At 41.3% G+C, this 72089-nt stretch overlaps 3 protein-coding genes across 3 annotated transcripts; all 3 read right to left on the bottom strand.

The window, feature by feature from the left end:
- Positions 1 to 40006: 40006 nt before the first annotated feature.
- On the bottom strand, positions 40007 to 44712 carry LOC130069054 (C-type lectin domain family 4 member K-like). Its single transcript, XM_056232749.1, has 5 exons — positions 44574 to 44712; positions 40781 to 40828; positions 40582 to 40644; positions 40293 to 40429; positions 40007 to 40151 (listed from the first exon to the last, which is right to left on the bottom strand). The coding sequence occupies exons 1-5, from the start codon at positions 44575 to 44577 to the stop codon at positions 40035 to 40037; spliced, it is 369 nt and encodes a 122-aa protein (XP_056088724.1). The 5' UTR covers positions 44578 to 44712; the 3' UTR covers positions 40007 to 40034.
- Positions 44713 to 64053: 19341 nt separating this feature from the next.
- Positions 64054 to 65026, bottom strand: LOC130069061 (endonuclease domain-containing 1 protein-like). The gene is made up of 2 exons (XM_056232758.1): positions 64715 to 65026; positions 64054 to 64581 (listed from the first exon to the last, which is right to left on the bottom strand). Exons 1-2 carry the CDS (start codon positions 65024 to 65026, stop codon positions 64054 to 64056), a joined length of 840 nt encoding a protein of 279 aa, XP_056088733.1.
- Positions 65027 to 67165: 2139 nt separating this feature from the next.
- LOC130069049 (endonuclease domain-containing 1 protein-like) lies at positions 67166 to 68448 on the bottom strand. The gene is made up of 2 exons (XM_056232745.1): positions 68131 to 68448; positions 67166 to 67727 (listed from the first exon to the last, which is right to left on the bottom strand). Exons 1-2 carry the CDS (start codon positions 68446 to 68448, stop codon positions 67197 to 67199), a joined length of 849 nt encoding a protein of 282 aa, XP_056088720.1. The 3' UTR covers positions 67166 to 67196.
- Positions 68449 to 72089: the final 3641 nt, after the last annotated feature.

Raw genomic sequence — 72089 nt, 5'->3', positions numbered from 1 at the left:
CTGGAAAAATTACATTATTTGAATTTAATACAGTAAGTTTGACTTTCATTAATTTTTAAGAAAATGACATTAGGTCAATGTAATACAGTTCAGTTTGATTTTCAAGAAAATTACATTAGGTCAATGTAATTGTGATAATTCAGATAGAAATAGTTTGATTACATCCAACAGACATGATTACATACAGCTTTATTAATGTAATAATTTTATGTGGAAATTTGCCACATGATTAATTCACATTCAACTGATGAGGTATTTTTTTGAGTGCTTAATAGCTTATTTTTTGTCTTATTTGTATGCATTTCTCTATGAAAATACTTATTCTCTTCTCTTTTTTCAGCTTCATTAACCATCTGTTTGTTGGTAAGTGACCATCCTGCCTCTGTGAATATGCCATGTACATTCTGATTAGTATATTGTTGGGTGGTGCACAAATTACATCAAAGCCTATAAGTTCCCTCAAGATTTTCCTATGGGGTTTTCAATTTAAAATAAAATATGTGGTAAACATGAGTGAGTGCAGTTTACATTGTCAAACAAAATGTCAAAGTATACCAAGTTTACCACAGGCTTTATTTTACTCATAAAAGTAAAAAAAAAAAAAAAAAAAAACGTATAAAACCCCATAGAAAAGTCTCGAGGAAACCAGTGGCGAATTAGACTTCCGGGTTCTGATGCCATCCCTGCTAGAGCTTAGATCGGGCCCAAAAAATCAAGCCCGACCCGACCCCGTGCATGTTGTGTCCGAGCCCGGCCCGGCCCGACACATTATCTGTAATTATGAGCCCGAGCCCGATTTGAACCCGACCATTTTTAATACGTGGGCCGTTATAACCAGGGACGCCAGATGATTTTTTTACGGGTTTTTAATGGGTTCTAGACCATTGACAGGGGGAGCTGCGCAATTTTATATATGTATATTATTATATAAATACTATTAATAAATGTGCAAAAATTGGCCACTTAGTATTTAATATTCAATTATTTTTATTATCACAATGAAAGTTTAAATTTTATTAAATTGAACGCACTGAACGAATTGAATTCAGCATTCTGCTTTAAATATTCTTAAAGATTCATTATTATTAATAATGTTATTTCGACTTATGTGTGCGTGCAACAAGCAAGATGTGCATTTGTAAATTCGGTGACAAGCGTGCCGAGAATTGATTTAATTTGATGAGATGCTCCAGTTCACGTGCTCGCCGGCGACTCCATGTCATGATTATATTGTCTGCTATATTCGCTTCTTATTGATAAAATCCAGGCAATTGGTTAATGAAAAAGTTATTAAAATTAAGATACAATTTATACAAAACGAAATTCACTTTAAAGAAAGGCTTTCTACAAAACAAAACATAATGAAGTGGTAAAAATCATGCCTGAATGGATGGATCGCAAATGGATCCGATCCGAATGAAGGACATTGAAGGCTGACTATCATCCTTTCTGTCATGGCAAGCCTGCTTCATGCTCATCGTCGAAGTCCCCGTTTTTTTGCTGTCAGCGCGCCGCAATTGCACTCAACAAAGCCAGTCGCCGGCGAGCACGTGAACTGGAGCATCTCATCAAATTAAATCAATTCTCGGCACGCTTGTCACCGAATTTACAAATGCACATCTTGCTTGTTGCACGCACACATAAGTCGAAATAACATTATTAATAATAATGAATCTTTAAGAATATTTAAAGCAGAATGCTGAATTCAATTCGTTCAGTGCGTTCAATTTAATAAAATTTAAACTTTCACATAAGTCGAAATAACATTATTAATAATAAATGAATCACTGCCCACGACTAGTTTAAAATATTTCCATACCTCCGACTTTCCTTCATACTTGCTCAAAGTTAATTCTCCTATTTCAATTTTTTTCTTTACTTCTTCAAGCTCCATGTTGCACACTTAAGCTACACACACTGTAAAAAGTAATACCTAGATCTAACTTATAAAAAGTGAGGCAAGTGGCTGCATTGGATGTTTTATGTTGATTCAACTTGCAGCCTTTTTTAAGTATATTGAACACTTTAACATTACTTTATACAAACGCAACAAAATCAAGTTGAGTTAACTAATAGTACTAGTATTACTCAGTTAGATAAACCTACTTTTATTGGTACAGGTAACTTATTTATGAGTTGCTACAAGTAACCTGTACTCATTTTAATTAGGTTTTATGAACTTTGTTTTCTTAGTAAAGATAACTTAATCATATGTGAATAAACATTTTAATATATTTTTTTTAATTGTCAAAAACAATTACAAATTCAATTGAAGAAGAAAAAGATGAGAAGATAGATTGAAAACAATATATAATTTATTCAATGTCAACCAGTGTCACTTTTAACAGTGACTACAAATCAGCAAATAAATGTGGCCGCACATGTACACTCTAATATAAAACAAACACTGTAGAAGTGTATTTTCAACCTGTTCTGAACAGTACAGTGAAATATCCAAACTGCCCAATCTGAAATGTTTGGATCAAGGTAAATGTGAGCCATAACATCACATTGTATCACACTGGAACTGCAATGTCAAAAATGACATGATGGTTTAGGACGCACAGGGTCCAATCCTACAAAAAGCCTCTGATATATCTCAAGTATACACCAGTTTTGAGGGATACTTGAGGTCGGGAGCATAGGTAAGTTCAAACAGGAGGCAGCATGCTTTCTACAGGTTTGGCACACCTCTGACCACGGGCTGTCCTTATATGATAATCCCAATCGTGTCGGGGTGATGGCACATGTACATTTTCAGTGGGCAAAGCTCAGCGTGCACCTCTGTTTCAGCCCGACTCTATTGGTGGAGACAAAAAAGAAACAAGAGTTTGGTCAGACAAATAGGAAATGAGATGAAAATTAGCAGACAGGTAGAAGAGATAAGACACAAAGTCCAAATTGTACTTTTGTTGCTAAAGGTGGTGGATACAAGATGGATACTGTGACTAGAACATGTGACCAGAGTGAAGTCTACCATGACAATGCCATAGAGTGTGGGTACTAAAATATCATGATCTACTCTAGCATGAGTGTTGTATTTTTCTGGTTCAAAGCATTCATTACAATAAAACACATGCAATTGTCCTTGCCTGTACCTGATTGGTCATCACATTACTGTTAATTAAGCTACAGAGTTTAAATATCTTTCAAGAGCAAACGTAATCACCCCATATCATCACAATATTAATAAACCCACTAAGCAAAATTATGTCCAAAAGACATCTTTTCAACGTCTTTGTCACAAAGACGTACATTGAAAAGACGTCCACTGAGGAGCCAGAATGAAAGTTTTTACGACTTTTTTTAGGTGTTCTGTAATGAACGTTCACGGAAGCTCCTTTCAAGGTTGAAAACTAGTTCAGATGTGGACAATGTGGACAATTTTCAACATCATTTAAGGTCTCATTTGGACAATTTATACTTATTCTAGACCAAATAAACACTCTCAGGATATATTAAATTAAAACTCACATTTATTTCAATGTAATTTCCATGTGTAATTGCAAAGCAATTAACAGACAGTGAAGTTTCTTTTCATGATTTTTGGACAAACACGCACTGACACCTTTAGACAGTTTAGCATCTGTAATTTATACATATTTGGATCGTGAGAGAAATCAGATTCGAACCAGGGACCTTAAGCTGCCTGCCCTAAGTAGACTGTGTGTTTGTCCAAAAATCATGAAATCATTACTGTCTACTTAGGGCAGGCAGCTTAAGGTCCCTGGTTCGAATCTGATTTCTCTCACGATCCAAATATGTATAAATTACAGATGCTAAACTGTCTAAAGGTGTCAGTGTGTGTTTGTCCAAAAATCATGAAATCATTACTCTGTTTGTGAGTTGCTTTGCAATTAGAAATTACGTTGAAATAAACATGAGTTTTAATTTAATGCATCCTGAAAGTGTTTATTTGGTCCAGAAACAGTTTAAATTGTCTAAATGAGACATTAAATTACATAAAATATGTCCACATCTGAACTAGTTTTTAACCTTGTATGGAGGTTCCCTGAACGTCTATTGGACTTACAGAACACGTATAATCTGATCAAATTGTAATTGAATCTATTCTGAAGTTTGTCTTACCTGGATGTGAAGCTCGAAGACCCCAGGTAACAAAAGTGCTTGGGTATCTAAAGACCGGGAAAATGTTAGATGTTAGAAATAAGGTTAAAAAATCAGTTGTAAATGTAACTTCTTTAAGTAATAGATTAGAAATAGTTTAAAAATCTAGACCAAAAATCTGTCATTAATTGACTATGCAGCATTAAAATAACGTGGATCAAATCTCTAAAATCAGACAGACTACTAAACATACATCTCTACAGTCTAATCTGTGCATCTGTTAGTAATGCAAAAGTATAATAACATAATCTCTGAGTCCTGTCAGACACACAACACACAAAACAAAGTGTTGTCCATAAAACATCACATCTTACTTTCCCTTATTTGCCCGCACAACTATTGCCTGAAGGCTCGAAATTGCGACCGTTTCGATCGCATATGATCCCGAAATTTAATCTGTGCAATCTAACAATATAACTGAGGGCATTTGTGCAAATAATTATTACATACGTAACTTGTATGTGTTTTTAAACGCTGCTGTTGTCTGCCGATCGACCACACTGTGCAGCCATCTTAGCTTGTGCAGGATAGCTAGCTATACAATTTGCAAACCTAACCTCAGCTCCCTAGTGGAGTAAGCGATTTTGCGTGACTTTAGTTTACATTACCAGTCATTCGGCTAAATTTGCTCAACTTACCGTGTTAATCAGACCCTGAAATTCAGATCCGCTGCAGCGACCAAACAGTTGAAGTGCCGAGGAAGATATTGCATCTGCCTGGAGTCCCCGCCAGTGAAAAAGGGATAATGCCAACTTATAAAATTTAAAATATTTACGTTTGATGAACACACCTGTCACATCGACAGCTGCTCAAATAAATTGTGCATTGTCAACTCACTTTTATAACATTTATTGTACACAACAACCACATACAAATAACTACCCAAATAAATTGCATGGGTTTTATTTAAAATATATTCTTATATAAAAACTGATATATTTTAAGTAAAGAGGAAGTATTTTTATACTTTTTTTGTATAAAACCAATAAAATAAACTAGATTACAAATATTTAAAATATATAAAACCTACTTTGTGGGTGTAGCACTTTTTACAGTGCAGTGTGCGAGTGGAGGAGAAGCTGCGCGTGACACGTGATGTGCTTGATCAAGGGCCCGACTCGAGCATAGTGGCGGGAAATATCGGAAATATTCTCTCGTGCAGAGAATCTAAGCTCTAATCCCTGCACCTTTAATAATTGGTGAACAACCAGCGCATTTTAACAGAGGTAGAGTCCAGGTTCAGAAAGTAAAAGTCCTCAGTATTTTGTTCCAATCACCTGGATTTGCTAATTAACAGTTTTTCAGCCAGGAGATAGAACTAATTAGTGAAATCAGATGACTGAGTTCATGGGTGGAATAAACATATGGCAGGACTTTTACTTTCTGACCCCTGGACTTTACACCTCAGCATTTTAATTTCTATAAAAAAAAACACACTCATATGTTTCTTCTTTTTATCTCTTTTGCTTGTGTCTCAGCAGCAGCAAAATCCACCCTAACGGCTCTTTTAAGAGCCACGACAAAAAGACTCAATATAGTGCATCTTTGGCTTTGTAAGTAGCCTATGTTTACTAACTGTAAAACACCTTCTCATTATCTGGCTTTAAATTAATTGAAGCTATGTCAGCAACTTATCAGTGAAGTCTTAATAAAGACATTGAAAGGATAGTTCCTCTAAAAACAATCAAGCATCCTGCATCATGGACATTTTTACATTCTTGGTAACTAAAACTGGTAACACAAAAAGGTTCATTAGTTAACTAGTAAGCAACTAATAATAAACTGCACTTCTACAGCATTTATTAAATTTCAACATTTACTAATACTTTATTAAAATCTTGTTAACATTAGTTTATGCACTGTTAACTAACATGAACAAACAATGAACAGCTTTATTTTATTAACCAACATTAATAAAGATGAACAAATACTATAACAAATGTATTGCTCATGGTTATGTTAAAACTGTTAACTAATGAAGCTTATTGTAAAGTACAAGCCAGCACACATGGATTACATGCATTAAATTAATAATTTAATACGATATGGGCAGGGCTCGAGACTAACGGCGTCCTATCGTCCTGGGGACGATAGAAAATGTGTTCAGGACGAACAGAAATATTTTCCAGGACGCCTACAGGACGAAAAATATTTTTGTATGTGTGTTAATTTATTACTAGCCTATTAGGCTAACTTACTTATGCCAAACGCCAAAATTAACCGACCAAGCGCTGACTACGGAGCGCGTCTTCTCATGCTGTAACTATAGTTACTATCACTGGCCGGCTACTCACCCGGAGACTTGTTCCGCGGTACATCTATCAAATGGCTTAATGACATCGCAAATATGTTGCGCTGGTTAAACAACGGATATTCAATGCATAAAAAATAGACAAAAATGTTAGATAGTGACGATTTAGGAAGAGATCCAGTCAGAACTGATGTCCTGCGTTTGTGGTAGGCCTATGCGCACATTTGTACTGTAACGTGCTGATCTACCCAGCGTGTGCCACGAGTTGGCATGCACTGCATGTCTCATTAAACGTTAAACAATGTAAACGTCTGGGAGAATGAGTAGAGCGCACATCTGAATAAGAGTGACGACGCAAAAAAAAAAGCTCTATTCGGTGCGGTTTTCTGTGCGCACACACACGACCGAAGCGTCCAGCCATAGACACAATATGGCGCGCGAGGACTGAATTGAGCTCTCTCTCGTGTCTGAATGGGCAAAAAAAAAAAAACATTATGTCTAAATGTCCGTTTTGGAGAGTATTAACTTAAACTATGTCGGTTATGTCTTAAACAGTTGTGAGTGGAGTGTATCGGATGTGCATCAGTGGATCAGCATGTCATTGGACATGATCCGATGTCTTAAAGTGACAGTGGGCAATAAACCTAATGCGGTCTGTGTCCTTAATATTGATCAAGCAACAAAAGAAAAAGAGAAAAGCATTCACTGCTCGTTAATAGCTTTAATAAGGATTCATAATATTGAATTCATACAAATAAATATGTCTGCTGCTTGAAAAAATAAAGAATGATGTGTGCAAGTTAAAAAGAATGCATATATCATTAATTGGAAAGAAGACTGTGTTCTACTCTAGGAAAAGTGGTTTTATTTAATTTTAAGATATTTTTTAAGTCACAGTAGTTAAATCTGTATCTGTATTGAATTTTCAAACTTTAAAATCATTCATATTAACAGGTTAATGTTTTCTCCGGCACAAAGACCTCAGTCAGTACAAAGACTGAGACGGAGACACAGATTTCCCCCCAAATTCTGTGTTCTAGAGAAGTCATATTACACTTTTTAAAGCCCTTTCTCTTAATAACACATTTCCAGATGATCAGCTATGACACATTACCACTTTGAGATGTAGTCACCAGTATTTATTTGTTATTGTTTAATCCAACCATGTAAAAAAAAAAAAAAAAAATTGTTCTGCATGAATACAAAAAAGCATTTAAATCCTTTTATTTTTTATTTAATCTGTTTTTTACCTATTTACAGATAACTACTTTGAATGGAGCTAACTAAATATAATATATATCTATATACTATAGATGATAATAAAGTACAGAAACAATATTTTCATTTTGGGACGGTTGACATTCACTTTAGGACGGTTCAAATTGTTTATCAGGACGGTTTCAGGACGGAGGTGAAAAAAGTTAGTCTGGAGCCCTGGATATGGGCTTTCAGAAAATTCCAAGTTTGTTGTCCTGCTTGAATACCACAAACACAGCTGTAAATTTTAATATTTGATCATGTTTATTTGTGAAGTTATAAGTCAATCACTTGTATGCATGTTTTAATTGTGCTGTATTTTTTTGCTTGTCTTTGTTTTAAACAGGCTCTTTTTTTTTTTAGCAAATATCCCGTCCTTACAGGTAGGCCTATGTCACACATAAGCAGTTGTTTATAACAGTGTAGCCAGAAATAATCTGTAGTTTTATTGCATTTACAAACTTAAAGTTGGTGTGCAATCAGTGTTGGGTGTTACTTTAAAAAAGTAATTAGTTCTAGTTAAAAAATGAATTAATAAAACTGATTTACATCATCACAAAAGTAACTAATTACCAGGGAAAGTAATTGTTTTGTTACTTAAAAAAAAAAGTGAAATACCTTTGATACCCCCAAAATGAATGAAATGGACACTGATTAGAACACATTATTATTATAACACATTGTAGACTAACCTACACTATTTTTTATGTTGCTGTGGGACAATGTGAGAGACGCCTATTAACTTAAATATAAAAATATTATCATTACAGCTGGTAGACATACTCTTCCTAAAAGTAACTGCAGTGCCTGATTTTAATTCCCATTCCCCATATTCGAGCTCTATCCCGGACGTCCAAATTGTTTTCATTTGGGAAAGTTATGCTTAAATTCATTGCAAGTTTACAAGATGAAATAAATGTCTTGATGATGATTATATCGTTTATGTGACTATAATGTGCAGAAGACATCCGTTTTTTTCTGAAATCAAAGAATCCACTGACCACCCTTACAGAAAGTTTATTCAAGTGTGCTAACGTTACTTCTTTTATACTAAAATATGTTCAGTCTACTTTTAGCCTATCCTACTCCGAAATATAGCCTAAAAAAACAGTATACTTGACTTATACGACAGTCTACGTAGCCTATATTTTGGCCTACAGGCCTACGTACACATTCTTTTGATCGACATGTACTTAAAAGTCATTATTTTATGTAGACTAATTAAACGTTTTGCATTTATATTCTGGGCTCATCTGATTTTTTTGTAGTATAACCAACTTTATTATGATTTTACTCAAAAAAATGCTGGGTTGTTTAAACGCAATTTTGTAGAATCATTTTAATTCAGCAGAACAGCGCCATATTCGTCAATTTTTTATTGATTCGCACTAGCTCATCTCGACAGAATTAAAAGTAATTAAATACTTTTTAGAGAGAGTAATTAGTACAGTAATCTAATTACACTGTTGAAGAGGTAATTAGTAACTAGTAATTAATTACTTTTTTAGAGTAACTTACCCAACACTGAGACTGAGCTATAACGTCATGCCACTTCAGCTGCATTGGTATCCAAAATCCTAATCACAATGTATCATAATTCTGTTTTCTTTGCAGCTTGTTATTGGATCTTGGGCTGAGGACTGTTCCACCTGTGTGAAGTAAGATCAACATTTAGGATATATCACCAATTGCATTGTTTCATTGTTGGAGCAAATAGTGACGTCACTGTTAAATAAGGTGTTGATATAGACCCTGTAGCGAAAATGAGTCTGTTTTGGGGAAATTACTTAACTCAAATGGGGAATATTATTCATTAGATCATGAATATGTAATCGCATACATAAATTAAATTATCCCAAATAGGGAATGGACTAAACATTACCATATAGGAATAATTAACACGATCGATCGTAGTAATTATAGATATATAGGTCAGTTAAGTCAGATTACTTTTCAGAGTAAATTTACATGTGATTCCAAATTAGTTTGTCAGGCACCTGGTTCGTCCTGCGAACCGGAGATGAAAACTTCCTTATATCACAAGATTACCTGCCTGTATACCGAGTGAATATTTTCCGCTGGCCACACGGAAGTATCTGCTCGTATACGGCACTTTCAGATGTTTAAAATAGTTAACCGAGGTAGAGCTTTGGTAACTTACAGATCTTTGACATATTACAGAGACTTCAATCATGGGACAATGAGACAGATTCGATTCAAAGGATTATGGAATTTTAATAACACAATACTAAGGGTTATATAGACTACTAAAAATCACGCAGGAGTAAATAATATGCATATCAAAACAAACAATTAATACAGGATTGCAATATGACGTATTTAAAAGGAGACAGTTAGAGTGAGAGGGAGGTGAGAGAGAGAGAGAGAGAGAGAGAGGGAGAGAGAGAGAGAGAAAAAGACAGTTCAAAACAGTTCAACAGAGACCCAAAGGATTCCAATATTAATCGAGACAACTTTAAGCAGCACTTAATTGAGATTTGTACGTTACTTGATTTAAACACGGTCCCTTTGTGTTGAGTTGTGTTACAAAGGCAGCGTGGTTGGAGTTGTCTGGCACGTCTTCCGGTAGGAGGCAGATGTTTGCGATTGCTTCAGCTGCGGCCCGTACGAGAGGCGATTAATCTTAAACTTGTTTCGTTCTTGAATGAAACCGAACTATCAACTGAGGTAGATCGAAAGAAAGCAACTTAGATTTAAAACAAAGTAGAAAAACGACGAAGAAGGAAAACTCCGGCTGGAGTTTAGCAGGAAAGTTTAGGAATCTCTCTCTGGCGTAGGAAACTGCACAGAGGATAAGGTGGCGGTCTATTTTGAAGGAGCGAGGGACACGCCTTCCTCACGTGTTTGATCCAATCGTGTTGCAGGAAGGCGGGTCGTCAGACCTCGTGATTCACGCCTTACGGATCATGTGCATAGGGGATAAACTTGTTCGAAACACACTTCTAAACTAGTATTAATAAAAGCATGCATCATATTACATTTTGGGTTGATGATTCAATCTTCTTTGATTATTCTGATTACAACCATACCAAATTCGGCATTCCTAGGGCTTAGTGAAATGCAGATACATGATTTTCGTGATTAAAACGGATGTTAAATTGGTCACATATCATAACAGCTTACAGTTATACCAGTTTTGTCATCAGGGAATCATGAAAACACAACCACAAAACATTATACATTTACAAAAGGGGATTTTTTGATCCCATGTGTTCCGAGTGTGTAAATGGGTGTTCAGAAATTCAACCAGCGTTGGTCACGCGGTGAACTCGCGACCAGTCCCGTGTGAGCATGTGTGCTTCGAATTTGATGAGTTTAAGCAACTGCTACAATGGCCAGTTGTCTAATCTTACAATTCTCTTTTGTGTGTGTGTAAGCGAAAAACCCCAAGGGGGATTCCAGTGTGTGCGCTTATCTGCATGGACAATGTTCGTCTTGTCACCTTCGGAGGGGTTCTTCCACGTGATTCTGATTCCAGTCAGTAATTCAATCAAATCCAAGCCCCATTTGCTTTGTGTGGCAAATTACAACAGAGAGACTTTGTGATTGACTCGGTAACCTAATCAACAGTCCCAATAACCCTTTTGTCATAGTTTCTGAATTAAAAGAATGCAAAACCAGCAGTTTAAGAAAATGGCAGATCTGACCATGGCTACATTCCCCCTTTGATGGTTCGACAGGACCCGTGGGAGTGGACCTCGTTGGACCATCACGATTGCCTTGGTCAGATGGCAGGCAAATCATGGAGGTCGGACTCTGCAGATGATGGTTAGGGCTGAGGGCTCAGCTCTATGAGATCCTCCGCGTTCGCTAGCGGGGAGTCTTCTTTCCCAGGGGTCTTACGGAACCCCACGGACATGGCTTGGGTGAGCCTGGCTGTAGAGGCTCGCATCTCGTTGACTCGTCGGTACAGGACGTAGGCAAGGCCCAAGGTTAGGGCGTGTCCGATGATCGTTGAAATGCACACGGCAGTGTCAGCGGCGGTCCATGCTTGGACGACTGGTAAGGCGTTCAGGATAGGCATTCTGGACAAGGCTTGGAGGGCGGTGTCCAGGGGAGCGATGTCGACGATCTGTGACCCCCCTTCCTGAATCCATTTCTCCAGCTCTGGGTCGAGGGTGAAGTTGCGATCCTTAAAGAAGGATGGAATCTCTAGTTCGGATTGGTATTCTTCACTAGGGAGGTGGTACAAGGCTAGGTCATCCAGGTGGAGGATGGCTCCTCGTGGAACTTGGATCCACATGGTCTGGTTCAGCAGGTTGACACGCGTAGCGGTGTCGTGTTGGTCGTAGGTCAGTGTCGCTGTCCGTACTGGGGTGTTAACGAGCCATCGGTTTCCCACAATCTCGGCTTGCGTCTCGGTGACTTGGCTGCGGGGTTTAGCATCCGCCGGGCAACGTGCGTCGCTGGCCAGATGTTACAGGCCGCAGATCCCATCAGTGTTGTCTCTGAGGAACGGCTTGCTAGGGCAGAGATAGTGGATATCTTTGGTGCGGGTGCACATGTGCAGGTTTGGGGCTAGGTACAGCTGAGGGTCGCTGTCGTGGTAGGCTACCACGTCAGGTGTCCGTACCTTAAAGTAGGTATTGCTCTGCCAAAATCCCACGTTGACAATGTCTTTGAGTCGGTAGATTCGGCTTGATTCTATGATGGGCAAGTTCAAGAGGAAGCCTACCTCTCGCTGTGCGGGGTCAACGTACAGTGGAATGGCACTGCCCAAGGAGTAGGCAAGGTGGGTTTGGATCGGGTCAATGGGTGTGGTTATGGCGGAAGCCAGCACGGTTTGTACCAGGCTTAGGGGTATCAGGTATGGCGGGATCCGACCCATAGCTAAGCTGTCTATGGAGGAGCTTACTTCTCGGAGCATGTCGGTCATTAATGCTGTGACCAACTGTGTTTGGGCAAAGTCATTTTGGAAAACTGTGAACATCTGCTTCATGGAGCTCACAGTCTGATTCAGCATGACGCTGTGAGTGTTGAGGATCGTCACGGTTCCTCTCAGTGTCTTGCCAATGGTTCGCAGGGATTCGCTCTGTGTGGTGAGTTGTTCTTTCAACTGTGGAAGCTCGGTCTGGATTTCGGCCACGTGTCGTCGCACCGTGGCTATGTTCACGGCGTTGACACTGGACATGCCAATGTAGAACAGCGTGCCCACGGCCGCAGCGGCTCCGAGCAACGCTCCCAGGAACCGTTTGGAACGTTTGTTGTGTCCTCCCAATTCCGCTTGGGTGACGGTCATCTTCTCGAGTTGGCTCAGCATGTGCTCGACGTCGGCTTCGGCGTGGTTGAGGGCGGCTTCTGTCCATCGCGCACCTGCCCAACTGTACTGTGCCACCGAGCTTGGGTAGTGTGCCCGGTAGACATTTCTGGGGCCGAGTCGCACATACACTTTCTGTGTGTGCGTTCGGCAGTTAGTGATCAGGAGTCCTGGTTGGTCCCTCAACACGATGCCCGAGGCCGGTCCTGGTGAGATGACGTCGGCTGGCGGCTGGCCTCTGGTCGACTGAAGGCACATGAGGACGATCAACAGCAGCATCCTATTACAGGCAAGAGAGAGAGAGGTATGGAGGAGCAGGGGAGAGAGAAAGGCACAGGTCAGCGAGGTTTGTCCCGGGTTGTGTGAGACAGTCTTTCGCTGCGATGACGGCGGTTGAGTTTTAGCTTGCATTGGCCCCTCCCTGTCTGTCCCTGCTAGTGGCCACATGTCTTTTGATCTGATTGCGGTGGACCCATTTGAGAACTGGTTCTCTCTGTCCCCGTTTTAGCTGGATTTGGTATGCAACGGGGGAGAGTTTGTTCACAATCTCGTGAGGTCCTGTCCAGTGAGGCAGGAGCTTCTTTGACAGCCCCCGGGGTGGCGGGGCGAAGATGTAATACAGGACTTTGTCACCCACATTGAACTCGTGGTGAGATGCCTTTTGGTCATAGTATGCTTTCTGGCCTTCAGCACTGCTTTTCAGGTGTTGCTGGGCGAAAGCGAAAGTTGTTTTCAGGTGTTTGTGGAGCTCATCCGGGTACTGGAACGTGGTGTAGGCGGTGACGAGGTTGTGGTCTCCTGGTTGGTACAACAGGTGTAATGGCAGAGTCATCTGCCGCCCGGTCATGAGTTCGAATGGGGACACCCGTGTTGATTCCTGCGGTGTGGCTCGGAGGGCCATCAGCACAAGGGGAAGTTTCACGTCCCAGTCTTTCTGGTTAGTCGACACGTACTTTCTTAGCATGTGGACCACCGACTGGTTAGATCTCTCAACTTGGCCAGATGAGGTTGGCTGGTGCGAAATGTGCAGTCTAGCTTGTACCCCTAAACATCTCCAGATCTTTTGCATGATCTCGGCAGTGAAGTGGGTACCTCTGTCTGAGTTGACTCTTAGTGGCAATCCGAACCGGGAGAAGATGTGGTTCATCAGGAGGTATGCCGTTGTTTGGGCAGTGTCGTTAGGTGCTGGCAGACACTCTACCCACTTGGTAAACTGGCACACCACCGTGAGAAAGTACTTGTTGCCTCTTGTCGACCTGGGCAGGGGTCCTACCCAGTCGATTTGGAGGTCTGACCATGGGAACGTGATTCCTCTGCGTTGCAGTGGGGCTCTGTGATTTAGGTTTGCTGGTTGAAATTGACAGCAGACCAAGCATTCTCTCACATACTCTGCCACATCTTGCTGCATGCCTGGCCAGTATGCCACCTGTCTGAGTGTGTCATACGTGGCTCTGGTACCGTGGTGTCCAGCATAGGGTGTGTTGTGGGCGTGCATTAGCATCACCCCCCTTTGGCACAGTGGCACCACGAGCCTAGGCGGTGTGGTGCCATCGGGGTCAAACCATAGAATGTCGTCCCTCACACGCAGCATATGTCTGGAGTTGTGTAGATGTCTGAGGTATGAGTCGTCCGCCAAGGCTGAAGGTGAGATAGGGTGGCAGGAGGGGTCAGAGAGGAGGTCAAGAATTGTCTTTATAGCAGTGTCCGTGGCTTGCATATCCGCAATATCGTTGTTAGAAATTTGCGGCGTTAGCGATAGCGGCTGTGAAGCTGGTGCTGTCGCAGGCAAGGGCCGTTTGCTGCGGGTTGGTACCACCACATCGGGTGTTGGTGTGGGGTTTGGGGCAGACCACGGCTCACCGTGGAGGGCGCCCACTTTGGCAAGGGCGTCAGTGTGGTCATTAAAGTCTTTGTCTAGGCCTGGCAGTTTTGGATGTCCCTTTACCTTCTTCCAGTACACGGTGACATCGTGTGTTGTTGTGATGTTATCACATTCCTGGAACAGGTGTTGGTGTTTGACAGGCTTGTTGTTTGCTGTTTTGAAACCATTTCGTTTCCAGATTGGGAGATGGCACACAAAACTGAGTCTGGCATAGTTAGAGTCTGTGCAGATGAGAAGTTCACTGACATTATGGGCCGATGCGATTTGCAGAGTTATGAGAATGGCTGCCACCTCTGCATACTGGGATGACTGGGGGCCCAGTTTGAAGCGTCGTGGTGGGCATGGGTGGTTGTCAACCCACAGTACCCCTGCACCTGCCTTTAGGATGCCCTCGTGGTTGTAGGAGCATCCGTCGACGTAAGCTGTGGGCATGCCTTCGCACGCATTCTTGTCAAAGTACCTGTGACAGGTCAGTTGTGGCTGTTGGGGCTCTGGTGTGTCTAGCATCGCAGCAGGTGAGTCGTCGGAGCAGTTCTGACATGCAGCCAGGCCGTTTCCCAATGCCGACTTGTGATTCTGTGCAAATCGTGCCTCGACATCTCGTCCTTGTAGAGCCATTAACCACGTGGCTATGCGTGCATTGGTGACCACGCCGTTTCGGATGCGTTGGCTGTTGAGGTACATCACAGGCTGGTGGCAAGTGTCAATGATAACTTTCTGTGCTCCAATGTAGTTGGAGAAACGCTGTATGGCCCATACCGTACAGAGCAAAGCTTTTTCACAGTCTGAGAATTTACACTCTGGAGGGAGAAGCGTCTTGCTGGCATATGCGACCACCTTTTTGTCTTGATCGTGCATTTGGTATAGGCCCGCACTGAGACATTGGTCAGAAAATCCTGCTTCCAGGTAGAATTCCTTTTGAGGATCGGGGTAAGCGAGGCAAGGGGCTGAGCATAAATGTCTTTTTAGTGCCGCCATGGCGTGTTCTTGAGCGTCTGACCAGATGAAAGGGCAGTCCTTTTTCAGCAGCGCTGTGAGGGGCCTGGCGATGTCCGAATAGTTTTCGATGAACTGTCGGGAGTAGTTGCATACCCCTAGAAAGCTTCGCAGTTCGGAGACGTTAGTGGGAGGCTTGATGTTTTGAATGGCGTGGATACGGTTTGATTGTGGTTCGATCCCATGGGATCCGACGAGAAGGCCCACGTAGTTGACCTTGGTGCGGCACCATTGGCCCTTGTGGAGGGCTATTTTGGCGCCGGCAGTGGATAACTGGTTCAAAACATAGTCTATTTCTTTCAGGTGGTCTGCCACTGTCGTGCTCTTCATGAGAACATCGTCCACGTAAATCAGGTTACCTCTCATCCTGGCGTCAGGACAGGCTTTGTTCAGGAAGATGTTGAACTCAGCTGGTGAGTTGGCGTACCCGAACGGGCATCTGTTGAAGGTGAACTGTCGGTTGCCAAATGTGAATGCCAGCTTGTGTTGGTCTTCTGGGTGCACTGGAATGGTCCAGAATCCAGAGGCCACATCGAGTGTAGAGAAGATGGTGGCTCCTCTGATTCGGGGTATTTCCTGTTCGAGTTGGGTCATGGGCCATCGTGATAACGGCACCTGTTGATTCAGCTTTCGATAGTCAATGGTGGGCCGCCATTTCCCATTCGGTTTGAGAACGGGCCAGATGGGGGCAGAGTAGGTGCTGTTACATGGACGGATGACACCTTTCTCAAGCATGGATTCGATGATTTCCTGCACTGGTTCGTGCGAGGCGATGGGAATTTTGTACTGCTTGACGAAAGTGGGAGGAGCCTCGGGATGCGTGGGGATGCGCACCGTGTGGAGGTTGGTAAGGCCACAGTCTAAAGAGTCTTTGGCAAAGGATTCTTTGAACTTGTAAAGGACTTGTCTTAACCTTTGGCGGTCTGTGTCATTCTGAAGCGCGTCAGCCTCTTGTAGAATTTGCTGCACTTGAGAGTCAAAACCTTGATATGGCTCCTCTGTCGATGTGTCATCAGTCGGGTTGATCTTTGAAGGCATAGCAGGTGCATTAGTCTCACTGACAGGCTGGTGGGAGACTGTGTACACTGCGAGGTGTTGGTCCTCTGTAAGCTCAGTTCTGCACACCTGGTCTTTGGCCACTGACATGACAGATGTGATGGCAATGAGTTGGAAGGGCAGCGTGAGCACTGTGTTGTCTGTGTGTCCTTCAGGTATCAGTGCAGGTGGAAGGGGGCCGATGACCGGTAATACAAGTTCAAAGTCATGAAAGTCATGGCTCACTAGCCATCCTAGCCTGTAGGCTCTGGGAATGCTGATGTCCCTTGCTGTGCAGTTGTTGAACAGAATGTAGACTATCCGAGATGACACTTCCGTGAGGGGTGTGGCTTCGAGTGTGAGTCCGAGGTCTCCACATTCAGGTGAAGGTTGGAAGAAACCTAGCGTGTGGTTCAATGTTTGGTTCCGTCGTATGTTGAGGCGTACAGCGACCCCTTTGGTGTAGGCTGGTACTACTGTTGCTTGTTCGTTGATTAGGGTGCAGACTTCAGGGATGGTCTGTCCCGACAGTAGATTGTCATGATTGCTGGGAACAGGTGGCTGTATAGTCAATGGGACCCATACCACTTCATTTAACATGTCCACATGAGCTTTGAGGCGAATCAGAACGTCTGCTCCAATGTAGACGTCGTGGACTGGATCCGGGAGGATCAGGAAGTAATGGGTCAGGCACCGGTGATTCCACTTTAATTGCAAAGCACAGATCCCTTTGGCAGATATCATGGATGATGGATTTGCGTTGAGAGGGAAACGCGTGCGTTTGCTGGTGTAGGACAGGCCCGGTGTGTTGTCAATGATTGCATTGAATAGTGAGAAGCTTATGGCGGATTGGTCCGCCCACATGGCCAAAACAATGTCTGTTGTGGTTACATCCTGCAGCTGCAGGTCGGTCCTGACCTGAGGGCAGTAGGTATCAGAGCCTTGGCTGGTTTTGAAAGTGCAGAGTAGCGAACTTGACCCTTGATCAGCTGTTGTGGCTGGGTCGCCATGTCTGGCTGAGGGAATTCCCGTGAACTCTGTGACCTGACAGTCTGGCTCAGCAGATTTGTTTGGCGAAAGGGGGAGGGGTTCACGCACTTGAGCCCACACTTGCAGGTGTTTGAAGTCCAGTAACGGCTCGAATCGATCCAGCAGGTCTTTGCCTATTAGGAATGGATAAATGTTCATTGGTGAAACATAGACCGGGTGTACTAAACTCATCGGGCCGATTGCCAGGTGAATGGGGGCCACGTTTCTCAGCTGGATGTCGTTTTGGCTGTACGACTGCACATTCAGCTCACAGGTGTGGAAGTTAAGAGTTTGATTCTGTCTTTGAGCTTCAAATTTGAGTTTTTCAAAAAGTTCAGCTGATATGAGTGTGAGATCCGAGCCCGTGTCCACGAGCGCTTCGAGTCTCACCTCCTTTTCCAAAGTGATGGTTAGGTAGAGTTTGCGTGCCACACCTCTCTCTATCAGATTTCCCAGAAGTTTTGGTGTGGGGTCTTTTGTGTTGATCGATAGACAGTGTGGTTGTGTTAGGTGTGGCTCGCTGTGGGTGCAGATCACCAAGACAGCACTGTCTGGTACCTTTGGGTGAGCGCTGCTACCGTCTTGTTCAGGGAGTGCAGTGTTTTGTTCAAGAAGTGCAGTTGGCAGCCGGAGTGAGCGAGGGGTGTTGTCAGTTGGTGATGCAACATTGAGTTCACTAGTCTGTGACTGACAAGCCGTGTTCTGGGCTGTCAGTTGGAGGGAGTGAGTGGTGCTGTCACTGGGTGATGTGACAGCGGGTTCCATAGTCTGTGGTTTGACAGTGTCTGTGGGGCCGTCATTGGGAGAAGCGTTGGGAGTGGAGTTGGCTTCAGGCCTCAGGTTTAGTCATGCGGTGTCTGGCTTGTCCTTGTCTTTCTTGTGAGGTTTCTTTTGAAGAAACTCCCTCAGCATGCTCAGAAGTTCTGCAGCGTCAGACGCGGCGGCATTGTCTCTGTTGGATTTGAGTTCCAACTTCAGTTTACCAATGTCATTTTGAGAGGGGTCTTTCAGCCGGTTTTCTGGGCTTGTTGTCCAGGGAGATGGAGGTTGGTTCCTTCTGGGTTGCCGGCCGGTTTCCCAGGTGCCCCCTCCCCTTTGGTTGTGGGAGGTGCGAGGCCGGTCCCAGAATTCCCCAGTGCGGCTGTTCTGCTGCCTGGGGCGGGCACCCCCACGACCGCGCTGACCTCTGCTGGGTTGGAATGGTCGTGTCTCTCTGTTGGCAGGCTTGTAACTGTGGTGCTGTGTGCCCTCTAGGGACAGCTCCGGACGGTGCTCAGAGACAGGGCAGATTGTGGGGTTTCTCACAGTCTTTTCAGAGATAGTCTTTTGTTTGGTGTAAGCTTTGTGAGCCAAGTCACGTAGTTGTTGGATTGACATAGTCCGTGGCTCAGCTAAAACCCCGAGGTGGTGCGATAGGGTCGGATGGAGATTTCGCAGGAACAAAGTTTTGAAGTTACAGTCTTCCTCCATCCCGGACTCATTGCGAGGTCCGAAGTAGGCTTGTCGGAGGCGGCCGTAGTAAGCTTGTGGGGTTTCTAGTCGGGCCTGCTTGAGGTCCATTGCGGTTACGAATCCGCTCTCAGAGTCTGGGTCAGAGAATTCACGGATCAGAGCTTGTCGCAGCTGCTGGTAGTCCGTTTTGACGATCTCAGGTTGCCTGTCTAGAAAACTCCGCACGTCACGGCTTGAAGTAATCCTGAGAAGATACAACTTATCCCGATTAGTGACGTTGGCCATAGTTTGTAGGTGAAAGTCAATGTCTTGTAAGTAAGAGTGAACATCGTGGCCTCCTGCTGGATTGGGAGTGAAGGTCGGGATGTTTCTAGCCAGCTTGTCCAGTTCTTTATGGGCTGTGTGGTGACCGATGGCCTGACCCCGCCCCTCTTCAGCTGGTGGGGGCACGTAGCGGCTGGCTAGTGATGTCTTTAGCAATGGGCTTTCGCCCCCCTTTTCAGGTCTGGGTTTTTGGCTGAAAAGTGCAGGCTCGCTGGTGAGGGGAAACGGAGTGATGGGTATTTCCCCCTCCAGGTCGCCTTGTAATTTGTAAGAGTGTTTGAGTTCTTTATGGACCAAGTCCAGTTCATACTTTAGATCGTGTCTCTGTGGGGCAAGCTCGGTAATTTCAGTTCGAGCTGCGTGCAAATGTTTCTCACAGGCCTTGGCTCTGGCCTCTTTGTCTTGTATTTTACTCTCTGCTCTTTCTAGAAGGGCCTCGGCGCGCTACAGTCTGTCCTGGAGCTCCTCCGTGGTGTGTTTCTCCGACTGCATCCTCCTGTCTGTGTCCGTGCGCAGATCCTCCAGGGCCTTTTGCAGTCTTTCCACTTCCTCTTGTAGTTCTGGGGGCATTTCGTCCTTGTCTTTCTCCTCCAGAAGTAGCTGATCCAGACGCTCCTGTGTGTGGTCCTTTTGTTTGCGGGCCTCCTCCAGTTGAGTCTTTAGTCCTGCGATTTCCTTTTCCAAATTGGCGTTGTCCTCCTCCGCAGAGCATGCCTGTGCCACTAAGTTGTGAGCTAGACGTCCAATGATCCGACTCCATTCCTTTGAGCTGTAGGTCTGCGTTGGGTCGTTGGCCATTATCTGGTCCACCTCGGCGTCCAGTTCCTGCCGGGTCGGAGATTTCGGGTCGCCAGAGTCCTTGGGCAGACAGCCGGTTGTCATGGCTCGTAACCAAGCATCCAGATTGCTCCAATGGTCCGCGGGACTGGAAACGCGTGACATTCTGACTCCCTGAGGGCGAGAGAAACACAACACACACACAAAGGGCCGCTGCTAGCTTGTTTTGAGGCTAACGAGCTGTAGTACAGCCGTGCCGTTTATAGAAATTTGCCTAACTGTCGTAGACAATTTTATGCGGGTCAACGTGGGACCCGAAGTACTGCTTGGTTGTCACTATTATTTAGCTTCCCTGGGGGTCTCTTGGTGAACTGAAAGAAACAAAACACAAAAGACCAAAACAAAGCAAGGAAGAGAGGAGCGAGAGGGGAAACAAACACAAATATTGCAGTGGCAATAACACCTAAGTGAATTGACCTGCGCTGTAGTGTAGCCGCTAATAACTCAGAGGGTGTGTCTTAGGGAGAAAGAGGCAACCCTACGCTCAGAAAATATATCTGGGGAAATACCTAATGTTCTGTGGCTTCTGCTAAGTGGCAGGGTTTTTATCAAAATCCAGTCTTACCTGGGGTGAATTGAGGTCAAACCCAGCTGGCCTCAATGAGCGTGGTCAACTTTCCGGCGCCCCCAAACACCCGACCGCCGTGACTCCGGACTCTCTGTTGCTCTGTCACGGTTACGCCCACTCAAACAGCACGTGACTGTAAGCACAACCTGGTATTCTCCGAGGTGTCAGCCGGCCGACCGCACTGCAAAAGTGGGTGGTGCACAGAACCCCGCCAGCAATGCTGACGTAGACAGTGGCGCATGCACCGGTCCCTGCAATTGACTCGTGCGTCGGCTTTAGTGGTTGAGCCTTTGGAGCACCAGGTTGCTGATGTCACGTTACTGCGTGCCGCAACCAATGGCAGGGACAGCAGACCCCGAGAGCCACCGCACGGTCAGCGTCAGTGACGCCAGTCAACAGACCCGCCCACAGAGGACAACAGGGGCTCCCACAATCCACCACAGGTGCTCAGACTTTAACCTGTACACATGCACACGGAAAGAACAAAGGAGCTTAAAGTAAATTAAGATTTTCCTGCTTACGGCAAATTTAACTCACTTTAAACAACAACAAAAAAAAAACAATTATTATTATTACTTCCTTTTTTATACTCAAAGTGATTCAAGTAGGAGTAAACGGAAACTACAATAGACCTGAAAAGGGGTAAGGTAGTAACACAATAGCTCTGAAGAAACTTAATTTAACCTGGAAAGGAAAAACCAAATTAAGAGATGAAGGCTTTTGCCAACTGAGGATAGCACAGAAAGTAATTAGTAGTAATTAGTTATTGAAAATATCCTAACCCGTTTGGAAGTTATCAATAACTTAATGCAGGTGGAGGTCAGGAAGGGGAGCGGTGAGCCGCGGTAGTGGGTCTTGGAGCCTCAAGGGGGCGCACTTCCTTCCTGTGGTTCACCTTGACTGTTTGGAACAATTTAAAGTTAATTCAAATAGTTTTAAACTCCAATCAAAAATAAGCCTGGGGGAGATTGACAAAATTAGAATGATTTCTTATAATAATCACAACAACCCTGTTGTTGTTAGCAATGATTATAAAATACTCATCCGGAAAACATAAATGAAAATGATTTCATACAAAGTTCAGTGGAAGGCTGATAGCTGACTTGAGAAGGTTGTCTGCCACTAGATGGCGTCCTGCTTTTCAGGGGGCTGTCAACTGACTGAACTGAGAAAAATTTATAGTGGAAATTTTAATTCAAAAAAAATTTTTTAATTAAAAATTAATTTTATCAAAAATTTAAAAATAAAATATTGTTCCAATCAAAATTAAATCCAGATATATTGGGGAGGAGATCAAAAGTTTTGTAAAGGAATCAGAATGGCTTCTGATAATAAATCACCACCTCACTAAAGTTATTAGTAGCGATTATAAAAATAAAACAAAACAGAACAGAGTCATCGAGACAGAGAGAAATGGGAGCAGGGTAGAGCAGAAATTAATTGAGCAGAAGGATGATAGCTGACCTGGAGGGGTGCCACCGCTAGGGGCGTCTGCCTCCAACTTAACTGTCAGTGATTTGAACTGAGGAATTCTATAGCTTAAACTCTAATTCACTTCTGTGAATTGAACTTAAAATAAAATGTCTCAGTCCAAAACAGGAGGATTGTTTTACGAACTAGCAAGCTGTAAATGCAAATATGTATTCAGGCAGCTTATTCACAATAATCGCGGTGGATTGGGAGGAAATACACGAGGAGGAACAGCGAGTATGGGAAGCAGATGGGTAGCAGGTCTTTCCCTGCTATTGCCACGCGGTGGCAGTGTCGCGCTCACGCGGCCCAAACTCACAAGTGTGGTACTTTGAAACTGATAGCGCCTGTGCGCGCAGGTTCCTTTCAAATATGAAACAAATATACCCACATTTACAATTATACTTTTCGCAGATCACGGCGGATCTCAGATGTCTTTTTAGACACGGAACAAGCATACGAACATTTCCTAGTAGGCTATACCTTTCGCAGATCACAGCGGATCTCTTTGTGCTTGGTTTGCACAGAAAATGGGATTTTCTAACCGGTTTAGCTAACTTTACGCCAGCGTTTTTTTTTTTGAAAACCCGAAGTTATTCGTTGCTAACGAATTTAAAGATCTTTTACTGCATGGGAGATTCTCGTCCCAACAGTTAAACCATATATACCGGTAATGTGCCTGTTTTTGAAGTTTTTCTTCGTTCAAAACAGGGCTTCGGACAGTGTTAGTGTCACAGCCAGGCAAAGAGGGAACAAAGAGTTTCCTTTTCTCTCAGCTGGGCCGTGCAGTCACTGTCTGTGGCTGCAGTTTTTCACTCACATCCAGTCGAGCTAAAAAGATGCCCTCAGGCTTATTTTCAGCCAGATGCTGGTGTGTTACTGAAAGGCTTCTGCCTTGCTCAGTTTTCGAGTCGACTTAATTACACAATGCGCATGCGCGTACACAATATTAAATTCCCAAAACACACATGAACATGAATCTGAATATTGATCCCACCGTGAAGTTTGTAAATGCCAGCATTCTAATCCACCATAAATATGTAGCGAAAATGAGTCTGTTTTGGGGAAATTACTTAACTCAAATGGGGAATATTATTCATTAGATCATGAATATGTAATCGCATACATAAATTAAATTATCCCAAATAGGGAATGGACTAAACATTACCATATAGGAATAATTAACACGATCGATCGTAGTAATTATTGATATATAGGTCAGTTAAGTCAGATTACTTTTCAGAGTAAATTTACATGTGATTCCAAATTAGTTTGTCAGGCACCTGGTTCGTCCTGCGAACCGGAGATGAAAACTTCCTTATATCACAAGATTACCTGCCTGTATACCGAGTGAATATTTTCCGCTGGCCACACGGAAGTATCTGCTCGTATACGGCACTTTCAGATGTTTAAAATAGTTAACCGAGGTAGAGCTTTGGTAACTTACAGATCTTTGACATATTACAGAGACTTCAATCATGGGACAATGAGACAGATTCGATTCAAAGGATTATGGAATTTTAATAACACAATACTAAGGGTTATATAGACCAGCCTTTCTCAAAGTGGGTGCCGCGGCACACTGGGGTGCCCCCTGACTTTGTCAGGGGTGCCGCCAAAAAATTACGTAGGCTAAAAAAAAATATATATATATAATATATATATATATATTTGAATTTACATAAATACATTCTTCTTCTTTTTAAATATATGAACGTATTAATACAATTGTAAATTCATTTTAGATAAATATATATAAAATTAACCATAAAAATCCGTCTCACAAGACCGAAGCAAGACACACACACAACTTGACGCAAGTGACGCAACCCATAGCACCGCGTTAGCAACAACACCGACCGCGCGAACGCGCGTCACACAGCAACTGCAGGCTCTGACAAACACACATACAAACTATACTATACTTCTGCATAACGTGTCTCTTTTTACAAAAAAAATGTGAATTCTGCCGGTATTCAGACAGTCCCATGCATACAGATACAGATCCGGCCTACAATCGCCTCTGTAGGCTAAATTTGTTTGACATTTCTAATCGTAAACACAGCCATGTTGAAGCCTGCAGTAATGTTTTTCATTGATGTTATGGCAGTCCACTCTGCTTATTGTTTTTTCAAAAATCTTGCACTCCTGTTTGTGATTGTGCACGAAACTTCATGCCAATAAATCATCAGAAATATCGCTGACTTGTGCGCGTCTCAAGCGCACTCTTTACGCTCGTGCTAATGCCTGTTAGGTGTCCGTGGATTTGCCTATATTTGGCGCTGAAAATGGAAACGTCTTTAGACATGGAAAATCGATTTTACAATCGATTCAATGAACGTTTATGTCTCAAAAATCGATCAGGATTTTTTCACAAAAGTGATAGCCCTGTAAAGTTGTTATTATTATTGTTATTGTTATTTACAGTTCGTATTATGCTCTGTTCATTACTGTTCTGTCTAAATAAACAGGACATTTGCATTTACATTTGGGTTATGCAGTGTTTTTAATTTATATTTTACACTGGGGTGCCTTGAGATTTTATGCACTTTTGAAAGGTGCCCCGACTGAAAAAAGTTTGAGAAAGGCTGATATAGACTACTAAAAATCACGCAGGAGTAAATAATATGCATATCAAAACAAACAATTAATACAGGATTGCAATATGACGTATTTAAAAGGAGACAGTTAGAGTGAGAGGGAGGTGAGAGAGAGAGAGAGAGAGAGAGAGAGAGAGAGAGGGAGAGAGAGAGAGAGAAAAAGACAGTTCAAAACAGTTCAACAGAGACCCAAAGGATTCCAATATTAATCGAGACAACTTTAAGCAGCACTTAATTGAGATTTGTACGTTACTTGATTTAAACACGGTCCCTTTGTGTTGAGTTGTGTTACAAAGGCAGCGTGGTTGGAGTTGTCTGGCACGTCTTCCGGTAGGAGGCAGATGTTTGCGATTGCTTCAGCTGCGGCCCGTACGAGAGGCGATTAATCTTAAACTTGTTTCGTTCTTGAATGAAACCGAACTATCAACTGAGGTAGATCGAAAGAAAGCAACTTAGATTTAAAACAAAGTAGAAAAACGACGAAGAAGGAAAACTCCGGCTGGAGTTTAGCAGGAAAGTTTAGGAATCTCTCTCTGGCGTAGGAAACTGCACAGAGGATAAGGTGGCGGTCTATTTTGAAGGAGCGAGGGACACGCCTTCCTCACGTGTTTGATCCAATCGTGTTGCAGGAAGGCGGGTCGTCAGACCTCGTGATTCACGCCTTACGGATCATGTGCATAGGGGATAAACTTGTTCGAAACACACTTCTAAACTAGTATTAATAAAAGCATGCATCATATTACATTTTGGGTTGATGATTCAATCTTCTTTGATTATTCTGATTACAACCATACCAAATTCGGCATTCCTAGGGCTTAGTGAAATGCAGATACATGATTTTCGTGATTAAAACGGATGTTAAATTGGTCACATATCATAACAGCTTACAGTTATACCAGTTTTGTCATCAGGGAATCATGAAAACACAACCACAAAACATTATACATTTACAAAAGGGGATTTTTTGATCCCATGTGTTCCGAGTGTGTAAATGGGTGTTCAGAAATTCAACCAGCGTTGGTCACGCGGTGAACTCGCGACCAGTCCCGTGTGAGCATGTGTGCTTCGAATTTGATGAGTTTAAGCAACTGCTACAATGGCCAGTTGTCTAATCTTACAATTCTCTTTTGTGTGTGTGTAAGCGAAAAACCCCAAGGGGGATTCCAGTGTGTGCGCTTATCTGCATGGACAATGTTCGTCTTGTCACCTTCGGAGGGGTTCTTCCACGTGATTCTGATTCCAGTCAGTAATTCAATCAAATCCAAGCCCCATTTGCTTTGTGTGGCAAATTACAACAGAGAGACTTTGTGATTGACTCGGTAACCTAATCAACAGTCCCAATAACCCTTTTGTCATAGTTTCTGAATTAAAAGAATGCAAAACCAGCAGTTTAAGAAAATGGCAGATCTGACCATGGCTACAACCCTTTCAACAAGATAAACAAAAACATGCGTGAACGTTCTATTTTGTTCCCAATATACTTCCTCTGCATTAAGATAACATATGGAATGTAAAATCGGAAGCCTGGTGGGAACAACTATTATGCTGATAATGGAACTCTCTTGAAATGGTCTATAGTAATGGGCTGGTTTTTTTTTACAGAATCCTCATGTCTTGTCTAGTTAATGACACACCAGTTTGATGATGCTCTGACTAGTAATGTTGAGCAAGAAAGTTAAGTTTTCTTATGCCCCCATCTGTTAGCGTTAGCTGTCATTTCGCAAAATTCGGTTTACGTTGTACCAAATGCTGTTGTTCTTCTATCTTACTCGGTAGCTTCAAAGAACAGGGATATGGCCTGATTGACTCCAAATTACTTGAAGCAGCATTTAAAAATCTGGTTGTTTAACCCCTCACTGGTTGCTTTTTTGAAATGTTTCTTCAGAGGAAATGAACAGAAAGAGTGTGCCAGTTTCCAGCTCCGCCATAAGACGGAGGACCCGTGTAGATGTGAGAAAAAGACTTGAACAAATTAGGGATGAGGATGACTATCTCAGTCTGACTGACATGGACACAGAGACATGGCTAAATGACAGGCATGAGAATGACAATGACAGTGTAGGATTGTTAGAAGATTGTCTCAGTTGTGCAAATGATACCTCAAGTATTGCAGCAGGAGCAGTCTTTCATGAAGAGGAAGGTGGCATGGAGTTTGAGTCAGACTATACTGATGGTCTCTTAGCTAGTGGCAGTGATAGTTCCGAACCTGAAGATGAGTTCTATGAGATGTCCTTATCTGACAAGATTGCGGACTGGGCCAGACACTTTGGGATTTCATTGGTTGCTCTGGCTGCCCTACTAGGCATCCTTCGCCTCTTCCATCCTGATTTCCAAAGGATGGCAGGACCCTCCTTAGGACAACAACTAAATATTCCATTCAAGAGAAGGCAGGGGGAAAATACTACTATTTTGGCATCATCCATTCACTTAGTGCTACACTCAGCGGGTATGCACACACGCTAACCGATGGCTTAACTTTGAGGCTACAAATAAACATAGATGGGCTACCATTATTTAAAAGCTCAAGTGTTCAGCTGTGGCCCATCCTGGGTCTCCTGCTCAGTGTCCCTATGAAAGAGCCCGTAGTGATCGCATTATACTCTGGAGAAAAAAAACCTTCATCAGTAAAAGAATTCCTCGAAGATTTCACCAAAGAATTAGTTCATCTGGAAAAGGGTTTCTGTTTCGAGGGAAAGACTTTGACGCTTAAACTTGATACAGTAATTTGTGACACACCGGCAAGAGCATTTGTGAAACACACCAAAAGTCATAATGCCTACCACGCCTGCGATAAATGCACAAACCCTGGTAGACATGAACATAGCCGAATGAGTTTTCCATGTGAAGATTATGCACTAAGGACGGATGAGTCTTTCAATGACAGATTAGATGAGATACATCACCATGAGGGGCCACATGCATTTGAGGGTACTGGGGTTGGCATGGTGTCACAGTTTCCCCTAGATTACATGCACCTTGTGTGCTTAGGTATCGTTAGGCGCTTGCTCAATATGTGGCTTCGTGGTCCTCTGACTGTCCGTGTCCCTGCAACTATAGTTGAACAAATGTCCGCTAAATTGGTATCCATGAGGCCTTATATTCCGATGGAGTTTGCCAGAAAGCCGCGATCTCTTAGAGAATTGGATCGCTGGAAGGCTACTGAGCTAAGGCAGTTTCTTTTGTACACTGGACCTGTAATGCTGGCCAGTTTTCTGGACAAAGACCTGTATCAGAATTTTATGCTTCTCTTCTCTGGCATCCCCATCTTAGCAAGCCCAACATTTTCCTACCTCACTGATTATGCTGACACTTTACTGAAATCGTTTGTGCAGCACTTTGCTACACTTTATGGGAGACACCACGTTGTGTATAATGTACACTGCATAACCCATCTGGCAGGTGAAGTTCAGCAGCATGGTTGCCTTGACTCCTTCTCTGCCTTCCCATATGAAAATTATCTGCAGAAGATAAAAAAACTGGTTAGAAAACCGGAATATCCTTTGGCGCAGATCATTCGTCGTCTGTCAGAAGTAAAAATTCGGGAGGTCACATTACCTGGCAGCACTTTAAGACGGCAGCATTTTGTGGGCCCTATTGTTGGGGGGATGGCCATCAAGGCACAGTATGGCGAGATGTCCACTGAGAAGTGGACTCTCAGAACATCGACTGGTGATAACATCTTCAGGCTTGGAAATGACATTGTCTGCATCCAAAATATTGTGGAATGCATTGGGGGGGGCATTTATGCAATATATAAGGAATATAGAAGGAAGTCATTGTTCTTTAGCTACCCATTTAGCTCGGATACACTGAATATTTACATCATTTCAGAAAAATCTGAGATCATCATGGCTGCCAATGTTTCAGAGCTTGATGGGAAATGTGTCGCCCTTCCCCACAGGGAAGGCTTTGTGGCCTTTCCTCTTCTGCATTAACATGCAAAAAATGCATTTCAATCAGTTTATTAGTTCAGACTAATTAGTCAATTAATTAATTAGTTAATTACTTCATTACATTGACATGAATTGATAGTTTTTGTTCATTGTTTTATTACCAATCATAATCATAGCATGACTAGTTTAGATCAGGGTCTGAGGACTGACCAAAGTTTGACTTGCTGGCAGTGGCTGCATCAGAAAACGGGCTGATAAGTTGCTGTAAGTACTGCTGAAGTTAATCATCTTTCAGGTGTCAACTGTCAGTATCAATGTTGTGCAAGTTGTCACTTCACATGAGCCCCTATATTATCAGAATCAATAAAAACAAAATGTCAAAGCTTTTTCCCCTAAATCTTCTTACTCTGACTCACGAAAACTGTGCATTCACCCTTGTTTCTTTTCTTGTCTTCTCCATTAAGGATGTTCCATGTAGTTGAATTTGTCACCAATAAAACTGTAGCAGTGGTGCCCCAAAGCTGGTACGAGGATGGTTGTGCATCGTGGCCAACTTATAACAATGATGAAAGAATTAATAGGGCAGTAAAACATGAAGAGGAGCCACAGGATGACTGGCAGACACATGATGTCAGAATCATCAAATCATCTGGTATGCCAAATCTCAAAGTTGTTTCTTGGCTAAGGAAATTGGGTTATTCACGGTCTCCCCTTGAGTAAGATAAGTGAGCAAAAACGTTTTTGTCACCGTGCATGCTAAGCTAGCAGGGGCACTGCCGGACTAAGACAATGCATGCACAGAGACAAAAATGTTTTTCACTTATCTAACTGTAGGGGAGACCGTGAATAATTAATTTCATAAAATGGTGGCATGTTCCTTTAAGACTCATGTCAAGCTCCATGTTTACCTTTCAGATACTTACATGGAGGCACGTCAAATCCTGAAGAAGGCTCTGACATGTAGCACCTCGGACCTCCAAACCGAGGATGACCAGGAACGACCTGGGAGAAGGAGAACAACAGCGAAGTCAGTGTTTTTCCTTCATGTTACACATACAAACACTAACACCATATACTTTTATTAAAAAGACAGAACAGAGATCAATGCCCTGTTCAACCATTCTCTGTCTCCTTTAAATGTTGATTTGCATGTAGATAAAGATCTTTTTATTTTTATTTAAACAGACATTTCTTTGGTGACGCTGATTTAGAGGAGGACTACCGACCCCCAAAGAGGTCCAAATCCAGGTCATCTGCATCAGTCACCAACTCCCTGAAAATAGTCCAGAGAATAGTCAAAGTAAGAGTCAGAGAGTATTCATTTCCTAATAATTTCAAATAAGAAAAAAATTGAAATATCCCTACATATAAATGTGTTTCTATTTCTCCACCACAAAAAAAAAAAACACATACACAAACCACAAAATGATTAACTACACTGAAGAGCAAGTTTAGTGGCAGACTCTTGTCACTAGCATGCTCAACAGACAAGCTGAGGAAGTCTTTTCTTCCCCGGGCCATCCAGCTTATAGCTTTATCTGCTCTATGCATACTGAATATGTAGTCATCTTACATGACACTGTGAATGTTTCTTAAGTCTGTGTGACTGTGTTGTGTATGTTTTATAACCCCCCCTCTCCCCCCCGAACAACAACACAGTGTTTGGCAGAACTGCCCCTCCCCAACCACTACCACCACTACCACCACAAACACTCCTCTCTCAACCTGCACAATGCAACCAGCAACAACGGGGGCCAGAGGAGCCAAGCCAGGTCTACAGACCTACCTGGAGAGGTGGGAGACATGGCCCAGAAAACATTCCCTGCTCTGGTAAGAAAAAACTGCAAGCTATAATACCTTGACTTTAACCACGGGGGGACACGGAGGGACTTAAGTGCGTGGAATGGAGGGGAAATAATTATTCTATAATACTATGTATTCAACAGCTGCTCAGGTCCACATTTTAAGCCTGCTGGAGCACATTAAGCAGCAGCAGGACCAGCTGGTGGCCAAGGTCAATCACCTGAGCAGCAGGGTGCTCAACACCTCAACACCTCAAGAGCCAGAGTGTCCTGAATGCATTCAGCTGCCCATCGAATCACTGGAAGCGGTGGATGAGCTTGAAGCATTCCTGAAAGACGCTGCCAATGGAGCAGCCAAACAAAGAATGGTATGCTCCTGCCAGTCACTCTCAACTCTAATTCGTAAAGTGGTGGTGGGGGTGGGGGGGGGGGGGGAGGGGGGTGGAGGTGGGGCAAAGATTGTCGTACAAGTTATTACATCAGGGCTTTATACCTTGTCTGTATTTTAAGGTGTTTTGTGACTTACTTTTTAGATTTCTTCTTTGGCCACAATTGGTGGCCAAGATGTGAAGAGAGTGGCGTGGAACATCCTCTCTCGGATGTTCACCGAAGAAGTGGCCAAGACCATAAGCTGGAAGGGGGCAAACGGCAAGCGGGCATTCGGTCACATGTCGTCAAAGACAGTGATGTACCGTAAGTCACTTTAAGTATTCAGCAGCAGGGAAGGGAAGGGAAGTGTAACGGCTCCCACACACAGCTGCGTGCGGTGCAGTGCTGGGGTCGACTGAAACTGTAAACGGTGTTGCCACAGATAAACAATTTAACTCAAATCTGCCCTACAATTTAACTTTATCTGCCCGCCTAAGCCGGTGTTACAATATCAGGGTGTCCGCGAGGTAGTAAAATAAAAGGTAGTAAAAAGAATCTACCAAAATTAGGGCCCTTGAAAGGTAGTAAGGTTAGGTAACAAACGCAATTTGACTTGGTAGTAAATTTTTCATCACCACCTCAATATATGAGTTTCCATTTTTTTCCAAAAAAAAAAATAAGCCTGTCTATGAAGTAAATGTGTCTTATTAGTGGAATATTAAACGCAATATAGTAACACATAACTTAGCTGTGGTGCGCGAGCACTGGAAACGCGCAGTGGATTGAGCGCGCAGCGGCACAGAGAGTGCAGACGCGTGAGCTGGTCGAGCACATCCCTTCAAACAGACAGTGGAAAGTTTGTAGTTCAGTCGGATATCAATGGCAAAAGAAAATTTAAAACGAGTCATCTAGCTTATGATAACGTTAACTGACGAGAGAAAGAGAGAGAGCGCGCGCGCACTTCTGTTGAATGCTTCTGATCGTTCACTCAGCACGTGTTATTTGGATGAAAACTAAATCGTATATGTAAGTAAAGTAAAACATGACCTGTTACCTGATTTATGTATAACGAGTGGTTCCTATGTAAAAATTGAGGTAAAATTATCCAAAAAATGAGCTACACGCATCAAAAGAATGAGAAGAAATAAGTGCAATGATGTCATTAAAAAATTGACAAGTTATAGTGCAGCCGAGATTTAAACCTAAATTAGCATGCTAAATTACTAGCGCCGGCCCGACTGGTGTCGTAATACCAGTTTCGGCCATGGGAGGCGGTATGCGGGCAACATACATAACCACCAGCCAAACTGCAGTACACGAATAACTCGCACGGCTTGTGGGCGTACTTGAACTTGAACCTGATGTCAATCGCGTCTATATGAGACCGGCCTTTATAATTTAGTGTTGAGATGTTGTTCATTGAGTCTCTAATCTCTAAAAATCTCCAAATGAACTGCGGCCTTACTATCGTGTCAATTGATTTGATTAATATGCGCGAGGGAGAGAGAGAGCAGGAGGACTGCGCTCGTGTTGTTTGAAGACGTGAGAGTGCGCGCGCGCGGCCGGGGCGCTCTCTCTCTCTCTCTCTGCTCGTTATAAGCCCTGTCAAGCGCAGCAGTCATTATATTCTACATCACTCACCGATCAAAATAGGCTTTGGCGGGACAAAGCGGACGATTTGACGGTTTTAGAAGATTAACAAACCGAAACTAAAAAACAGACTAGAGTAGGCCAACTTTCTGGAGGTATACTGCCCCCATCTGGTATGGAATATGCGGAGTATGAATTTTATTTTTTGGCAGACATTCCACATGGCACCTTTAAGTCATAATTTCTAGGTAATACTCATAGGCCTGAGGGCTGTTCCATAAAACCAGATTAAAAAAACAAGCCAGGCTTATTTTGGTTAGTCAGACTTTTTGTCAGTTGATTCTAAAGCAAACTTAAAACAGTTCAAACTCAGTTACTCTGGCAACTTATGCTGGGAAACTAACCTGGTCCAGGCCAGGCTAACTGTCAGGCTAAGCCAGAGATGTTACACAATGATATGACCACTGACACTTTCGCATGATTTGACGTCATTAACCACTATCAGTCCAAAAATAGATATACAGTATACAGAAAATCAACTTAAACAATGAGATTGTGAAAAAAATGTATAAATACATTTCTCTCTGGTTTTGTTTGGCAGCTCTTGTATATTTTATGGTTATTAGAAGAACATTCGATTATTACAATCTTAAAAAAAAAAAGCTTTTTAAAGCAGACGTTTAAATCACAAAATTAAAATAAATAACAAAAGCACAGACTCAATTTTAACTGGTAAGATGAATCTGAGCTTAATTGGCCTACAGTATATTAGCCTGTGTAATGGTTATGAGAATGTGTACAGTCAGAAAAGTTCATTAGGGCTATATGTAATTCTGTGTGTTAAAAAGAGTAAATAAGCAATTTGCTTTAATTCAGAGAAGTACTTCAAGGAAAACAAGGATGAAGAACACATCATAATTCATGTCCATATATAGAATATTGGTAAGAGTAAGAGCTCTGTGATTTCCTGATTGAATGATCTATTAGCGATTACTTTGGTCTTCAAGTTAAAGAGTCATCAGATGATGCATTAGCACAATAACGTGCCAAAAACGGTATTATTTAAAAGTTACTCTGCTCATTTATTGTTGTACCTTGTTTTCATGTGGTTGCTATTCAAAGTTTGTGTTTAAGAGTTCGCCTGTTGATCGGGAATCGGTTGATTATGCCTGATGTATCACAAGGGAAGCGTGTTGCGCCTGCTCGTCCATTATTACACTGGACGTGAGGGATGTAACACTATAGCCGTTTCTCAATGTCAAGGAAGGATCCTCGGAAGCCGGATTTTGAGGATGCTACGTCATCGACATCCGTCGAAGGACTGTTCCAATGTCGAGGATCCTCAGAATTTCAACCAAGGACTGAGTCCTTCGTTCGGAAAATATCCCATACACAGGAAAGGATGCATATGTGTAGACTTCGCGCTCTTCGCGCTCTCAAATCGCCCACAATCCTATGCGCGTAGCTTTGCTATCTTGTTAAAAAAATACACAATGTCGGACGTTAGCGGAGTCGGAGCAATAACGGGGCAATATGCTTTCAAATGTAAATATTTACGTTACCATACATTTGTTATAACCGTCATATAAGTAAAGTTTAACGTTTAAATGCCAGTACAAATTACTACCATATTGATATTACAAATTATACAAATACATACTAATTTAATATGTTATTATTGATGGCTAACTGAACCGGACCTGTCATTTTAACAATTGTTAGCTTGTTTGCTGTCACCGGCATTTCTTTTATAAATAACTACTTAAGTTGTACAAAGTAGGCTAATGTAACGTTAATATTATACCATTCAGAGCGTTATTCATAGCTTTCTCGTCTTTTTTAGCAGGGACCAACGGACCTTTTCACTGACGTAATGACGCAATGACGTGCACTTGCTAGCCTGTTCCATTTATGTGTTCTCCGAATGCTAAAGAGGAGCCTCGCCTAGCCTCTGAAGGAAATGACTTGGAAGGACGAGTCCTGTCAAGGAAGTATCCTTGACATTGAGAAACACCTTGAGTTTACGTTTGCGTAGTTTGAGTTTGTGTAATAAAAGAATACTGCAAATGGATCCTACTTCCTCGTCTGCTTCAACCCCCCGTGACAGAAGGATTGACCACAACATGGATCCAGCAGATTGTCGCTTCCGCCAGGATAATCGCCCAATGGAGGAATATGTGCGGGAGTTTTGCCATGGGGTGGACTTTAAGGACACTGTCTTAAAGGACATGTTTGGCCGTGGAATTAATAGGTTTCTTTATTTCCTCATGCCTGATAATACCCCACAATACACGCTAGCGCAATATATTGGCTTTGCCCTTTTATTGAGTGGTTCACCATTTACTGTGGGCTTTGCACAAGAGGAACCTCGCAAGCTCACAATATTCCCGAAACGTGTCCCAGTTCATGTCATGCCCATCAGGATGTTGGCAACTCCAAAACTCACACCACACGCCAGCACAGTCAGGCCAGAGCATCATTGGGTCCACCCCATCATAGTTGCCAGTCCAGAATCTCTTCCCGCTGAGACAATTTTTTCTGAGATTCTTCACGTCATGCCCGCCACGCCGGGGGCCGCAGCGGAGGAGGCTGTCCCTGAGGCCGCGGCTAGGGCGAAACCGAGTTTGTTCCTGAGCACGCCATGGAGGTCGCTCTCAAGCCTGTCCCTGAGCATGCCAGTGCTACCCAGGAGAGCGGTCGCATACATTGGGGGGGATGTATGCGTCGTAGCGCACTCGTGAACTCTCGTCAGAGGCCCACACTGAAAAAAACGAATAGTTGAATAAAGTCGTTATTTTTGTTGTTTTTTCGCACAAAAAGTATTCTCGTCACTTTATTTACTTATGTTTGAGTCACTGTAGTCACATGGACTATTTAAACATTTTCTTCACTGACTTTCAGGGCAAGTTTCAATCCCTTAAGAAGCCTATGGAGGAGTGATCAAGCTCTCAGATTTAATCAAAAATATCTTAATTTGTGTTCCGAAGATGAACGAAAGTCTTACGGGGTTGGAACAACATGAGGGTGAGTAATTACTGACAGAATTTTCATTTTTGGGTGAACTAACCCTTTCAAGGCTTTTGTGTGCTATATCATTCTGTTATTGTTTGGTGAGTATTACGATGATGAAGTATACAGTCATACAGCTTTAAATTGCTACTTAAAGTGCTTGTATACAGTTTGTGTATGTTCATTAAGAATTTTTTTTTATTACTGTATTGTGTTGTTTTTATTTGGTGGAATACATTGTTCTCATTTTCTGTGACATACTGTACATCCAGGTATTGTGTAACATGAGTTTATTGAACTCATGTTATTGAGAGTTTCACTTTGATTTCAACACACTGTGAAACAAAAATTAATTTCTTGTTGTGTTTGTTGATTTTGCATTTTGTCACCAGAAAACAATGCCTCTTCTGTGTGTTCAACATCTAGGTATAATAATAATATTTTTTGCTAATACCATAACGTTAAATCTGATTGATTTGCATTGGTGATGTCATATGTACTGTAAATGATATGTGGCCCATGAGACTTGCACTTGGACCATAGTGCGGCCCAGTGGAAAAAAAGGTTGAGAACCACTACTTTAGAATATAAGTCGGAATTATTTAATACGTATTTAATACGACAAAAGTACCTCCTTTAATATAATAAATAAACTGAATGTCGAACAATCTGATGATCATGCCGGTCATAAACAGAAAATGGTTTCACGCAGAAATGGAGAATGGTTTCATGAGAATCTAGGAGTTAATTTAGTGAAGTTCACAATGTAAATTCGGGAGGAGTGAACCCATCTATTCTTTCAATTAACTGCCGGAGCATATAAGCAGCCGCTCACCTTGCTCTGGCATCAGCTGTTTTGGCGTCCCTCCACCTCCCCAACTCCACCTGCATAATTTAGGCATCTTGCTACCATACTCATCATCCAAGCATTAGTAGTCCCACTGGGGGGTTTATCTAAGCTCGAGTTGAAGTTGCTTCCTCAAGCCCCTCCATTGCGGACAGCAAGCCAAATACGCTAAACCTTATTAGCTTAAAGATTATATGGGCAAAGGAACTCGTGAATGGACATCTGAATGGCAGAATCCATAGAGAAAATTAAAAAAGAAAAGCAATTAATGAAACTGAAAATGGTGGAGGCGAAATCAAAACAGACGGAGATTGAAGAAGCAGTAACGAGCCTTCATAAAGATGTCATGGATGTAAAGCTAATGATGATGAGATGAAACAACTGAAATACAAAATTGATGAGCTGGAAAATAATTCCTGCCACCAGAATTTACATCTTGTCAGATTTCCAGAGGGAGTGGAATGTAGAAACCCAGTGGACTTTCTAAAGCAGGGGTTCTCAAAGTTTTGATAGGTGAGGGCCAATTTAGGAACCCAACATTGAACTGAGGGCCGCCAAAGGGGCGGGGGAGAAAACGAAAAAGAAAAAAAAACTGAAAAGAAAATCCCATTTGAAATTATTTTAATGACCAGGTTGCATCTCTACAGTTTACATTAGTTGCAATAAACACATTTTAATTCATAACTGAGGCTAAACCTGGCAAAACTTGTGAAAATCTTGGGTGGGGAGAGAAAGAAACTTTTAAAATAGAAGCTTACCAAACAAGTCATCATCATCATTCATTTCTATCATTGCTTTTTAGTCGCGTTTCCATTATTGCAGATTTGCATATTATTATGTATCTTTTTTAACCCGTAACTGAAAAACGAAAAATGAACGGTTGTTGTCTTTTTAAAACGCAAAGTTGAACACAATTTTAATTTGAACTGGCTTCACCAACTGCTGCGCAAAAAAAGTAAATATCGACAGACTTTTTCAGATTTTTGTTTAAGTGACTTTTTGCCCCTTTATTAAACATTTTAAATATTCACAAATTAATATGGAATACTGGTTTTCTAAGGCCAAATTAGAACCTGGAATTTATATTTTTCCCGCAGTGATGAATGAGAAGAGCCATATAGCCTGTGTCTGATCTAGCCTGATTTATAGGTGAGTTATAGGCTAATGATAATAAATGCGTCTGAAAAAACAGCGAGGCATTTTAATTGTTTATTAATAAACTATTGTTAAGTGTCGGCTAAAAACATATCTCCATCTCCGCTGTTAAGCAGATGCGCTTTTAGAGAGAAATCCACCTTTCATACGGATTACATAATCAGGTATTTGCTTTCGATTCGAGTTTGTTTGTTTGAAAGTGCACATTTTAAGCTTTAGCCTACATAGGCTATATTTTGTTTCAGTTCTCGCGCTCCAGTTTACGGAGATCATGAAAGCGCGTAGCCTAGGCCTACTGATTGTTTTATTTTATTTTACAAAAGCACGTTTTCTTGTTATGAGTTTACACAAATAAAAGTAGTTGCGAATAATGCATTATTATTTTCTGTATGACCAGAAATGATAGACTAGTTTAAGTTGTTTCCACTGTTGATAGGAAAATGCAAGTGTTCGCGCCCGCGAAAAATTTGAAAGGTAATGGAAACGCGGCTATTAATAAGCTTGACATTGTTAAGATTATTATTAAGTCACATTGAATATTGATTACTTGGTTAACATACCCTTTTAAATTGCAATGGGATTTGTGGTGCTGGTTTCGGTTGGCCACGATTCCTATTCCTGTGTAGACAACCATTGTTCCTGGTGGCCTTGGGAGTGAGGTCAAGTATGATCGGTCGGTCGGACCATGTAATTACCGCTTATGCCTATAGATGTCGCTAAACACCACTAAACGGAGATATTCATTTTTTCAAAGCAATAGTTTTAACAGTTTTACAGATGTTATCAGATGTTCTCGCGGGCCGCCAGAAATGTTTCGGCGGGCCGCCATTGGCCCGCGGGCCGCACTTTGAGAACCTATGTTCTAAAGGAATGGCTGCCTAAAATCCTGGGGAAGGATGGTGATGTCTACGAAATTGAAAGAGCTCATTGTACCCTGTAGCGGCGACCGGCAGAAAATGGCAGACCGCAGGCTATCTGAGTTCGTCTACTCCGGTATGGGAACACAGTCACAATCCTCAACACGGCTAGAGAAAAGGGCCAGCTCACCCATAGCAACTCCACCATAATGATATTCCGTGACATGTCATCAATTTTGTTCAGAAAATGCAAGAATTCAGTGCACAAAAGACCAGAGAGACAAAGATCTTTTTAGTTCCAAAGCCTCAGCAGAGACTTATCTTCGACAGCATCCTCCTCTGGTTGTGTGTTAAGATACCAGCAGATAACATAACCAAAGATGACTTATAATGGACTCTATTAGGGTGATCACCCAAAGGCAGCACATGGGTGAGTTTCTGGTTGAGCATTAATGATACAATTTTGTTCCCTTTCAGTCGGTCATGTTTGACGTAACGTCGGCGTCACAGACGTTTTTATCTCGCCTGAGAGCCCAATCACCTTCGAGTGTAAACTAAACTAAATTGGCGTGAGAGATTTAACTCTCACGCCACAGCGCGGGTATAAATAAGGAAGCGGATGCAATGCACATTTGCTTTTTGTTGAGGAGCCAAGCCTGTGACTTGGCCGCCCAGCGGGTACAGCAATAGTGGCGGCTGGATGTTACGTCTCCGTTCCCTGACAACATACCAACGCTTATGAATATCATATTCTTTGCAAAACAAGTAGACTCCCCGGTGATTGCACTTTCTCTAGATGCAGAAAAGCTATGAGTAGAATGGCTTTACTTGTTGTTCTGCGAAAAATGAATTTCGGTCAAACATTTCTTGACATGATTCATATTATGTTATATAAAAATTAATCTGCAGCTCTCCAAACTAATTCCGATTTGTCTTCACAATTTACTTTATTAAGAGAAACCAGGCAGGGGTGTCCCTGGTCTCTGCTACTTTTTGCATCGGCAGTGAAACCCCTGGCCATTGCAATACGGACACATGAGTCAATTTTCGGTCTAAAAATAGGAGGGTAAGAATGTGTATCATTATATGCTGTTGATGTAATATATCCTACTAATCCTGAATTATAAAAGGTTGTTAGAAAAGATTAACTTTTATAGTGAACCACTTCTGTACACTGTAACTGGAAAAACAATAAATATATTGATAAAAAAAAAAAGAAGTAAATTATAATAATACTGAAACTACGGTATAGCAAATTATTTCGCGGACCCCCTGGCTATTGGTCAGAGACCTCAATTTGAGAACCGCTGTTGTAAAATATACTATTATTGCAAATATTTTAATGTTCTTTCCTGTAGTAGAACAGTGTGTTGCATTGATTAACAAACAATTGCAGACAGAGTTCTTACTGTACTCCAGTGTCATTGAGAGTTTGGCTATTCACCCAAACCCAGTCTCCTTCAGTGTCCAGATCATTGAGACCAATCCAGTAATGGTCTTTAAGTTCAGAGTACAGAAACATCTAATAGAGAAAAGGCACATAATTCACAATTATATAAAACAAAAAATTCAGTGGTGAGATGTGATTTTGTAATAAAACATTTTTGTATATTATACCTGTTTATTTGGTGCAAAATCACATTGTGCAGTATAGTTGTCTTACCTGTTCTGATTGGCTGGTTATGGTCACCAGATCGGCTCCTTTTGAAACACAGAAAGCACGACTGCTTGACCAGGTGAGTTGATCAGAGCTGAAGTAGTACAACTTTCCACCCCAATCATTCAACTGAGCTGTGAATGCTGAAATAATAATAAAAACAAAAACATATGATAATGATACATTCTTCAGCTCATAAAAATCTTGAAGTTAATCAAAGCTTGGTTTAATGTGCAGAAATATTCAAACACTTTGTCTAAGCCTGTGTCATGTGTCTAGCAGAGAAATAGCTCACCTTTGTAAAAGAACAGTTGCTCTCTAACTCTGGTGTAGTTGTCTGTGAGCTCTTTCACCATGACTGATACAGAGAGTTATGAATAACATAAAATAAAAATAATAAAAAAAACTGAAAAAAATCATGTAGTAATTTATCTTTACAAACGGTTAATTAAATGTTGTAGGCCTACTGGGTGCATTAAATATATTTTACTCACTTGTGCTGTTGGTCTCCAGGGCAGACAGTTGCTTTGAAACACCGACATCTGATTAGAGAAAAACAATTGCAGAGGTATTTTATTTATTTATTTTTATTTTGAGTTCAGAAAGCCCTGTTTTTAGCGACACTGTAGGCTGTTAAGTAAACTGCAGCAGCAGCAACTGCACGATATCCTCTCAATAATCAGTGATGAGAAGCAGCAGTTAAGAAAGTATCTGATTATAGCAATGTGGATATGTTAGCAATAAAAAAAAAAGATTAAAAACATGAAAATGCTTACATTTAGGCCCTTTAAGAGCCAGTGAGAAACAATGAGTGCTAGGGGTGTGACGATACACTTTGCTCACGAGATGAGATGATACACGATATTGGGTTCACGAAAACGAGAAGAGACAACATTAAAGGTACACTATATTTCAGAAATCTTCAGTGACAAAAATATGACTGGATTAGTATTTTATTTACGCCTGTCACAAAACAGTTGACAGCTAATTTTGATTTAGTTTTAGTCATAGTCTTTTGACTAAAATGCCATTTAGTTTTAGTCATATTTTAGTCATCTGAAATACAATAAGATTTTAGTTGACTAAATCTACAGTAGATTTAGTCGACTAAAATAGAATGGGTTGTTGGGTTGTAATGCATTAATTTTGAATTTCCAACGTGATGACGTAATGCCTGACGCGTCGCAGACCAGCACAAGACGAACAATTGTGGTTACAAAAAGTATAAATGTTTATTCTTTTTAGAATATGAACAATCGTTTCGCTAGATAAGACCCTATTCCTCAGCTGGGAACGTGCACAGCCCTTGAAGCATTTCAAAACCCTTTTAAACTGCATTGATTTGGACTTCAACATGTTGCTTGAAGTCCATTGTGTGGAGTTTTCCACTGAAGAAAGAAAGACAACAACATCTTGGATGGCATTGGGGTGAGTAAATTAAAAGTAAATTTTCATTTTGAGGTGAACTAATCCTTTAAATTACCTCAGAGATCACCTAACCACTGCAAACCGGAAATGCTTAGACCTGTCGAACGTTGGGCGCTCCGCATAACCAAGGAGGTAATCCACCAGCCGGAAACTGAAGTCTCCCCGGGGGCCGCCATTGGCTAGCAAGCCTTCACCTGCTGTTAGCATTCCATTGACTCCCATTCATTTTCGCGTCACTTTGACAGCGAATAACTTTACATCTGAGGTGTTTAAAGACTCCATTTGTCCATTGTTTATTTAAAAAAAAAACAGGACAATGTATAAAAAGCTCCATCACCTTGTATCTTACCTTATGGCCCCGTAGAAGCAGTTTTTGTAAAAAATAGGCTAACAATTGCGTCATAACACGCGACTCTCTGTCGCACAGTAGAGAAATTACCGTATAGACAGAAGTAGAAAGCTCGCACGCAATCGGGGGGACGTGGAGGCATAAAGTCAAGGGAGAAGCCCCCACAGAGAGTTGTAAAGTTGCTCCTGCTGCTAGCTCGTGGACAGCTAATACTCACGCTCTCCGGCTCTGCAAGATTCGGAAGGGAATGTTTCAGATTCCGCTTGGCACAGCTACTAAAACGTACAGCTGTGAGACAGGTTGCTCACGTCACATCTACGTCGTCAAGCTCAGTGTGAGCCTGCACAGTGCGCTTGGCAATCAGGAAGTGAGTGCTTCTAATTGACTTCACTTTTCTCCGTTTATTTATTTATTTAACAGGGACCATACAGTCAAACATAGTTACAATACAAAGCCTGTAACTGATGCGCAGCATATAGAGTTTGTAGCTAATGCTAATTTTCAACTCCTTGTTGAAGTTAGGGTCTCTGTGTCCATTTCTTTTACTGTCTATGCGCATAACCCCTACTGCATGCGTCTTGCTGAAGAACATGCAGCTGGAGCTACTTCTCTCTTATGTCTATGACGAGTCACGCAGGTACTGTGGTACCGTGTGGTACTGTACTCTGCAGCGGTTAACCCGGTCGGCCTAAAATAGTCAGAATATAAACACTGATTATAGGGGTACCATAGTGATTCAGGATAAGACAAAAACACGGTTGGAAAATTGATTCATGATGTACTCGCTCAATATATAATTTTTGTAAATTTTGCACACATAAAAAAAAGTTGCGGACTCCAGCTTTAATATAATAAATGACCTCACACGGGTCGGACAAGGATAGCCAGAGGGCCTGATGTGGCCCAGGGACCATACAATGCCCAGGTCTGCTGCTTTAGAGTATGCACAGATCCACACTTCGAAAATCTAGTTCAGAAATAGTACCCCATCCAGGGACTTCTGGCATACTCTTTTCAACATACTATGCTTTGGGACACACTTATTCTAATCTCACATACTGTTTAGGATGGATAGTATGGACATTGAAACGCAGGGATGGTGTTGTTGAACCATGTATTAGCCTATAACAAATCGCTGCAGAGGGCGCCAATTGTTGTTACACTTTATAGCAAGACCAAATACTTGTTTCTTATTGGCCAAACAATATTTAATTCAAGTTCATCTTTACTATTTGACGACTTCTTTATGATAGAAATGCTACAGTCACTGTAATTTCTTGAACAAGAACATGTAGTGGACATCAAAATATGCAAACTCAGAGTGATGGTTTAAACCTTTTTTTGAAATCGCGATTAACAACAGTGTGCATATTTAGAATAAATACAGATAAATATATACTGATGTTTTCTCATGTGTTAGTGTTTGTTTATAAATGATAGCACTAGGATATGCTATATTATGATTGTTTTAATATACAGTATTTTGCAGCCTTAGAAAACAATCTATGCGGTTCATGGATTATAGTCCCTGGAATGCACCATTTCTGGTATTTAATTTAATGTGAATTTAAACGATTGTGACAGTCCCAGTTTTTAACTCTCTGGTACTTATCTAAGAGCTCTCTCTCAGAGTCTAAAACATAGACTGTAAAAAAAGATGGACGACGCCCCTTCGCTCTCTTCAATTGGTCAGAACTGAAGCCGCCAGTGTCCTGATATGGCGCTGACATCTTGAAACTTGAGTCTGCCCAGTAGCGATCTCGGGACCAGACATGCGCAGTAGTGAACAGGAAGTAAAGCCGCGAAATCAAGGCCCCGCCCTCACTCTCGCAGAATCAATCGCAAACACACGCTCCTGCACTTTTTTAAAATTAATTATAGAAATTTAGATAATACATTTAAAGCTCCAATCTCCTCAGTCCTCCGAAGATCCCGAAAAAAAGTCTGTTGGTGCTTCAGTGAGTACTTCGCTCAGAGAACCTGTCAATCACAGCTGTCAATCATGACGTCACACCACCGCATCAAATAACTAACTAAAAACAAACTTATTTTAAAAACAAACACTTGAAATCACATCAGCGTGATAAAAACTACAATAAATTACAGTTTATCTTTGGAAAAACAATATTTGAAGTGTAATTTAATTGTTTATTTGGTCTCACGTGCTGTTGAATAACATGGGGAGGCGGGGTTTATGACCTATACTAGGACCGGCCACCGGGGGGCGATCGAGACATTTTGGATTCACTTTTCAGGGCTTGGTCTGAAACAGACGACATTAATAAACAAAGCAACCAATTAGGTTGTTTTAGTGCATTCCATGAAAGTCCGCTGGTGCCTCAGGGTATTTTTTTTAGCAGCTTTATATCTGTAAAGTGTTAACAATTGCAACCCACAGGAAATCAGTCAGTAAGCTGTACCATAACTCTTGTATAAGTGTATAACTGCCTTAAATGTGGCTGTTATGATCAGAGCAAACAAAGCTCAAATAGAGCAAGAATTATACTCACACATGATCCCCAGAACACACAGACCTCCAAGAGCCAAAACCAGAAAGACACCAAGGATGATCAGAGGAACTTTAGTCCACTTTGAGGAAGTAACTTGATTCCCTGTGATTAGAAATCAAATGTGATGACTGAATTTCAGCATGATTTAATAGTACAACACCGTTGATTATCTATTTATTATTTATATAAATACTTAATTGGCAGAATAGTTTGGCTTGAAAACATTCACAGATTCTTTTAACATTAAAACAAACATTATTATTTTTCTGTATTAAAAAAAGGCTGAATAAGCAGTCTGGGGGGCAACTAAAACACATTATTATAATTGTGGCCACTATATATATATATATATATATATAGCCTATTGTCACGGAGCGCGCGGCTGTCACTGTGCGCCCGCCTTCACCTCTCTCCGGTCTCACCCGCTCCTTGTCACCTGCATTCTAGAACTGCAATTCCCATCATCCCCCTCTGCTATCATTAGATTCCATCCCTGCCTGGTTTCTCCATTCAGTATTATCACATCCACCTGTTAATCATTACCCACCCTTTATCTGGACTGCTCAGTTCTTTGTTCCTTTGTGAAGTCTTGTTTTGCCACACTGCATGTTTCTACGTGTTCTCTTTGTGTTTCATGTCAGTGATTCCTTGTTTCATTACCTGCTTCAATAAAGTACTGCAGATGGATCCGACTGCCTCAGCCCCGTCATTACAGGAGACTTTACCAACACAGGATCCAGCAGACTTCCAGCAGACTTCCAGCGTCTTGCTTCCGAGGTTAATTCCCAGGCATCTGTGTTAATCACACACCAACAGCAGCTGGTCAAGCTAACAAATCTCACTGAGGAACTTGAGAGGTCCGTTCAAACCCTCACTCAGCATAACGCGGTCGCTAATCAAGCTCCAGCTCCCGCTACACCTGAGCCCGTCACTTCAAGCGTGAGTACGGCTTCAAGCAATCCCAAATTATCCTTACCTGAGAAGTTTAATGGCTCACCCGCAGCCTGTAGAGGATTTCTGTTGCAGTGCGACTTATTCATCAGCCAGCAACCCCAGCCTCATCCCAATGATGCGTCCCGCGTTTCATTCATCTGCTCATTACTCACCGGGAGGGCGTTGGAATGGGCAACTGCTCTCTGGTCTGGAGGTCAGCATACATTTCCCTCTTATAACGTGTTTATGTCTCAATTCAGAGAGGTGTTTGAACATCCCGCGGGCGGAAAGGATCCAGGTGAACTGCTCCTTGCATTAAATCAAGGGAGTTCTACCGCTGCTGACTACACGCTTTCCTTCCGCACCCTGGCTGCACAGACGGGATGGACGGAGGAACCACTTAAGTTGCTGTATCGAAGGGGTCTGAACACGGATTTACGAGGGGAATTGGCTTGTCGTGACGATGGGAGGTCCCTCGGAGATCTTATGGAGCTCGCCATCAGCCTTGACAATCTCATCCGCTACGGACGCACACCTTTCAAGCCCGGTCTCTTCGCTCATCCTTCTTCCTGCACGGAACCCAAGCCCATGCAAGGCGGCTTCACACGTCTCACTACGGAGGAACGTGAGAGAAGGATGCAGAATAAATTATGCCTGTACTGTGCTCAAGCTGGTCATCAGAGAGCTTCGTGTCCTGTGAGTTCCAGATCCAGAGACACTTCTGCGGTGAGTTCCTTTGATTAGTTCCCCCAACTCTCTCACTCTCGAAGTTTCATTTAATTTTAATGGAAATATTTGCGAAACAAGGGCTTTAATTGACTCTGGAGCCGCTGGTAATTTTGTCGATTTGGAGTTTGCCCTGTCTAATCATCTCTCTCTCATCCCTTGTGAGTCCCGTGTGGCAGTGGCAGCCCTGGATGGACGCCCCCTGGGGACAGGGGAGGTACAGTACATCATGCAGCCTCTCACTCTCAACTTCGGGTCTCGCCACACGGAGAGAATTCAGCTGTACACGATCAGCTCACCCCTTCATCCAGTAATTTTGGGATTACCATGGCTGGAGAGACACAACCCTCTAATTTCCTGGGCCGAGAGGAGAATCACTCAATGGTCTCCTTTCTGTCAGGTCCACTGTTTGCCCGCTCTCCATGGTCCTGAATCGAGCCTCAGTTCCTCCAAGGAATTGAACCTGCAAGGAATTCCCGCGGTATATCATGATCTTGCCCTGGCATTCAGCGAGAGAGAGGCTTCACTTCTACCCCCGCAACGGGCCAGTGACTGCGCTATTGAACTTCTACCCGGAGCCGTTCCCCCGCACGGCCGTGTGTATCCGGAACAGCTTGCTAAGGGTTTCATCACCACTTCCACATCCCCCGTGTCCGCTGGGTTTTTCTTTGTTAAAAAGAAGGATGGGAGTCTTCGGCCCTGCATCGATTTCCATTGTCTCAATGAGGTAACTGTGAAGTATCGTTATCCCCTGCCTTTAGTCCCTGCAGCCCTGGAGATGCTTCGCTCAGCCCGTTACTTCACCAAGCTGGATTTGAGGAACGCTTACAACCTCATTCGCATACGGAGGGGCGATGAGTGGAAGACTGCCTTTTCTACGACGACGGGGCACTATGAGTATCAGGTAATGCCGTTCGGGCTGTCCAGTAGTCCTTCTGTGTTCCAGTCTTTCGTTAATGAGGTCTTTCGTGACATGCTAAATAAGAGGGTTATTGTTATATTGATGACCTCTTGATTTTTTCAGAGACCCTCGATGCACACGTCCGGGATGTGCGTGCAGTTCTCAAACGCTTGATTGAGAATCAGTTATACGCCAAGACTCAGAAGTGCGAGTTTCATCAGACCCGGATCGCCTTCCTGGGATATGTCATCAGCACTGAGGGGGTTTTCATCGATGACAGCAAGGTCAAAGCCGTAGTGGACTGGCGTCAACCTTCTTCTGTGAAAGAATTACAGCGATCCCTGGGCTTTGCCAACTTTTATCGTAGGTTTATTTGTTTATTCAGTCTCATCGTGGCTCTTCTCCAGGGGGGGGGGGAGCGCTTCCGGTGGTCTTCTGAGTGCACTTCTGCGTTTACTCAGCTGAAAGAGAGATTCACTGCCGCACCCATTCTCCATCATCCTGACCCGGAGAAGGAGTTCATTGTGGAGGTTGACGCCTCAAACACTGGAGTGGGTGCGATTCTGTCACAACGCCACGGTAATCCCGCGAAAATGTTTCCCTGTGCCTTTTACTCCCGCAAGCTAAACTCAGCTGAACGCAATTATGATGTGGGCGATCGGGAGCTTCTGGCCGTGAAAGCGGCCTTGGAGGAGTGGAGGCACTGGTTGGAGGGTGCACGTCAACCTTTTACCGTCCTTACAGATCACAGAAATCTTGAGTATGTCAGGTCCGCCAAACGTTTGAATTAAGGATGCACCGAATATTCGGCCACTGCAAATTTTCGGCCGAAAATGGCCCAAAAGTGCATTTTCGGTTTTCGGCCAAAAGACTTTTATCACCGAAACAATACGGCCAAAATGTTGTGAGGACGCAAACAGAAACCGTGACCTGCACGTGCTTGTCTGAAGCAACATATCTGCGGTGTGGACGTATTTCAGTATATCTGAACCCGTGAGGAGACGGAAGCCTTGTTTATACTTTCGCCTGGCTCTGCAGCGCGAGTCTCCACAGGCAGCGCGCGTAACGTTACCTCTCCAAACGGTCGAGGCGTTTATACTTGACGCGCTCGCCGTTGTACTATTCTTTGAAACGACAGGGGACGACTCAAGTAACTGTCCTCTAACCATCAGGAATCGGTGAGAAGAAGAAAGATAAACACGTGACAATGTTTATTTTTTAGTACCACCACCAATACAAAAATAATCATGTAAAACCCAGTAAACCCTGAGATTATTACTTGTGACATTACAACAAAATATGTATAGGAATATGTACTACTGTAAATTAACGCTCTCTTAAAGGACTTAAACCGTGATATAAGATTTTGGCCATATTGCCCATCTCTGAAGCCCCATTCACACTACAAGCGACTTTGTCGCTGCATGTCGCCAGTGGCTGGCGATGAGGTCGCTAGTGGGAGTTCCCACTACTGGTTGCCTTTATGAATGACATCCAATGATGTGGAGAAGGATCATACGCGCTCCGCTCCTATTGGTTGTCGCTCCCAAAAGTCGCTTCTCATTTGCATAAAGTTAAGCAGATCTCAACTTTGACGCGTCACCAGACACACCCATCCGTCGCCAACGGTCGCTGTCGCGCGTGTCACCGGAAATCGCCAGCTCCCCATTGAAATGAATGGTATCGCGTCGCTTGGCCGCGTGTAGTGTGAACGGGGCTTGAGTCATTAATTTCCTGTGTGACGTGTAAAGTCACGTCCACAAACCTCTTGCGTATTGTTTGGTCACACCACAAGGTGTCACTGTGGCCTCAAAGCTTCAGCACTGCCACTCCTGAGGTAAAACACGCCCCCCTCATTAGCATACAGAGGAATACATGTATAAATAAATGTGGAAATATATAAATGTAAAAATATAAATAAATGTGGAAATAAATAAATGTAGACATAAATACATATATAGGCCTGCATAAATAAATGTGAAAATAAATAAAAGTGGAAATAAATAAATGTATAAATAAATAAATGAAAAAATAAATAAATGTGGAACAAAATACAATTATACATTAATAAGGAAACAAAAGTATAAATAGTGATTTATTTGCGGGTTTTTTTTTTCCATTTCTTCGTATATTTATTTATTCATGTATTTATTTATTTAATTCAGGAATGGCATTCCATACTGCATGCCCATGGGCGCACAGATGGGCGCAAATGTATTTGCTGTTTAAACAACAGCAGGACGTGAAAATGATAACTGCGTCGGGCTGAAACTAGCAAAAAACGTCTCAGGTTACTACTGTAACCATAGTTCCCTGAGAAAGGGAACGAGACGATGCGTCACTTGACGCTTTGGGAACGCCCCCAGCGTGCATGCGTCTGAGCATCAATGTCAACTAGTCCAATGGAAAGAATGAGCGTCACGGGCGGGTCACGTCATGACCAGGAAGGGATAAAGGCTCACCCGGTGAAACGCGGCATTAGCTTCAAAAAGTCGAAGCAAGCCGATCACAGGGAAGCAGGAAGTATGGCAGGGTGACGCATCGTCTCGTTCCCTTTCTCAGGGAACTATGGTTACAGTAGTAACCTGAGACGTTCCCTTTCGAGGGAACTCGCGATGCGTCACTTGACGCTTTTGGAACGAGAATACCCAAAACGCCAGAATTCCAAGTGCCTGAGTGTCAGTCTGTTGGAACTAAGCAATAAGCACCTGAGAACCTGGGGCAGCATCCAGGTCCAAACTGTAAAACCTGACGAATGTGAGCGGTGAGGACCAGCCTGCCGCATCACAAACGTCTTGGAGGGAAACCCCAAATAACAAGGCTTTAGAGGCCGCCATACCCCTCGTTGAGTGAGCTCTGACCACCAAGGGACACGGATGGTCAGAGTACTCGTATGCAAGTGAAATAGCCTCGACTATCCACTTGCTAACCGTCTGTTTAGAAGCAGGAAGACCCTTCTTAGGTGATCCAAAGCAAATAAATAACTGGTCGGACTTCCTCATAGAAGATGTCCGATGAACATAAGTATCCAGTGCTCGCACTGGACACAAGAGGTTCAGCCTTTCCTGGTCCGCAGATGTAAAAGGAGGAGGACAGAAAGCCTGCAGCACGATAGGCCTCGGAATCAAGGTCGGCACCTTAGGGACGTATCCCTGTTTTGGATATAAGAATGCCTTGACCATCCCCGGTGCAAACTCAAGGCAAGTGGGGGAAACCGAAAGGGCCTGAAGGTCTCCAACTCTCTTAAGGGACGAAATAGCTAGCAGAAAGATAGTCTTAAGGGTAAGAAATTTCTCTGAAACCGAATCTAAGGGCTCGAACGGAGCCCTAGACAGGCCTTCTAGTACTATTGCCAAATCCCAAGCTGGCACCCTAGTGCGAGTTGCAGGCCTCAGCCTCAATGTGCCACGAAGGAAACGTGTAATCAGGGGGTCTCGACCCAACGATGTACCCCCAACCAGGGCGTGGTAAGCCGCAATGGCCGCCACGTAAACCTTAAGTGTGGAAGGACATAAACCTGACGTAAAGCGCTCCTGCAAGAACTCGAGTACTGTGTTCACAGAACAGTTAACCGGATCCCACTGATGTCGGTGACACCATACAGAAAAAACTTTCCATTTCAGCGCATATAGTTTCCTAGTAGCTGGAGCTCTGGAGCTTAGGATGGTCTCAGCAGCCTCAGCTGAGAGACCACTCTCTATGAGTTGGGCCCCCTCAGAGGCCAAACCCACAGGTTCCAAATCTCTGGTCGAGGGTGAAATATTGTGCCCCCGGCCTGAGACAGAAGGTCTCTCCTGATCGGGATCTCCAAGGGAGGACCGTCTAAGAGATGGATCAGGTCCGCAAACCAGATCCGACTCGGCCAGCGTGGTGCTACAAGCAGTAGGCTTATTCCGTACTGGCGGACTCGTTCCAGAACTCCTGGGAGCAAAGCAACAGGGGGAAATGCGTACAGACGTAGCCTCGGCCACGTCTGCACCATAGCATCCAGCCCCAGGGGGGCTGGGTGAGTAAGGGAGAACCAAAGTGGACAGTGCGTCGTGTGCTGAGACGCAAACAGATCCACCTCTGCTTGGCCGTAAAACTCCCAAATTTTCTCCACCGCCTCGGGGTGGAGTCTCCACGTCCCCTGGCCTCAGCTCCTGCCTCGACAGGATGTCTGCCCCCACATTCTGGTCCCCAGGAATATACACTGCCCTCAGGGAGAGTACCTTCCCCAGAGACCACAGGAGGATCTGGTGCGCCAGTTTGCAGAGCGGACGCGACCGCAGACCCCCCTGACGGTTCAGATAAGAGACCACTGATGTGTTGTCTGTTCGTACAAGCACATGATGGCCCCTCAGGTCTGGGAGAAACTGTCTCAACGCATTGAAGACAGCCATCATCTCCAGGCAATTGATGTGCCACGAAAGATGATGACTTTTCCACAGACCCTGAACCGAGCGGCCTTCCATTACCGCTCCCCAGCCGGTGAGGGAAGCATCTGTCGAGATCGTAACACGATGGCAAAGAGCTCCCAATACCGGACCCTGGGTTAAGAACCAATGTTTCCTCCATATAATTAAGGCACGAAGGCACCGCCGCGTGACCTTGATCATACGAAGTGGGTTTCCCCTCGGGGAGAACCCTCTGGTCCTTAGCCACCACTGTAAAGGTCTCATGTACAGCAGGCCAAAAGGAATCACGTTGGACGCTGCCGCCAAGAGACCCAACAGTCTCTCGAACTGTTTCACAGTGCGTGACTGGCCTAGCTTTAGCTCTTTGGTGGCTGTCAGGATAGCAGCTACACGAACGGGCGATAGAGTGGCCCGCATCGTCACTGAATCCCATACCACACCAAGGAAAGTGGTTCTCTGTACTGGAGAAAGAACACTCTTCTTGGCGTTGAGCCTCAACCCCAACATCTGCATATGAGCGAGAACGACACCTCGGTGCCGAACCGCCAACTGCTCTGATTCCGCCAGAATCAGCCAGTCGTCGATGTAGTTCAGAATACGTATGCCCTGAAGCCTGAGAGGGGCTAGAGCTGCATCCACGCATTTCGTGAACGTGCGGGGTGATAAAGCTAGACCGAAAGGAAGAACCCGATATTGGTATTCTTTGCCCCCGAAAGAAAACCTTAGGAACTTCCTGTGCTGAGGGAGGATGGAGATATGGAAGTAGGCGTCCTTCAGATCTATCGTGACAAACCAGTCCTCGGATCTGATTTGAGTCACGATCTGTTTGAGTGTCAGCATCTTGAACTTGAGTTTCTGTACTGAACGATTCAACAGACGAAGATCTAAAATGGGACGCAACCCCCCATCCTTTTTTGGAACAATGAAATAACGGCTGTAAAAACCCGACTCTCTGTCGGGTGAGTACACCTGTTCTATAGCTTCCTTTGCTAACAGGGCCTTTACCTCTTGCTCCATTACCAGAGCCTGCTCGGGATGCACCACTGTGGGCAGCACCCCGTTGTAACGAGGAGGACGAGAACCAAACTGGATTCTGTATCCTTTCTCTACAATCTGCAGGACCCAATGAGAAATATTCGGCAGAAGCTTCCACGCTGCCAGAAAATTTACTAAGGGAACCAGCCTCTCGAGGCTGGTCTCTGGTGTTATCGAGACAGCCAATTCCGGAGCCTGAAACATAATGGCAGGAACTACCTGAACTGGCCGCTCTAAGGCCCCCCTCAGAGGGCGCGAAACCGATGCTGTGCCGCAGCATAGCATCAGCGACTCGCTGGAGACCGCTGCGCCCTGAAGCACCAAGGGTGGCAGGGTTGGCAGAACGGTCTCGTGAGGACCCCGAAATGGAACGGGCACCGTATAATGAGGTGTACACCGCTCCACTTCGGTCGGGGCTGTCCTCACAGGCCTGATGCATGAACATCAGGACCTTTTTTTTTTTTTTTTGAACCGAAGTCTTCTTCGCCTGAAGAACGGTCCTCAGATCCGGCTTCGACTTAGAAGACTTCGGTTAAGAGGGTTGCGTCCGTCTCCAGTCTCTACGTGGAGGTGCACGAGACGCAACACTCTCTTTCTGATGCACACGATATGATGAGCTCGACGGCTGGGGCTGCTCACGCCCAGCAGCCCCAGGGGGCTGGACCCGGCGAGGGATAAACTTTTTAAAAACGTCTGCTTGTTTCTTTGACTCCTGAAATCTCTCGACGACCGCGTGGACTGCGTCGCCGAAGAGACCAGAAGGTTCAAGCGGAGCATCTAATAAAAAAGCTCGATCTTTTTCTTTAATTTCAGACAGATTTAACCATAAATGTCTCTCAGTAGCTACCAAGGCTGCCATAGACCGCCCAATTGCTCTGGCGGTCTCCTTAGTAGCCCTGAGAGAAAGATCGGTAGCCCGACGAAGTTCACGAATATCGTCATGACTGACTCCCTCACTACTATCCAGATCCCCCAGCAGGTCAGCTTGATAAGCCTGGAGCACTGCCATAGTATGCAGACATGCTCCAGCTTGACCTGCTGCCGTATAAGCTTTGCCCACTAACACCGAAGTGGCTTTAAGCGGTCTAGTGGGCAAAGCCGAGGCTTTCAGAGACGATGCGGGACCAGGGGAAAGATAACTGGCTAAATTCTCTTCCGCCTGGGGCATCGCCTCATAACCATACTCTTTCAGCCCTCTTATTCTCGAATAAGTGTTAACATGAGGGCTGAAAAGACGTGATGAGTATGGTTTATTCCACGATTTAGAAATTTCATTGTGCAAATCGGGAAAAAATGGAAGCCCTCGTGGTGGAGATAATGTGGTGGAAGATAAAAAGCGCTCATCTAATTTGCTTTTAGGACGAGTGCCCTTCTTCTCAGATGGCCATTCAATATTTAATTTCTCTACAGCCCGCGACATAACATCCACCAGCTCATCATATGCTGGGGAAATAAATTGTGAATCTCTTTCCCCCATGTGTGTGCTTACACTCTCCACACTCATCGCATCAACCTCCTCGGAGGAAGAGCAATAAAGTAATGGAGGGCTCTCTCCCCGGGCGGAAGAAACCGCAGAGCGTGCTTCCGACACCGGGGAGAGAGCACTGGATCTCTCGGGTAAGGAAGGAGAAAGAGCCCTCGGACCCGTCTCCAACCCCTCCGAAAGATCCTTTTGCGATCCCCAGGAATGCATTCTCCGCGCTGCCTCAGCAGACGCGGGTCCTGATCCCTGTGGATCGCGAGCCTGCCCACTCTCTTTATCAAAGAGTGACAGGCGAGAGCGGAGCATGCGAAGCGGTAACATCTCACAATGCTGGCACTCAGCCCCCTCGAAGGCTGAGACCGCATGCTCCACTCCCAAACAAACGACACAAAGCTCGTGTGTGTCCCCACCCGTTAAATAACGCGGGCAGGGAGAAGCACACTGTTTGTACACTTGTTTAGTATCCATCCTTTTCCGCAACAGACAACAGTAAATAGACAGAGACAAAATGACACAGATCGCTTGCTGAGACACAGAAGCTAATGCCGCGTTTCACCGGGTGAGCCTTTATCCCTTCCTGGTCATGACGTCACCCGCCCGTGACGCTCATTCTTTCCATTGGACTAGTTGACATTGATGCTCAGACGCATGCACGCTGGGGGCGTTCCCAAAGCGTCAAGTGACGCATCGCGAGTTCCCTCGAAAGGGAACACTGCGTCGCGCTTTGCGCCGAGTGTATGATAGGGCCCCAAAGGTTTATTTTTTTGTTATTTTAGATGTTTACTCAAAACAGATCTTGTCCATAAATATTTTTTATTTATAGGCTACTTATAGCTAGCACATACAGTAGGAATGTCTCAGAATTGCAATACCATCTGCTGAACACAACACAGTTTCACACAGAATATTAAAGAACTTTATAAGAACATCTCCTCCTTATAATGCTGTTATGCAGAAGCATCATCCCCATTTGAACAAATTTTCTGAAAAGAGGACTTATTATTTCTAGCTTTGAAAATGTCTTTAATTGATTTGAATTGAAAATCTTTATTTCAAACTATTAAAAAGAAAGAAATCGAAATGCACATACTTTTGAGCTTTGTCCGAACATTCTGTTGTCTTAAAGCCCCTCTCAAGTTATAACCCCCCTCTCTATCTGTGACAAGTTGTTGTACTGTATGTTTCCAGCCAACTGTTTATTTTTTGCTTTATAGATTATTTGTGCAGTCTTGAATTCCACCAGATCTTTAAATTTTAAAGTATGTAATTTTAAAAACAGTCAATTGGTATGCTCATGATATCCTACTTTATTTACTATTCTAATTGCTTTTTTTTTTTGTCTCGTACTTAATGTTAGGGTGGTTGTATAGTTACCCCATACTTCAATAATTTAAATAAGATAACACAAGTGAACTATACAACATGGTGCTATCTCATTCAATACATGCCTTGTTTTCCCCATTACCAATACTCTGTGCAACATTTGCTCTTACATGTTTAATACGGCGTTTCCAGCAGATTTTGTGATCAAGAATCACACCCAGAAATTTATTTTCATACACTCGTTCTATTTCCACATTATTAATCATTACTTTTACTTGTGTGTCAATTTTGTGGTTTCCAAACAACATAAGTTTTCATTTTACTAGGAAATATACCTGTTTTGAAAGACAAATTACAAATAAGGAGTTTTTATACCATTGTTAACCTTTTATTCTTACATTTGCTAACAATTTCAATAATCTCCTTTTCATCAGCTGGTTTCAAAAACGTTGAGTTTGGATTGCTGTCTAAAAAATCCAGATCCTTCACCTCTCATACTTCTATCTGTGGACATTTTATTTCCTCTGCCAGTTTTGGTCCCACACTTACAAAAAATGTGTTAAACTCATTAGCGCATATCGACCGCAACGGAGGCGCTCGCAAGCACCCTTCTGAAACCTAAAATGATCACGGGACTTAATGAATGCGTGCTATACGTTAGTGTGTGTGTGTGTGTGTGTGTGTGAGTTGGTTTATGTGATTTATGAGGACACAAATTTGTATAATGACATGTGTATTACACTGGTATTACAACTTATGGGTGGTTTATGAGGACATTTCAAAAGTCCTCATAAATCAAATGGCTTAAAAAAAACATAAAAAACAATGTTTTATTTAAAAATTAAAAATGCTGCATGTCTCCTGTGATGGGTAGGTTTAGGGATAGGGGCAGTGTAGGGGGATAGAATATATAGTTTTTACGGTATAAAAACCATTACGCCTATGGAGAGTCCTCATAATGCTGTTGCACCAACATGTGTGTGTGTGTGTGTGTGTGTGTGTGTGTGTGTGTGTGTGTGTGTGTGTGTGTGTGTGTGTGTGTGTGTGTGTGTGTGTGTGTGTGTGTGTGTGTGTGTGTGTGTGTGTGTGTGTGTGTGTGTGTGTGTGTGTGTGTGTGTGTGTGTGTGTGCTTCTTTGTGAGGTGCACTTATAGTGTAAGATCGTGACAACAGGCTATTTTATGTGTGCTAACTAGTTAAAAAGTCATATAAATACAAGGCTTGCTCTTGTTGAAGTGAGAGGCCCGTTTGATCAAGTTGTCTCATCAGCTGAGGCTGAAAGAAGTTTCAGTGCTCTTAGGAGACTGAAAACATGGATCAGAATAACAATGGCACAAGTGAGACTCATTGCTGTGCCATGTCCACCAGGACGAACTTGATAGTGATGTGAAACAAATATGCCAACAATTCAATTCTGTTAATGATAGACACAGACATGTTTGGCTTTTGCAAATAACATGAACAAGACAGTAGACACATTGACTGTTGTATTGCACTATGAACAGAGTAAAGTTAAGTCTCTGTTAAACTGCCTCATTGTCATTATTAGTTACCTGTAACATTACAAAATGTATTCATTAACATATTGTTAAGGTCAATATAGATTAAAAACATGAATACATTATCCTATTCATTTTCTGAATCCTCAGCTTCCAGGGATGTCCCCACCAATCGTAAAATCAAACCTACGCCCTTGCTTTGTTTCATTATCTGGTAATGTTTGTGTTTGACATGGTTCGATTCGCCTGAGTTTGTTATTTGATTAATTATTAAAGACTGTCACTCATATCGGCATGCACTTCCTTGCAGCCTTATGTGACAGTATTATTCTGGAGCCTTTTTTTTCCCAGAGATTTGTGCTGATAAAGAGATGTGCTGTTAAACATCAGGTTTTCCACCCCCTGTCAAAGGATCAACACTAGACTAACATTTATAATTTACAGTGTTTGGAAGTTAATTTTTAAAATAATTTGTATTTTTAATTGGCAACAGTTCAGTTCAGTTCAAGTTCTTTATTCAGTCATGATGTTATTACAGACACAATATTAATCACATCAACAACAAAATAATAACATTCAATGCTGAATAGGAGCATGAGGAAGACCTAGTCTTATTATTTCATGCCCCTTTTTTCAATAATCTTAGCTGACACAAAACAGATGGCTCGCCGTTTTTTTTTTTTTTTATCGAGGTAGGCTACAATATTACTTCACATCTAAATAATTAACAATTTCAAATTTGTCAGACATTGGTTCTTATGCTTCACTGCCTTCGTATTTTCTAAGAACATTTTTTTTATACATTTTATTGAATTGAACAATCGTGTTACATGTTTTTTGCACAATGTCCAAAGAGTTCCATAAATTGATCCCAATTACAAGAAACCCTTTTTGTTTTTGTGAGGTGCGTGAATATGGTACACAAAAATGACCTTTTCTTCTGTTGTTACTGTCTGTAATTAGCATGAATTTGTTTTGAATATGTATTGGCACCAAATTATTTTTCACTTTCCACATAATTTGTAGTATTTTAAATTTGACAAACTCTTTTAATTTCAAGTTCTGCAATTTTATAAACAGTTTGTTCGTGTGGTCTCGTAAACCTTTATAAGTCACAATTCTTATCGCTTTCTTCTGAAGTAAGAACAGCCTTTCTGTATAACTGGTGCAAGCATTACCCCACACTTCGATACAATATGTTAAATTTGGAACAATTAAGGTTCTGTATAGAAGCTGTAATGAAGCTTCATCCAATATGTGTTTAACTTTATAAAGAATACCAATATTTTTACTAACTTTACCTTTGATATGCTCAATATGAGGCTTCCAGCTAAGTTTGCTGTCTAGGATAACTCCCAAAAATTTGATTTCTGAGACACATTCAATATTTACATTCTCAATAACTAATTTTATGCATCCCTGTTTTCCCTTTTTTCCAAAAACCATATAATTTGTCTTATCCCAATTTAGAAACAATTTATTATAATCAAACCATTTTTTTAATTCTATCATTTCCTTTTCAATAGTGGCCAATAATTCATTTAAATCTGTCCCAGTCTTAAACACAGTTGTGTCATCAGCAAACAACAAAAAATTCATGTCTTTGGAAGCCTCAAATATATCATTAATAAATAATATAAAAAGTTTAGGGCCAATTACAGAACCCTGGGGAATTCCGCATACAACAGTTTTACAGTCCGAGTTATGGTTTTTAAATTTAACATATTGGCTTCTATTACTTAAATAGCTTTCAAGCCATTTATATGCCTGACCCCTTAATCCATAGTGTTGTAGTTTTGTCAACAATAAGTTGTGGTTGACAGTGTCAAATGCTTTTTGTAAATCCAGGAATATACTTACAAAATACTGTTTTTTTGTCCATTGCAGCAAGAATTTCTTCAGTTAAATGAATTAGTGCAACGGCAGTTGATCTATTGGATCGAAATCCGTATTGATAGTCAAAAAGTAAATAATTTTTTTCCAAAAATAAATCTAATTTATGAGTAAACCCTTTTTCTATTATTTTAGAAAACTGCGAAAGTATTGAAACAGGTCGATAATTATTAAACTCATGTTTATCTCCTTTTTTAAAAATAGGTATTATTTTAGCAGTCTTCATCTTTTGAGGGAAAACACCTGAACTAAAAGAAAGATTGAAAATATAAGTTAGAGGTTGTATGCAATCTATAGTTTTTTTTACAATGCTCATATCTATTCCATCACCATCACAAGATGTTTTAGTTTTGCACTTTCTCACAATGGCAACAAATGGCAACTTTATGTCAGTGGGTGTGTATGAGGAGCATGAGCACATTTTTAGTTTGTGATTACAATAAATTGGTTAACTGTTCTCTTTGATCGAAATATTAACTTAACCCATGTACTTACCTTTTATTACTGAGTACTTTTGTGGGTAAGTACACTTTAAGTACATTGAAAGTGCACATACTGTAAAATAAAGTGCGACCAAAGGATCTGCCGCCTGCAGTTGATTTTAACATACTAGGTATTATCAACTGGCCATAATTTTGAAACTGCAATAGACGTAAAGGACTATAATGCGTCAAGAGCTCGCTCAAGTACTGAGCTAAACCATTTAGTGCTTTGTAAATAATTAGCAAATTTTTTAATGTTTGTGATTTGTTTAATAGGGTGTCAATGCAGTGTTGACAGAAACGGGCTAATATGATCATATACTCCCTGGTTCTAGTAAGAACTCTAGCTGCTGTGTTTTGGAATATTTGGAGTAGGGCTGTCACTTTACGTTCGAAAATCGATTGCACAATCGATCGGACCAACCAACACAAGTTTCGAAAACGAAAAAAGGGAATCGATTTTAAAGGCCTTTTTTATTTTTTTATTTTTTACCAAAAATGTGTTTTAGGTGGACAGATCAATAGAGTACACAGAACATGTTGGAAAATAATGCCTTTTCTGTTAACCAAATGCTTTTTAATCTTCGCTATTACTTCAATGCAAGTGAACATTATTTGTTGCTTAGTGACGTGTGTGTGTGTGTGTGTGTGTTCAAGTAAGCCAGAAATGTGCAGATTCTGTGCGATACGCTGTATTTAATATATCATGAGGATCACGAGTTGCGTATTTGAGCTAAATCCGCACAGATTTGTCTTACACGAACTTCCCCAGCAAAGAAAGTGAGTGAACATAGAAACACGCCAGATTGGCTCGTGATCTGACAGCGTTTCCCGCCAAAGTTCATTTTTACCCACATTTGGCGGGTCGGAGGGTGTTAATCTCAATCCCTGAATGTTGCGCTCCTGTTTGTCATTGTGCACGAAACTTCACGCCAATAAATCATCAGAAATATTGCTGACTTGTGCGTCTCAAGCGCCCTCTTTACGCTCGTCCTAATGCCTGTTAGGTGTCCGTGGATTTGCCTATATTTGGTGTTGAAAATGGAAACGTCTTTAGACATGGAAAATCGATTTTACAATCGATTCAATGAACACTTATGTCTCAGAAATCGAACAGGACTTTTTCACAAAAGTGACAGCCCTAATTTGGAGTTTGTTTATTAAGCGTGCAGGGCAACCACCCATAAGAGTATTACAATAATCTAGCCTTGAGGTCATGAACGCATGAACTAACTTTTCTGCATTTATCATTGAGAGCTTTTGTTGTAATTTAGATATATTTTTAAGATGGAAAATGCGGTTTTGCAGATGCTAGAAAAATGTGTATTTAAAAAAGAATGGTATCAAAGAGCACTCCCAGGTTCCTAACTAACAACAAAGACTTGACAGAGCAGCCATCAAGTGTTAGACAGTATTCTAGGTTACTACGTGTGGAGGTTTTTGCTCCAATACTTAAAATCTCTCCTTTTTTTCAGAATTAAGTTGTAGGAAATTACTAGTCCTCCAATTTTTTATATCAACTATGCATTCAGTTTATTTTGTGAGTTGGTATGTTTTGTCAGGGCGCGAAGAAATATAGATCTGAGTATCATCAGAGTAACAGTGAAAATTAATGCCATGCTTTCTAATGGCACAGGCTGAACCTAGTACTAAGCCTTGCGGTACTCCATCACAAGTTCCGTCATTATCATCATAGTTCAACGAGTCGTCGTTTCTCGAAACCATCGTTCTAACCAGCATTCGCAAACAGCCTTGCAACGTTGTGTGGTTGGAACAACATCTCTCGACCTGTTGTTAGAAGCATACTTTCTTGTTTGCATGACATGTGGATTCAATAAATCCTTATCTTGAGCCAAATAAGCAAGCTGACATTCAGTACAATCTGTATCTTTTATTTAGAATACATACAAATGTCATTTACGTCTTTTAGATTTCCAAGAGATTTAAAGTGTGCGTTTTTGAAGAGTGTGCATGTGCGACCGTGCTCTATATAAGAACAAGCCTAGATTAAATCAGGAAATAAGGCAAAATAACTGAGAAAAATTATGAATAGTCCTCAGATGCCATGTCTGTAATTTATAGCAAAAGATCTAGCATTAATTCGATCTCAAACAGATTAATTAAAAGAAGTTATCACTCCACCATGTACATGACATCATTAACCAACGTGGTTGAACGACCAAATTTGTGACAATACGGTTTCGGGAAACAGTTGTAACTGGCTGCTTGATTTCTTCAACGATGCATCGTACAATGGTCTTTAAGCAGCGAGTTACTTCGTTGTAGGGGAAACACACCCCTGGTGTGGATTTACTTCTGCCCGTTGCAGTCTCCATGCTAGTGCCTGCTATTCTTCTGCATAACATAATCTGACCATTTGCCTTGCTTAATTTCCCTGTGCATAAATAAACTTTCTTGCTGCACTCACAATTGGACCTTGAGTTTCATTCCTGTGATGAGGACCATTTCCAAAATAATTTAGTGAGGTGTATAGATGTACACTTCACACAATGTTCATTTTTTGTTTTGGTCATGAACCTTTATTTAGGCCTACAGTTAGGGTTCATTCATTTATATTGCTAGTTTTGACTGTTAATCTTTGATTGTCATCTTCAAAAAGACATACATTTGTCTTCGATAGAGGAATGATGTAAATGCTACTGCAAAACCAGTTTGGACCCTCAATCAATCCTTGCATCAATAGAACATCATATATAAATGTCTATGACTGAATTTCAATTATGTTCTGTTATCTTTATGAAAATGAACAAACCTTGTGTTATTACACAATAACTTATTGAAAAATGAATTTAAATTAATATAATACTGAATTTTATTTAACATCTATAACTCGGTTTTTGTGCTATATGTGTATCAAACGTAGAAATATTTTCCCTACATTTATGTCCTATTTTTTCTCGTGGTATATCACGTTCCCATGAGTGGTAACACTTTATAATACTGTTCCTTCATTCATAAATAACTACACATAAACAAATGAGTGATAAACTAACATTCTAGTAACTATTAACTAACAAGAAACTCTGATTAATGAATGAAGTAATAGCTCTTAGTCGAACGTGGTAGTTCATTATTAGCTATAATCAATCACTATTATTTTTTTCATATCTCCCAGAGAACTACTAAGAACTACTGTACATATACAGGTTCATAATTAATGTGAATAATGCACAATATATAATTAATTCTTAAGTGAAGGTCATGATAACACACTAGTAATGACTCCAGCATAACCAAATCCTTCAGAAGGAATTACTGATCATTTGGATCAGAATTCTAATGTGAAAATCATGAAAACTCTCTAGTAATGATGACTGAAGTCATTGTAAGTTTTTGAGGTTTTTGTAAGGTTTTGGATAGTAATTATTTAAGTGTTACTACATCCTTCAGAAATAATTACTAATTATATGGATCAGTATTCTAAAGTGAAGATCATGATAACCCAGTAATGACTCAATACCAAATCCGGAAATAAATTACTATCCAAAACCTCAAAAGCTTACAATGACTTCAGTCATTACTTAAGAGTCATGTTTTTCACTTTAGAAAACTGATCCACATAATTAGTATTTCCTTCTAAAGAATGTAATACTTGAGTCATTAGCGGCTTTACCTTCACTTTAGTATTAATTATACATTATGCATTACTTGACATTAATTATGATCTTTGTGTTCACTAGTTCTCTGTGAGATATGAAAAAAATAATAGTTAATAATAAACTACCACATTTGACTAAGAGCTATAACTTTTACTGTTTTACTAAAACTATTACTGAGTTTCTTGTTAGTTATTAGTAGTTAGATGAATGTCAACAGTGCATTACTCATTTGTTACTGCGTAGTTATTCATTAATGACGGGATAGTATTCTAAACTAAGTGTTACCCCACAAGTTAATATGTCGTGGTCATGACAAAATGTCCCTTCCTGGTCACATGCTATAGACATTTTATCTTGTATTTTATTTTATTTTTTGCTCAATGATAATAATAATAATAATAATAAAAACTTTCCTGAGGCATGGGAATAAATGTAGTTGTCATTTTTGTGGTTGTCATTTAAATGAAAGCTGGCATAAGTTCTGCCAGGAAGACTCAATTGTTACATCACTTTTTACCTACCGGTACTCATTTAACCAATCGTGTTCTAATACTTGCGGTATAAAAGAGGTACTTACTCATGTCTGAGTTTGCAGATGCTGACTCTTCCATTCACCTCCATCCTCCCCACCTCCACCAGGATGGTCCCTTCCCAAACCTCACAGGGGGTCGGCTGCACCCCTGGCTTCGTCTTCAGGCAGGAAATCCAGAGTCCGGACCCTCGGATTGTGAGCTGTGGACGGGGCCTACGCTAAAGAACTTTATATCATAATATTGCTGCGGTGCTGTTAATAAATGGTTAATTGTTACAGTATTATTCTACTGAGTCTTTCTGGTAGAACTATTTTAATTCAGCATCAAGATTTTAGTAAAATTTACATTTGTATAAGCAAGGGATATCGATTTGGTCCAATTAGATTTGCTGGCATTTTTTAAATCACATACTTTTGCCTTCTCTACTTTTTATTTAGTGTTATAACTCACTTGCAATCATGCACACACACACACACAAGCTGATTCTGGTACTCCAACATTTGCAACTGCAAGCTTTAATAAAGAAGAAAAAGCATTTACACACTAAGAAGCACAACCTTTCATTACGGACAGCTTGTTAGATGTCAAGATAGAAGCTTGTTAGATATCATAATAGGATACTATGTTTCTGCATTATCCTATGTATGTTTCAGTGGTTAATTATTACAATCTCTGTAAAACAACTGTACTTTTATCTTCCAATTTGTATTCAGAAATATTTCTAATTCATTCAGGCTCTTGAGTTTAATATTTTCCCCAGGATCTTTTCCTACATTTTCTGCCCAATAAGTTTTGGAGAACCATGATCCCCCCGTACTGTTGTAGCAGCAAAATGCCATCCACATATGAGAGGGAATGTTGACTCTTTTGTTCAGAAGATCATCTCCAGGTAAAGCTCCTGTCAACACATAGGCTGAGATTGTCTTGCTGTTTTGGTCACGACAGTGATTGTCCATGATTTCTTTAGTCTGTTGTTCTATGCGAGTCCAGCTGCCTTTCCTCAAGTTGTTCTTCTGTGGGATGCTGTTGGTGAGTGTGAATGTGGATATAGCAGTTTCTTTATCAGCTGCATGACAGGCTGGAAATAACTGACCGGCACTCACATTTTGGCTGTTATTGTGATAGTCTCCACTGCAAGCCTGCTTGATGAATGGCACGTTGGTTTCATAACTTGAAGGTTCAAGCTATAGAATATAAATAATTGAAAGATTATTTTTTTGAAAGAACTGGTCAACAAACAAAAAACAAGAACTAAAGTAGAACAAGAAGAAGTAAAACAATTATTTTGTAGTTAAAAACATATGAAAACAACATTACCTGAGATTCGATCATCCATTGAGTCTTTCTTAGATTCTCGAATTCTTGTCTTCTGGTGTATTTGTAAGCCGAGAAAACAGGGATCCTCTTATTTATATCATACAGTGTTGCAAACCTGGTACGTTTGTTATATTGTTGACAGATTATTTTATATCCATCCTGTGCAACTGAATTATTTAGAATGCCAGGGATAACCGGAGACGTTCTTTTAAAAAAGTAATCGCATTTACTGAATTTGTCAACAACTTTAGACGTGGTGCATGAAAACAACAGCACCAGCAGTGCAGAGACGCTCACGGTGAACAGACGCATCCTCACTCGTGTTCAGCAGAACTCAACTGTGAAAGTAAAGCTTAGGTGGTTGGAGAATGCACTCAAGTCCCACAACACAATCTGTACTTAAATGCCCATCCTCTAAGACACGTACATTGTTTTACTCTGAATCTACACGTACACACTCCAAATTCTGTGAACTCAAGTTGCACACACATTCTAAGAAGATAAGTCACACATAACTTGAGTGTTAAGTTTTCTTTCACACCTGTGTTTAAGGGAAATTTTATAGGTTCTATAATTGGTCATCATTTTATTTAAAATATTTTTAAATAACTTACACATGCAATTGTGCATGCAATAATACTGATACTCCAACATTTTTTTTTATTTAAGAATCATTTTCTACAATACTTGAGTTCACATCTAATTCTGTGAACTCATACATAGCACATATTTTGAGAAACTGTCACACATAATTTTGAATGTTACGTTTTCTTTCACACCCCTTGCTGCAACTCTTCTCTTCTCTTCTCTTCTCTTCTCTTCTCTTCTCTTCTCTTCTCTTCTCTTCTCTTCTCTTCTCTTCTCTTCTCTTCTCTTCTCTTCTCTTCTCTTCTCTTCTCTTCTCTTCTCTTCTCTTCTCTTCTCTTCTCTTCTCTTCTCTTCTCTTCTCTTCTCTTCTCTAACCTGTCACTCACAAACCCAAACCATCAAATAAATTCCCCAAGCACAAAATCAAGTCCTGCCCTAAAGAAGTTAATGCAGATTTAAAAATTAGAGCAACTAGCGTAGAGATGAATTTATTGCAAACACATTGGTTTTAAGTGACACATCATCATGTATGGTTTAAGAGGATATATAATGAGAACAAATTTTAGACAAACCATACGACTTTCCTTTATCTTCAGAACACAAATAAAGGTATTTTTAATGAAATCTGATTTATGTCCCTCCATTGCATGTATCTTCAACTCTAGATAAGTGAAAGAACAAAAGAAATTAAGTAATTTTAACTTGTCTCGTAAAAGGTTTAATATAATCCATCTAGTTGTAGATAACTTTGCAATACATTTCAGTCACACAATGTAACATTGAAATAAACCACATTTTCAAAGTATATGCTTTACTTTGAAACATGTAAGTAAGTAAATATGGATATGATGTCACACACACTTCTTTCAGAATAAATGAGTTATGTGAATGCAGAGACCTCAATACTTAATTGTTAGATAATACACAATGACAAAATTTTAATAATACAACATTTTTGTGTTTGAATGTGTCATTTTGAGTAGAAAATTAACTCCAAAAATGGCACTCACAAAATGGCAAATTACTAGTCCTAACAACAATAGCAATGATAAAACGATGTAAATACAGCTGGAAAACTGTGAAAAATCCACCTTGTTAATTATTCAAGGCCTAGTGCATGCTGGGAACACCATTTTCAGAAAAGTCATTTTACTTAATTTTATAACGTTGATATTTACGCTTTCATTTCTACATGCTTAAATTGAGTAGCCTACTAATATAGAATTTTTTTTTTTTTATTATTATTATTGCCTGAACTAACTGTAAATTACATTGTTTTTTTTTTTCTGTAGTATTTACTTCACCACAAAATCATTTTTATGAGTGCAAGATAATGAAGAGACATTATCTATTTATATGACGAACAGACTGACACGTGTGAATGAACCTTGTTGTTTCTCGCACATCAAGCAAACGTGCTTGAGCTTCTGTTATGTGAGCGCTGTAAACACTGTTCGCTGATCAATGTTTATATGTGAATAAAAGCCTGGGTTAAATATGTTCATTATAGAAAGTTATATGAGGGTTAATGATGACAAAATATTCTCAATTTTGTCATAAAATTTTGCTTTTTTTTTTTGTTGATTTTTTTTTGGGGGGGGGTTTGAACTAACCCTAAAGGACTTTTAATTCACCCCACTACTTCCAACTTCCCTTTAGACAGTGAAATGACTCTGAAACGCCAACATTTGCACAAGCTTTATTAGAACAATTTACACAGACATATTTTTCAAAGTAATGTATTTTTAAAAAATGTTTATACTAAAACTGACATGATAAAGAGTTAAAGGCAGGATTATATTATGACTTTGGAAGAGCTACATGTAAATAAAAGCATTTTGACACTTCTCATCAAACTGAGTAAATGATAGTTCAGTGATTCTGCATCCTTCTGCTAGTTTGAACGCTTTTTTGCACAGTTGTTATTAAACAGCTGTACTTTTGTCCTCAGTTGTTGACTCAGAAATTCCTGTAATTTCTGCAGGCTATTTTTAATGATCGTTTTTTCTTTGTGTTCATCTACATTTAGGGCCCAGTAAGCTTGGGAGACAAATGTATTCGCTGCACTGTTGTAACAGCAGAATGCCGTCCACATGTAAGAGGGAATGTTCACTTTCCCATTCAGTTTATTGTTCCCAGGTATTGCTCCGGTCAGCACATGGGCTAAAACTTTATTATTGTCACAGCAATGTTTATTCATGATGTCTGAAATTTCCCTTTCCATGCGATTCCAACTGCCGGCATTAAAGCTGATCTTCTGTGGCACTACGTTGGTCAGCGTGAATGTAGATTCGGCAGTGACATCATCACCTGCATGACCGCTGGGAAACAAGTGACCGCGATTCAATCCGTAGTTATTGAAGAAGTCTTCATTGATGGCCTGATTTGGATATGGCACAGTCATGTCATCAACAGCGGGATCAAGCTGAAGAACAAATGTTTAAAAGAAAGAGAAACAAGATACAATTAATACAAGATACAATTCAAATTAAATTAGCTGAAATTTCCATAATTTTTTTTTTTATTGCTGGCTTGAAACAACAGGAGTGTGAGTAAATAATCACAGAATTAAAAAAATAATTGGGTGAACTGTTCATTTAAAAAATTTATGGAAATCAGAGCTGAATAGATTCATACAATTCTGACATGAAATTAAGAACATCTACATGATTAAACGGAAGCCAAAATACACATACAGAAAAATGTAAACTAAATTAACAATAAAATCAGCATGTTAGCAGATAAATATATAATATAAACCTGGAAATACATCTGAAACATAATTATGTTCTCTGGATCACAGAAAAAACTGCTTTGAAACTCCTCACCTGAGGCTCAACCATCCATGGAATATTTGGTCTTTTACTTATTTTCCCAGTATATTTGTAAGCTGAGAAAACAGGAATCCTATTTTCTGCGTTGTAGAATGTTGCAAATGTGTACATATTATGATATTTTTGACAGATGATTTTGTAATGATTATTTTTAGAGCGTGAATCCAGGATGCTAGAAATCTCCGGAGGCTGTCCTTTAAAGAAAAACTCGCTACATTTAGTAAAAGTTTCTAAAACTTCAGAAATGGCGAATGGACAGCTCGACGCCAGCAGCACAGCGAGGATGCGCACAATAAAGAGATGCATATTCATGCAGAGTTCACAAACCCAAAATGAAAGGCGAACTGATTATAGAAAATTAAGTAAAGACTTTAGTTCCACGCAAGTCGCGCAAGTCTCACAGCCTCTGTTCTTGCACACTTAAATAGTTTAGCAGCAAAGATGATGATCTTTAACACGACTCATGTTCACACATCTAAACCTGTGAACCCACAGGCTTTAAATAGAGCTGAAGTGTGAGTTTTCTTCTACTCCTACATGAAAAAACCCTGTATCATATATACTGCTTTTGAACACAGAACTACATGGAACTTATATTATTCCATGTAAATGCATTTAAATATTGTAGAAATATTTCAGTAGTTGAGTTCTGTCTGGTGTCCTTCGGGTCATTTGGACAGTCTGTGGTGTGTGGAGCTGTCCGTGGTGCTGCTCGACATCTTACACTCACACACAAGAGGTTCAAATAGTCTAATGTCCACAAATATATTATTAATTAATATAATAATAGATTTCACCATTTTAAGAAATATTTATTAATATACAGCATACACTCACCTAAATGATTATTAGGAACACCATACTAATACTGAGTTTGACCCCCTTTCCCCTTCAGAACTGCCTTAATTCTACGTGGCATTGATTCAACAAGGTGCTGAAAGCATTCTTTAGAAATGTTGGCCCATATTGATAGGATAGCATCTTGCAGTTGATGGAGATTTGTGGGATGCACATCCAGGGCATGAAGGTTCCACCACATCCCAAAGATGCTCTATTGGGTTGAGATCTGGTGACTGTGGGGGCCATTTTAGTACAGTGAACTCATTGTCATGTTCAAGAAACCAATTTGAAATGATTCGAGCTTTGTGACATGGTGCATTATCCTGCGGGAGAAAGCCATCTGAGGATGGGTACATGGTGGCCATAAAGGGATGGACATGGTCAGAAACAATGCTCAGGTAGGCCGTGGCATTTAAACGATGCCCAATTGGCACTAAGGGGCCTAAAGTGTGCCAAGAAAACATCCCCCACACCATTACACCACCACCACCAGCCTGCACAGTGGTAACAAGGCATGATGGATCCATGTTCTCATTCTGTTTACGCCAAATTCTGACTCTACCATCTGAATGTCTCAACAGAAATCGAGACTCATCAGACCAGGCAACATTTTCCCAGTCTTCAACTGTCCAATTTTGGTGAGCTCTTGCACCTTCTTTCTGAACCCTAGAAATGGTTGTGCGTGAAAATCCCAGTAACGGAGCAGATTGTGAAATACTCAGACCGGCCCGTCTGGCACCAACAACCATGCGACGCTCAAAATTGCTTAAATCACCTTTCTTTCCCATTATGACATTCAGTTTGGAGTTCAGGAGATTGTCTTGACCAGGACCACACCCCTAAATGCATTGAAGCAACTGCCATGTGATTGGTTGATTAGATAATTGCATTAATGAGAAATTGAACAGGTGTTCCCAATAATCCTTTGGGTGAGTGTATAATACACTACCCGTCAACATTTTTTAATAATTAAGATATTTTTGTGTTTTTGAAAAAAGTCTCTTCTGCTCACAAAAGCTGCATTTATTTGATAAAACATTCAGTAAAAATAGTAATATTGTGAAATAACACACTTTAAAATAATTGTTTTGTATGTTCATATAAAGTGCAAGTGTAATTTATTCCTGTGATCAAAGCTGAATTTTCAGCATCATTACTCCAGTCTTCAGTGTCACATGATCCTTCAGAAATCATTCTAATATGATGATTTGATGCTCGAGAAACATTTACAGTATATGCATAAGTTTAGACACCATGCTAAAGTTGCCTAAAAAGAGGAATAAAAAATAATCTTAATGTCTTAAAAGTAGGAAAAATCCAACCTTTAAGGACACTCATTTTTTTTGTGAATGAAAAATGTATCGTAAGTTAATAAATGTTCTTCCTTAAAATACAGAGTGCATAAGTCAGGACACCCCTATGTTAAATTCCCATAGAGGCAGGAAGATCTTTATTTTTAAAGCCAGTTATTTCATGGATCAGGATACTACAGTATGCATCCTGATAAAGTTCCCATGGCCTTTGGAATTAAAATATCCCCACATCATCACACACCCTTCACCATACCTAGAGACAGGCATGGGGTACTTTCATAAGATCATCTCTCAATGCAAATCAAACCAGCTATTAGCCTAACTGAAATAACCCATGCCAACCTCTATGTATGGTGAAGGGTGTGTGATGATGTGGGGCTATTTTAATTCACAACATAGCACTGTATGATTATTATCAGTGTTGTTTTTTTATTTGTGAAAAACACTATTGAAAAGCATTTGAAAAATAGTAATCTTATCCAGCAAGGATTAAATTGATCAAAACAGTGATACATTTTGTCACCTTAACCTGGTCATGCTGTTCCATGAAGAAACACTCGAGGGAGCCAAACGCTTGCAGAATGTGAGTGTAATCCTAGAGAAACATGTCCACATGCCAAGGTAATCAATAAACAAACTTTGAAAGACAATAGATAGTGGATTGTGCTCATTTTGAAAGGATGAGCTAAAAATAAAAAGTAGCATGAATGGTTCATGCTTGTAAAACACTTTGAATAAAAGCCTCCTGATGAGTGAATAATTATTAATAGGCAAAGATACATTGTTTAGCTGTACGTATTTACATTAGAATGTTTGTTTATTTTTGTCCAGACTGTTATTGATTTATTTGAGATGTTTTGATTTATTAGGATCTGCATTGGATCATAGTGTATGTTTTAAACATAGTAAATATTAAGATTAAGGCTTTTTTTCCCATATGCCACTGCAATGATTTTGGGTAGCACTTGCAAAAAAGGTTTCAATTGTTAACATTTGTTAACTACATTAGTTAATGTGAATTAAAATGTTTAATTTTTAATGTGAATTCTATCATTTATTGGTAATGTAAATTTTAACATTTACCAATGCATTTTAAAAATAAAACGTCGGCATGAAATGGAAGTTGCGATAGTTTTTTTGTCCTATTGTGATGTATATCTGAGTGAAACAGCTTCTCGAACAAGAACAAATGTAGGACAGGGCTTGATTGTGTTCGTGGGGAATTGATTGGATGGTTGTGGTTTGCTATTGGTGGATCTCATGTGAGTGACAGGTTGCCCCGCCCCGTGATTTGATTGAGGATTAAGAGGGCACATGAATTAAAAAAAATTATGATGTGCACAGATAAATCATAATAAATACTGCAATATTCCATGAAAAACAACAACTGTCAATGTCGGTTTCATTTTGTTTCATTATAAAATGCACTGTGAACTTACATAAACAAACAATGAACAAAAAATTGCTATAGCTAATGCATTAACTAATGTTTACAAATGAGGTCTTTATTGTAAAGTCTTACCTTATTTTGCTTGCCAGATACACATTTTGAAATAGTCTATCAAAGGTGGCGTTGACCGTTGGTGAGATTACATCACTTTCACCATGTTCAACATAATTCATCACTTGTTTTTGCTGTCCTCCGGTTTGTCATCAAAGTGTGTGTCATTTTTTGACACAGGTACACAGATCCTGATCTTTATCTCCTGAGTTTCACTAAACAGGAGGGATTCATCACAGAGGTCAAAGTCATTAACCTGACTGCTGAAACACACACCAGGAGTGTGAGCCAACACGGCA

The sequence above is a fragment of the Rhinichthys klamathensis genome, unplaced genomic scaffold (assembly GCF_029890125.1).
Source record: "Rhinichthys klamathensis goyatoka isolate OS25496 unplaced genomic scaffold, OSU_Roscu_1.1 h1tg000354l_1, whole genome shotgun sequence".
NCBI lineage: Eukaryota > Metazoa > Chordata > Actinopteri > Cypriniformes > Leuciscidae > Rhinichthys > Rhinichthys klamathensis.
Note: the sequence above shows the minus strand (reverse complement) of the source record. Positions and strands in the feature narration are given on the sequence as shown.

Excerpts from the sequence above, each read along its gene's own strand:
- LOC130069054 (XM_056232749.1), bottom strand. Across the intron at positions 40,430-40,581 it reads GCAACTGTTCTTTTACAAAG|CATTCACAGCTCAGTTGAAT; the intron begins GTGAGCTATTTC and ends TTATTATTTCAG. Across the intron at positions 40,152-40,292 it reads TAACCAGCCAATCAGAACAG|ATGTTTCTGTACTCTGAACT; the intron begins GTAAGACAACTA and ends TTTCTCTATTAG.
- LOC130069061 (XM_056232758.1), bottom strand. The coding sequence starts at position 65,026 with ATGCGTCTGTTCACCGTGAGCGTCTCTGCACTGCTGGTGCTGTTGTTT. Across the intron at positions 64,582-64,714 it reads AATGGATGATCGAATCTCAG|CTTGAACCTTCAAGTTATGA; the intron begins GTAATGTTGTTT and ends TATATTCTATAG.
- LOC130069049 (XM_056232745.1), bottom strand. The coding sequence starts at position 68,448 with ATGAATATGCATCTCTTTATTGTGCGCATCCTCGCTGTGCTGCTGGCG. Across the intron at positions 67,728-68,130 it reads CATGGATGGTTGAGCCTCAG|CTTGATCCCGCTGTTGATGA; the intron begins GTGAGGAGTTTC and ends TTTGTTCTTCAG.